This window comes from Phragmites australis, chromosome 2 (assembly GCF_958298935.1).
Source record: "Phragmites australis chromosome 2, lpPhrAust1.1, whole genome shotgun sequence".
Classification (NCBI taxonomy): Eukaryota; Viridiplantae; Streptophyta; class Magnoliopsida; order Poales; family Poaceae; genus Phragmites; species Phragmites australis.
Window position 1 is genome coordinate 9,794,212 of NC_084922.1, and position 70,121 is coordinate 9,864,332.

Below are 70,121 nucleotides of genomic sequence, written 5' to 3' on the forward strand. Positions count from 1 at the left end.
GAGTGATGTCCTCAGGCCCGGTGTAGAACCAGCATGGCTGGGCCCGCTCCCGCAGGGGCGCCAGGCGACGGCGCAAGAAGTCCACCACCACCATGACCGAGGTCAGCCCGGAGTCGCGCAGGAGTCTGATGCGCTCAAACACCGGCTCCAACCTCGCGTCCTCCGGCGGCGGCACCTCCCACGTCGACCTCTGAGGTTCCGTCGTCGCTTCTGGTAGATCAAGACGCTCGTGGGGGTCGACGTCGACGAAGAACCAGTCCCGTCGCCATTCCTCCCACTTGCTGCGCAGTACCTGGGGGATGTAGTGCTCCCCCAGGCCGTCTCGTAGCCGAAGGCTGCAGCACCCCGCGACATCCACCGTGGAGTGCCCTCTCTTCTTCCCCGCCGGCCGCAAGATGAAGAAGTGTCGTAGAAGCGTCGCCGAATGCGCCACCCCTACGAACATCTCGTAGAGGTGCGCGAAGACTGCTAGCACCACGACGGAGTTGGGGCTCAAGTGCACCAGCTGGATGCCGTAGGTCTCAAGAACTTGGAGGAAGAAGGTAGAGAACGGCGGCATCAACCCCGCCGCCATGAAAGAAGTGAAGAGAACAATCCGCCCGGGAACGGTTGTCGCCGGCAACAAGTTCGCCGGCGTCACCACCACGGCTCCCTCCTGCCCCTCGGGCACCAACAGCTTCCTAATTTTGGCCGCCGCCTCTTCGTTCCTCAGATGAGACTCCGGCAGAATGCTGTCCGGAGCCTTGTCGCGATGGCCTCCTCCGACTCTCGGCATCTCGGCAGGAGCGGAGGTGCTTTGGTGGTGGAAAGAAGGAAGGAGAAGTGCTCCGGTCGCCTGAAAAGTTTCTAAGGGCTTCGAAGCACAGAGGAGGCAAGAGCAAGAGTGCAAGAAGGCGTAAAGAGGGGGACGGATCGATCCCATCCCCCTTTTATATCTCAAAGTTCAAACGTTGCCGCCCAACGGCTCGCTCGGCGAGACGCCCCCTCGATCGGCGCAACCGCCAGGCGAATCTCCCACCGATCGTGCGGCGTCAGCGGCTGCCAGGCGTATTTTCCTCGATCTGCGCGGCGGCCGCGCGTGCCGCCCGTACGGTCGTCATGCCCTTCGGGAGTTGTGTGGACACGCGTCTACTCGTCTCCCCACTGGGTCGTACCCGAGGCCCGGGTCTAAAAAGGCCACCTCTCGAAAGCCTGCCATGTGGCGTCCACGCCAGCCTCGGCCTCGTCCGCGATGAAGGGCCCATCCGCAGTCTCCGTGCCATCACCTACCAATGAGCCCGGGGGCTACTGTCGGTGTATCAGGAACCAGGGGTCCCTGAGTCCCGAGACCAGGCCAGCCGTCCGCCACGTGTCACCATCCCGCGAGGTCCCTCCTGCAGGATGAGGAAAATCTAAGTTCCGGGAGAAGGTGCTCAGGGCCACAGCCTCTGGTCCCCGAGCACCCCAGTTCCCCGATGACCCACAGAGTCCAAGTACCGGGAAGAAAGTGCTCGGGGAGGTGTCCGCTCGCCCCCGAGTACCATAGTCCCCCGATGGGCCGAACAGCCAAGTGCTCCGGAGAGAGTGCTCGGGGCTGCACGTGGCAGCCCCCGAGCACTCGGTTCCCCGAAGGTTCTACAGAAGTGCTCGGGAGAGAGTGCTCGGGGCTGCACGTGGCAGCCCCCGAGCACTCGGTTCCCCGAAGGTTCTACAGAAGTGCTCGGGAGAGAGTGCTCGGGGCTGCACGTGGCAGCCCCCGAGCACTCGGTTCCCCGAAGGTTCTACACAAGTGCTCGGGAGAGAGTGCTCGGGGCTGCACGTGGCAGCCCCCGAGCACTCGGTTCTCCGAAGGTTCGCGCGAGAACACCCGATGCCCCGACGACCCAGAAGGGCCCGTCGACGAGGTGTCAACCAGTCAAAGATCCGAGGCCGCATTTAATGGGCATGCGCGGCCTGACATCCTGACATTCCTAACTGCTCCCGCCGCAGTGTCAGTCCCTGCCATACTTTGGCAGGGGGCGTGGGTCCATTAATTGCACGGGTCCCGTCCCGTATCATCCGGGGTATCTCGGGATAACGTTGCCAGGATCAAAGCGTTCCGCCTGCCACCCTGCCCTGGCAGAAGAACAAGACAGGGTGGGCGCGCTGGGTGCCTCTGTGGCCGCCCGGTGGGCCCTCTCAACGGCGCCAGAACGTCCACAGTGACGGGTGGTCGGATGCGCGCCGCGTTTTTCCACCGCCTTTGTCACTTCGCCCAGAGGGAATGATGATGCCTTTCTCAGTCGTGGCGTCTTGGAACTTGAGCCCCCTCTTTCCCATTTGGGGTAAGTCGTGGTCGGCGAGTGTATAAAAGGAATGGATGGATAACACAGGAAAGGGGATCCTTGATCGAACACGAAAGCAAACAAGATCAGCAAGACAGAAGAGACGCGAACAAGATCAGAGAGATACACGAGAAAGCATCCGAAGAACACCGCAAGCAAGCTCGAGCAGAGCTAGAGCAAGGGAGCCTCAAGCTCTCTGTTAGACAATATACCCTTGTAACCAGATATATCCTTGAAGGATTCCCTTCGAGGAAGGATATTGCATCCACACAGGAGTAGGGTATTACACCCCCGTGCGGCCCGAATCTGTCTAAACTCCTGTGCATTTATTTCTCTTTGCACTAGGTCGATCATCCCCCACCACCGGCCGTTGCATTTATTTCCACTTCCATTTATTTCTCCGACGAACTCATTCAGGATCATCCCCCGGCCGAATCTCTAAAAAGGGGTCTCTCGGGATCCCTGCGACAGGAGTTCATCCTCCGACAGTATTCCTACAATCTTGTCGAGAACAAGCAAGACTCAGGAGCAGATCGAAACTTCTCTGGAGGAAAATTTAGACTCCATTAACTCGCTGCAATCCAGGGGTTACAACTCAATATTTAAAATGACTACTAACCGAACTCTAAACTGAATCAATTCTGACTCGAACTCTAACTATACGTACTCCTGCACACATACGATATTCGACCCGTATAGAAACCATATACTAACTAAAGTTTCTAACTTAAACATGGCTCCTTCCGTTCCGCGTTAGAAACTTTAACATGGCTCCTTCCGTTCCGCGTGAAACGAGCGCAAGACCCACCTTGGGATTAGTCCAACATAACCTTACCCAATTGGACGGCTAACTGTTCAGCCTCAGCTTTCATGCACAGTACATAGATCCTAGCTTTGCTGATTTTTGAATCAGTAGGCTATACTAGATCCTGTGGATATATATAGAAACTAGAATACAAAAGACATGTCCATTTAAAACCAATTAACGTTGCCTTTCCTTGCTCTTTTTTTACACCTTTTGCATGATATGTTCATGAGATTGCTCATGACTGTAGCTACTAGTGTCTACTGTCTAGTGACAAAAACAGCAGCTTTCGTTTGCATGGGATGCATGAACACCGGCCGTCTAGAAATCGTTGTTTTCCTAGGAGATTTGCTTTGCGGCGCCAGTTGCTGTGTTCGATAGTGCCATACCGATAGTTCGCCTCTTAATGGATGTCTCTAGTTTACCTTTATCATAAATTTCTCTTTTCACATTAAAGGTGATGCCCTAGATTTAGGAGAAGCCCTAGATTTAGGAGAAGCTAGATGCATGCACCTCTGCAAATTTCTTGTGGTGCAACTAGGAGTATGTGTCGCCAATCACCTGTACAAGTTGCAAAAGGAGCGACTCAAGTTGCACTTTTGTTACTACTTGGAGCAAATCACTACCCATCGATCCGTGCCTATAAATAGGAGATAGGATCTCACCTTATTGCATCATATATATTGCTAACACCGGTACATACGGACGAGAGAGAGAAAGATGCAGCAGGAAACCACAACTATTCAGACCAAAGCGAGCGGGCTCGCTCCAAAGGTAAGCACTACGTACCTTCTTTCTCTTTTACTTGTCGGTCCTAGAATGTGTGCTAGCTTATAATCCCTTTTTTTTTATCACCAGTGTACATAACTATATTAAGAACTTTAATTAGTAAGTAGATTTGTTAGCTAATGTGCTTCTATATCACTATTTTGTAATAATTTTGCTAATATGTATTTAAAAAGGAATAATGAAATGGTGTAGTAGAGAGATCGTGCTAATGTCTGAAACGACAGGTAAAAGAACAATTGAGGGAGTATCAACCCAAAGAGAGATTTTTTTTTTTAAGTTATAAGATATATGCATATGCTCATGCCTGTCTATCATTGCACATTACTTAATTTTGTGAATGAAACCAAGCTTAGACGTACGTTGTATATATTTGTATATACAAATATAATATAGGCTTCGAAGAGGGGAAATTTTGTGTTTGTGTGTAAACATTTGACTGGAATTTGGCTTGGATGGAGAAGCTACACACAAATATATATTTAACCTATTGATTTGTCTTTCAGAATGAGAGAGAGGTGGTGCGACGAGCCTACTCAGAAATCTCAAACAAACTGGAGAAGCTCGTCATCATAAGCACTAGCAATCCATGCCCCGATCATGCCGCGAGCACCTCCACGGACAAGGCCGGCGGCGGCTCCGAGCAGGTGGAGACCGTCCGCTGCGCATGCTGCGGCGTGGCGGAGGACTGCACGGCGGCGTACATCCGCGGCGTCCGCGCGTCCTTCTGCGGCGACTGGCTGTGCGGGCTGTGCGCGGAGGCGGTGAACGAGCGCGTGCGCCGGGACCCGTCGGGCGGCGTGGCGGCCGCGCTGGAGTACCACGAGGCGGAGTGCAGGAAGTTCAACGCGACCACGAGGATGAACCCGACGCTGTCCCTCGCGGGCTCCATGCGGCGCATCGCGCGGCGGAGCTTCGACCGGAGGACGGCGTCGTGCCAGGAGCGCCGCCTCGGCTCGTCGGCGGCGGCGTCCAGGGCGGAAGCGCTCTCAAGGTCCCCCAGCTGCGACCCGCGGTTCCTGGCCGACGTGATGAGCGGTCCCGCCGGGGATCCGTGGAGATGATCGAGCGAGCTCACGGAAGATGTTCATATGATGGTGTCCTTGTGTACGTTCTCCGTATTAGTAACTGGTTAGTTTTCATTTTTGATGTTTGAATGTTACGTGTGTTTGCCCATCTTCATTTTGTTCACTTATGTACTTCAGCTATTTACCATTATTTTTTATGGGCCATGCTAGCGCCCAGATGTCCGGCCACACGCTAGCATCGGCTGTATATTCTATCGACTGATTGAACTATATTAACAGTCTTGTGTTGTCTGATCATGACAAAAACTCTCACCGTAATATATGGAGATGTTTCATGCAATATTCATCTCCATCCGTCTTTTTCCTCATGAGGCAACAAAACTAATCGTAAAAATTACAACATCCCACGGTAAGGTCGACATCCTAGGTCTCCATATTGCAAAAATTGCATCAAGATGTGAAAAAAATCAAGAATTCACCACTAACAGCTGACATATGCGAATGAAATCAATCAATGTACTCTGATTCGATAACAACCCTATCATATGTGTATAGAAAGGGAGCTGCTAGTGCCTGAATTTCCGATCCAAGTGCTAGCCGACGAGCAAGATTGCTACCGTTTGATCCCAACAAAAAAAACTCCTACATCAATAAACTTGAATGCTCCCTGCAACATTCCCCTCAATCCCTTCCCCTTTGAGCAGACCGTCAACGAGATCGACTCAGGCCACACCGACAGCAAAATCATAGCAGCCATGTCTCTCCCGTTTCATATACTCTGAAAAATCAAGCTCCCACAAGACCCTTGATTTGGGCATGACTCAAGGCATACGGCAACAAAGAGCGGCGTAGGCAGATGGAAATAAGGACTACAACATTGGAAAATAGAAATGGCAACATCGGTGGATAACCATTGCAACAATTGAAATCAACATTTGCAATAGAGGACAATGATGATACAATATTTGTAACAATTGGAAACAAGTACTGCAACATTGGAAAATAGAAGTTGCAACTTTTTAAAAGCCAAAATGCAACAACTGAAGCCAATCCAGAGACTCCGCAACAAATCAAAAGATACATTACAACAAATCAAAACAGTAATTGCAACAAGCTAAAAGATCTACCACAACAAATTAAAGTAACCATTGCAACAGATACGAAAGACTTCTGCAACAAATCGAAACAAATATCACAACAAATCAAAAGACCTAATACAACAAGTAGAACCAACTACAAATCTGTATAAATAAACACACACGAACAAATACAACATATGCTAGAGCCTTCTAGCTCATGCCACACCGGTTGTCTACGGTGGTGGCTGCGGATCCCACGTCTAGGGCGAGGGATGCCACGAGAGAGCAGAAGATGTGGTGCTTCGGGGCCAGATGGAGGATATGAAGAAGGATAACGACGCTCAGTGCTTTTTTTTTGGGTAGCCTCTGAGGATGAGGGCGTCGGCACTGCGTGTGTTTGCGAGTGGCAGTCATCATTGAACTATTATTAACGTTTTGCAATTCTGTTGATACAGATGCTGAAAGTTGTAGAAAGTTGTAGGCACTTCGTCTAAAAAAACCGAATAAATCGAACGGTTCAACTTCTATTCTACGTCTATGCCCACCGTTTCCTGCACAGGCCACCTTCCGTCCTTCCTAGAGGGCAGGCCGAGGCAAGGACATCGTAGAGCCCACAGCTTTCCAGGGTTCGGCAGCCTAGGCGGAGACCCCCCAAAAAAAGGCCGACCACCTCGGGAGTGAGGCGGGCCCTGAGCACGGCGCACGAGCTAGCGGGTCGCAGTGTTTCCCACAGACGAGGGCCGACATCGAGCGTGCAGCCTGCCTCTTCGCGCTTTCCCCGCCCGCACGGAGCAGACGAGATGGCCGCTCGGAGCTCCATGGCCGCCACCGCGTCCACCCCCATCTCACGTCTCGTCTCCTACCTCCTCCTCCTCCTTGTTTGGGCGCGGGGAGTGGAGGATGGAGAGCTTTGGAAGGCTGGCGGGGCATGGGGTGGACGCGGTCTGAGCACCGAGGCGGGCTCCTCGGGGGTGGGTGGCCGGACCGGAGTAAGGTTGCGGCCGCGTGCGGCGGATCCGGCGCGAATGCGCGAGGTAACCTTTTTGCAACCCCATCGCGATTACTAAATTTTTTCATAAAACCCTCTAGTTTGGATCGCAATCTTAAATCGCGATTCAACTTTTTGCATAAAACCCCCTAAACTAGATCGTGATTGATAATCACGATCCTGATTATTTGCATCATAGTCCCTCTTGTGCGACCGTTATATCTTTCTCCCCCTGCCTGTAGCTCTGGCTCCGGCGACGACCGGCGGCAAATGGACTGCCAGCTCTCCCCTCCAAGTTTCGCTGCCGGATATTCCCCTTCGCCGCCCCCTCCTACTCCTTTCTTAAGATGTTGCTCAGCTCAACGGTGGTCGGGCTTGGGTCGCAGGCAGTGGTCGGACGGCGGCGAGCTGGAGCCCAAATGGGTGGCCGCCACGGACGAAGGGGTCATCGAGGGCTTGGAAGGCCGGAGCAGGTTTTTCGGCACAGAACAGTTGGTGGGCTGACCTAAGGCACCCGGATAGATTACTTCTATGCAGGGATTTTAATTTTATTTTACAATTTTTTATTTATTCATCGGCAAAAGGATAGAAAATTGTGAAAGTTCATCAAAATTTTGATTATTTTTCATCATTTACTTGTGAGTCTCACGTGGTAGTGAAATAAAATTCTAAAATTAGATATCTCATCCCCTACGAAATTCCCAAAAATTCAATCCCTGCTTCTACGGGAGAAGCTTCGCTACTTTTACTCACTATTTCTGAATTTCACTTGGCTCAGTGCTCCATCGATTTCACTCCATCTTCCATTCTCGATCTGGTTCTTGTTCTTGAGTTTGAGCACTTCTCCAAAGGGAGAAGAAACACAAGGTAAGATATACAAAACGATATCATAGGTTCTTCAATCATTTTACATTCCACAAGATGATCAAATATTGACAACGAACTTTGTCAAACAAAAGACCAGTTGACAAACATGAAGCAAATGCAGTGGGCGCTGCTGTCGTCGTTGAGCACCTTCCACGCCAGCGCCTTCTCGTACGACACCGGCCGGCCCAGGCTCGACACGCACAGCCCGCCCTGAACGCACGCGAGTCCCTGCTCCATGACGCCGGGGAGCTCTGTGCATAGGTTCGTCCTCCCTTGACCGTCGAAGACTTTCTCCAGGGTGACATCTTGGAGCGCTACCAGCGTCGTCTCAAGCATGTCGAGCCCGGACTGGTTCGCAAATGTGAAGACTGGCATGGCCTGCATGAAAATGTTGCGCAACCAATGAACCAGGTGAAGACTGACGAGGAGATAGTAAGTAATCAAGGAGAAATTCAGGCGAACACTTCAATATTGTCGTTACAAATCAGACAATGAACACTAAGCGAGTCCTTAATTTTCCTCAGTTTCAGTTTCAGACTATGTTTGGACTTTTCTTTCCGGTCTTTTTTGTTTTAGCGCTTTGGGCTGTGTGAGTCTTAGTTACGCAAATGCTAGGAGTGGACTCTCGCTTGTATCATTTTAATGTAATGATGAGAGCTAATAAAAGTTTCCTTTATCGGAAAAAATGCTAATTCTCTGGCTAGGTTGTCATAGTCTAGCAAGGAATTTAATCATGGAGTGATGCGAAAAAATAGCTCTGAACTTGTTGGCTCAATGTAAGCCATAGATCAGATCCACCATCTTATTACCAGAAGCACCAGCATAGCATCATTGCATTTTTTTCTTTCTTTTTTTTTCTTCTGAAAAAGCAGTGCTCAGAAAATGCATGAATGGTATGTCACTATGCCTATCTTTCAGACATAACACAACTATCCCAGATTGGTGAAGGTTTCACTCCGTAAACATGTTTTAGCGTGTTCTCTGAAATTCAGAGAGGTCTGTCTGCCAAACTGAATGGTGTATTCATTCCTAAAAAATTAAAAAATGGATAAGAGCCGAGAAGTCTTATATTATGAATTTAATTGCAATCGATTGGAAGAATAAAGAAGAATTACTGCATTTCGTAACTGATATTTTTCTATTTCGCTTCTTTTTTTGGACTTTCTTTTTATCTACTTAATCGATGGTATCTACCGGCTGAAACTCAAATTTGATCGCCTTCCATACTTCACAAGCTGCGGCTAGTTTTTTTCTGAAACAGTTTCCAGGTAAGTTCTGAAATCCAATACTACCTGCAGATAGGACCTGAGAACAATTCTCAACAGACAACATCAAAGCAATTTTCAGTTTGTGACAAACGATGCGACGGAACAAACCTTTAGAGAGCAGCAGAGTATAGCGCTGGCATGACGCCAGAGGGCTTTTAGGCCCGGTTCGCAGCCGCTGGCGTCTGCAGATTTGATAAGTTCGGCACCAAAATGAAATCTGCACAAGCAAGCAGCATCAGTAAGAGATCAAGTATCGGAATGTATGCACTAGTAAGGTAGCTATCACAGTGGATACAAACCACAGACCTGTAACTCTGGCAAATCCATCTGGAGAGTGTGGTTGCCTCCGGACTAGCAGGCGTGTGATCGATGCCGACATGAGGAACCAGGCGCAAAGACGAGAGTGCCAGTGCTATCCTCTGAACCGATGAGATGATGCTGCGCATGTACTGCCTTGCCATGGTCGTGACACTATCCTGCAGGTGGCTCTCAAATGCAAACTGAAACGCGATCGTCATCACAGCCTTGGAACCGGCGCAAGCAGCGCTCCCAGAACCACCGCCGGTTATCCTGCTCCGGGGCGTTCCAACTTCAAGGGTGGAGGCAAGGTCCAACGTGCAGTTTGGGCTAGATGTGTCCTGACATATGTATATGAAGAAGTAGAGTTCATTGCCTGTTCAAGTTCAAATTGGAATGCTACCTCTGCCTTGGGTGAGATGTACTTACAATTGGAGAGTCGACTGGGATTATGCGGAAACCGGAAGGCAGCAGTGGAGAATCGTCACTGAACGATGCATCGATAGGTGCAAAGATAAGCTCTGAACATGCGCCTAGTGTGTTCTCGTCTACTCCATTGTACATCTGCCAATTCAGCACAGGGCACAGTTTTACAGAGAAATATAAGGAACTTTCGCAAAGTTCAATTGGACAACATGATCAAATTTTATGAATCAGGGTATCTTGTTCATGGATTCAATTAGTGTCAATTACAAAGTTGTAAAAAGTGGAACTAAAAGTTACCTGCAACAGAAACAGATCACGATGCATGAGCGCGTCTTGATAATTACTAGCATTTCCTAATTTTATAACTTCGAGGAACTGAAATAAGAAATTAAGTGATCAAAAAACACTAAGAATAAGAACTTTGTTAAACTGGGTAGGACTATTGCAATTCAAAGTAGAATAGAGCTTACTTCTTCAGGGTCAAATGTGTGGGCTAAAGGAAGTATGACCTGACCACTAAATCCTCCGAGGCGAGACATGGGCAAATTGCAGAAATTGGGTTTCATTGCAGACGCAAAGAATGCATCTAAATTACTGTCAGCCCACTGCGACCGCTGTTCCCGCATAAACCGCAGGAGCGATGGCGGAGAAACATCCTAAAAATAGTAGTAGAAGTGATGTAAGTAAAATAAAATTGGACTATGCTTACAGGTCCTAAACAAAAAGAAATTGTAACTGCAAGATGAAACTAACCTGCAGCAACATCGATGCCTTTGCACAGAGAACACTGCTACTGACTATGGGCAGTCCATTATTGAAAGTTGCATTGCAATTGATCACTTTACTCGGGGATGAGTTAACAGAGATACAAACATCGTCCACTCCATCGCTTTCGACCACAGACCATCCATCATCAGCAAGCCCATTGAGAGCCTCATTGAAACCTCTGAAAAAGTGTAAAGGGGGGGGGGGGGTACACTTTTTACCGAAGAAGATTCATGACAAGAAGCATCCATAATCTGTCTGCTGGTCAAGAAGCTAACCTGGTGAGCTTTTGGCTCAGAGCCCGCAAAGCAGCAGGCTGCCGTCCCCATCCGGTTATTACAGAATGGGTATCTTCATGTGCCACATGTCTAAGATAGCGCAAAGCCTGGATTTGTGAAATTTAATCAGTACGTATAATTTGATTTGCTATTTACTAGAGCAACGAGGAAGATTGTAATTCATGCTGCTGTACCGCCATAGACATCTTCTGGGCAACTATTGCAGATGATTGATACAGTGGACGCACAACTTCAGGCACGCTCCAAGGCTGTGAACGCAAAGGGAGCTTAAATTTCTGTGATAGATGAACTTAAGTGTATGTGATTGTTATTAGTTTTCTGAATTGTATTACCTCCAAGTCCATATGATCAACGATGTGTATGACACTGCCTCCACCATCACTAGGCCGGATCAAGAACCCGCTAGGAAGCATCTCGCCCCTGATAAAAGGCTGGACAAGAGGCATGCTTGGGCCGCCTTGCTTGCTACTGAGTGATCTTTCACATACCTTTAGAGCGAGAACAGTCAAGCAAATGGCAGATGCATACATGCTAATTGCACATAAATGTCGATGTACAGTAACTGACCACTAAACTTCCATCATCAAGTATGGAGGTGTACCGCAGCAGCCAGAAGTCGCGAGCTGGTGCCAGTGTCGTCGGAGCATAGAGCTAAAAACGAAAAATAGAATAAAAATTAAGAAGTTGTCTCCCTTTGAATTCAGCAATTTGAAGGAAGAACTTCTACCTGCAAGTAGAGCAGCTCAATTGTGCCGTTGTTGCCAGCAGGCAGCAAATTCACCACTTCCATGGATCGACAATCGCACAGCCACAACGGCCGGTCCTTGAGGATTTCAGCAACCTGAAGTTCACAAGACTCAACACCTTACTCTGAGTTTCTCAGAAATGACAGTGGCAAGGGGTGGCTGCGAAGTGAACCAAAGAAGCTTACTTTCGCAGGCTCCATGCCCACGAGGCCGCAAGCTCGCGCAGCGACACCCGCGCAACCATGCGAGATGGCAATGATTCCAATGGAATCCGGACCAGGCTGCAGGTGACCATGGCAAGAAAGATTGAACAAACCACGCAAGAACTTCATGTGCTGTTCAAAAGAAAAGGAAACGGGAAACCAACCTTCATCCCGGGCATCTGGACCCACTCGACGGCGGTTCCGGTGGCCTTGGACAGAAACTCCGTCAATGTCTCCTCGGCGATGGACAGCAACCTGCAGAGACAACGAGCCGTCCATAAGCTAGCTAGGCCAACTCCAATTCCAAAGCATGGAAAAGGCAAAAGGAACATGGACAGGGAGTGGCTAGTGAGCCAAGAAAGAATAATGTACCCAGCAAGGCTCGCGTCGCGCGGCTGGGCCTGCGGCGGCGCCGCCACGTTCTGCTGGCCGCTGGTGACGACCGACTCGCAGCTCGTGTCCGTCGTCGCCAGCCCCGCCTGCAACGTTGGCCGACCGGAAGAGGAGTAGTAGTTAACAGAGTGTTGGACTGCAGCAAGTGGGAGGAGATGAGGTGGGGGCTCGAGATGTACGCTCTGCGTCTGCTGCCGGTAGTAGCCATTCTCGTAGACGAGCTGCGAGACCTGCTTCTGCAGGCGGTCGTTCTCCTCCATGAGCAGCTTGTTCATGGCCGTCAGCTTCCGGTTCAGCGCCTGCAGCCGCGACGATTCCTTCCGCTGCTTCTCCCGGCACCTACATGGCATCAACTGAATTCGGATCAAGAACAGGTCGATTGCGCTGGAAGAGGAAGAGGACGAGGGAGGTGGCAGCGTCAGATCATCACCTGCGATTCTGGAACCAGACTTTGATCTGCTTGGGGTCGACGTTAGCGAGGACGGGGCAGTCGCGGACGAGCTGCTGGCGGCGCAGCGAGCTTGGCTTCGGGCACTCATAGTAGAGCCGCTCCAGTGCCTCCACCTGCTCCGGCGTGTAACGCACGTACTTGCTCGCGTCCATCGCCGCCGCTTCCTTCGCCGTCACCATGTAGTATAAATCTCTCTCCGGTCTCGGCCGGCCGGCTGCCGCAATGCCACCCCAAGAACTCAGACACCAAATTAAACAACCAAACTAACGTCCTAGCACACCAAGGCCCAAGCTATGGCAGCAATTGAGTAGGAAGCTCGTTGCTGGTCAGATAGAAGACAGATAGCTCTTGCTAATTAAGCTAGCTGGGCTGATCGTGGCATGCAAGCATTGGCGACGTGGTGATCAAGTGGAGTGGAAGTGGAAGTCGAGGGAACAGGGACGCATGTGGCTGTGTGTGGCGTTGGTAGGAGTAGAAGAATAGCATGGGGGCGAGAGGCCATTGCCGGAGCACCGGTGCCGCTTCCCTCTAATGCCCGGACATCGGTAAGCACAAGGAGGACCGCGCGCTTCTGGAAACGGCCGGCCCGGAGCTGGGACTGCTGCCACGAGCGAGCTGCTCGTCTTCTTTATACAAAACGCGAATCGATACTGCTGCTGCTATTACTAGTTTCTAGAAAAGGATGGTTCCTGCTTATTGCTATGGTCTTCAATGTATATATATTAAATTTATGATATTATAAAAGCATTTTCAAAACAATTTTCAGTTTTCAAACTAAAAATATTTTGAAAGCTATTGTTAGATAAAGTTTTAAAAATTTGACTCAATCTTTTCCAAAACGATATATATTTATAACTAGAAGTACACCTTAATTCTATCATCTGGGCTCTGGGCTAGCAATTCTATAGTGTAATATTAGCCGAAAGCAACCATTTGGGTAGTTATAAAATGGCTCAGCCCCATTTAGAGCGCAACATTTTCACAACAAACAATATAATTCTCGTAGGATCAAATTCATTGTTGTGAAATTCGATCAGTAATTATAATTTACCCCTTAGAGTATTTCATCCTCTTTCAGACATATGTATGTATTGCAACATGTAGGGTGTTTAATCTGGAGGTTGAGGCTTTGTTGTGAGGGATGAAGCCGGTGCGTTTTAAGCAGCAGGTGCAGACCGAATTGACAAAACAACGAATGCTTTGCAAACTAAACCGATAGCTATCCTAACAGCAATTCGATATACTAGTGAATGGGGAATGACAAATATTTTGTGAAATCTGATGCTGCAAATCTAGTTGCTGCTATGAAAACGACTACTTTTGATCTGTCTCCGGTAGGTGTTCTTGCTATGGAAGTCCGAAGTGTGCTACCGTTACACTTCAATGTTTTCGAGGTTAGGTTCTACCCACGAGAATGTAATTACGTAGTAGATGCTCTAGCAAAATTCAGTGATTGTCTTGTTGGGAATGGTCCTAGGCTATGACTCGAACATTGTCCGGACTTTGTAACCAGTAACGCGGCCAGCGATTTAGCTGTGCCTTTAGTTTAACGTAAACCTTTTCTACTAAAAAAAAAACATGAGGGGGTGTTTGGATCAATTACTGAAATTAAATGTAAGCGTTTCGTTAGAGTTGATGACAGATTAGCCAAAACGCGAACAAGTTTACAACAAATAAGTGAGAGCTTTCTGCACATGCTTTAGGAGATTCGGAGCTTTTCTTTTCTTTCTCTGTTTTTCTATCGGTAGAATACAACCTGCATCTTTTCCTTTTCCCATCACGCCGAGAGAGGAGGGAACAAAATAAAATTAAGCAGCAGCAGTGCTTAAAGGAATCCCTTTCCCTTTTTCTTTTCGCTCTCCTTTATATTTTTACCAGCGTTGTACTCAAGATATCCCCCTGACACGGCGCGTGAATGCTCGATCCCCTAAAAAAATCGGGGATATTTGCCCATGGAATTTCGCGAATTCGATAATATCATTTGCTCCAGCTGCCCCCTGAAATCCTCTATACAGTATGCACACTGCTAAATTTCCTACTCCGTCTAAAAAGACTAAATTTTCTACTACAATTTTCAGCATGAAAATAGCTCTTTCTTCATACTAGCTTTGTACCTGTTGACAAATGATCAATTATATTACCTATGGTAATTATTCATTCATATTTATTAGGAAGAGGTGTCACGGCATCCCTTCGATTTGTATATATTCGAGACATCACAATGCAATGAAATAATCTAATTCATTCCCTCGATTCTCAAGTTCTATTCTCTATTGTCTCTATTACAATTACACTGCAACTGTACCAGTGATTATAAGTAGCAATATTTGTAAGACCACTCATAATGTTTTGTTTCTTAGATGATGTCTAAGAGAAGAGAAAGTAAGAAATTATTCTTAAGAAACAAGCTTGCAATGTAGGCCTATGTTGTTAGTTTCTTAAGGATTTTTAAGATAATTTATTGTCTTACAATCATTTAGGATTACTCAAAAAACTAATTTTTTTATAAGAAATAAATTTATTCTCTTATATCTTTAAATTGCTTGCCACACCATCTTTTTAATTAGATGGATATCTAATTATTTTCTAATAAACTAGCATGCCTAAACCAAAACAAAACAGCGAGAGTGATGGGGAGACCTGGCGAAGACCAGAGGATATGTTCCTCGAGATTGGAGACTGCTGCAGGGCAGGGGGGCAGATTTCTTTGCCTTGGGTTTTTGAAAGGCGCGAGGGGGAGAGAGGGGTTAAAATACATCGGGTCGGGTTGCGCGAACGCAGAAGACCCGGAGGAAAAGCGGATTTTTCTCGGCACTTGGAGCCCGATTAAAGGCGGCGATCCGCATCCTGTGCTCCGATCCGCCATGCAGATTCCGTATCGCTGCGCGCCTCGGTAAAAATCTGCTCAGGCTTTCCTTTTTCTTCCCCTCGCTTCCTTTTACTGACAGCCAAACTGCTCGGCTAGATAATCTTTGATTTTTTAGTTAAAAAAAGATAACGTTTGGTCTGGTTTGGTTTCACTTTCACTCACCTGCCCATGGGTGTTGAGCCAATGGTTATCCATGGAACTCAACTGAGTTTAGCTGCTGTTTGTGACAATTTAGTTAGAACCACGCAACATGAATATGCAAATGAATTTCACAGTGATAATGCAATTCATTTGTACTGTATGATCCACAAAGATAACGTTTGGTTTTCGGTGGCTTTATCCTGGCCCCTTGAATCATCTAAGAGAGAACCGCAAAAGATTATACTGGTTAAGTTTTGGAGCCAAAGAAAATATATGCAATGTAAATATGCCCTAAATTGTTTTTCTCTCTCGCAATAAATAATCATTTCACAAGACAATAACTGATCCTAATAATTATAGTCCTCTCCAGAATTCTTGACTAAAAAGTACTACTACTAGACATTTCTGTTTGAGTCTAACAGAAAACGATTTGACAATGCAGGCTTATTTATTATTTTCCACCTGTATACTCCCAATGATGCCCTATTAGACCAGTAAAACGGATACACCATGCATGGTCGACAGAACCAGGAAGGAAGGTTGCAGGCTATCAGCTTGACAGCTGCAAGCCAACCCACTATTCAATACTGGTCCACGTGGCACTTGTCAAGACCACACTTTCTCTCATATCAAAACTGGAAAAGAGATACTCCATGTTTTCCTTTTGTGAGAAGAGATACTCTATGCTTGCAAACATAAGAAAATGAAAAGCTGGCCAAAGCTAAAAGGCTAGGGCTTGTCCTATCCCACTATCAACCACTCACCTGGGTCTGACGTGTTATGGTCTGGATATGCACAGCTTTTGTGTTATTTTAAACCAATCACCTATACAAGCCCCAATTTGGCCTCCCCAGATTTGCTACCATTCTATCAAGGTCCCCACCTTTTGAACACCCAACAAACCCAGCTTTTGTACTAATCTAAGTTTGCAACACATCACCAATCCCTCCTTTTACTGGGCAATCAGCCTTTCTTAACAATACCACCAAAACCAGACTTTCCCCCCACTTGATAATGGTGGCCAAATGGAATGCTTTGGGTTTTAATTAAGGTTATCACAGAGCACTAAGCATATTTAAGGTGTAAATGGCAAGGAAAAGCAGTCAGGCATGGCATATAATGAAATGGAATGGAGGGGAGCCAGGAAGACCTACCGTGCAGGCCACTAACACTTGGGAAAGGTGGTGATCCGAACAAATTTCGGGACACCGTCCTCATTGGAAATGAATGGTGTCTGAATTGACTGCTGCTGCAGTACAAAACATAGTTGGCAAATCATTACAAAAAATCTCTACGTGGGCAGTAAAATTCCATATTTCTGTAACTGACAGATGGTAAGATGCATATCGTATTTTCCACCGCAAAGCATACTGGCCTTGATTAGATGGGCACAAGCGTTGAATAAAACGGATACCACTGAAGCGATTGCTGCCACACAACTGTCCGGTCCAATCAACTGGTTCATCGACAGAAAAGGAAATGTCCCCATCCTTTTGACACCATAGATGATGAATCCTGTGACAGGATGCATTTGATTAACAGATGTTCCGTAGATGATGAAGTGAAAAAGACAGTGAAAGTCATCTCTGGTTGACTTACAACTAGATAGGTATTCTATCAGCCGTCTGTCAAGATCAAAGTGCTGGCAGAGAAGTTTCTGCAAGAAATATAAGCACAATATTAACCATCTCTCGCAAAAGCAATACCACAAAGTAGGAACACTTAAGAAGCACTTGAAATTCGAGTTTCATGCTAGGCCATTGATGACTTGGATAGCTAACTGAAGTTTCAGGAGTTCTATCATTGGTGTGTAAATAAGTTTTTATCACATCAGTACTTTGATTGAAGTACAACGCCAGATAATCAACCCAGATGTTTTATCAAAACTAGAATGAAAGTGAACTGGAGTTCAGACTGTATTTCTTGTCTTATTTCACACCATTCTTTTGGTGAGCCATATATCATCACTTCACTTACACCCATTTCTCTTGTGGTTCCTTGAACCCATCATCCTCACTAGTTTCTCTCCCTACTACCTTTTTCATTTCAGGATCACAGTTATCTGTTATCCATCAATTAGAATAACCAGCCACTACTAAAAAAAAATGAATATTCTTCAAAGAACATGCATATAATCTTAATTCCTAACTCAGCAAGTCCTAATTTGCTTATATGCATAAAAATAGTAATATGTTTACAGTTATGTATATAGTTGTGTAAACTGCCCAGTAACTTTAAATCCCTTACTAAAGGACATGTTGATCAAAATGGCAAAATTACAAAGCTAAGTAAAATGATGTAAATTCATCCATAAAAATGGAAATATGATGCACTTATCTAAACTATAATGACAAGAAGTGACGAAAATAACCTTAGTAACTTTTGGCACAAATACTTTTGATTCACTGGTGATTTCCGGGAACCGAGAAACTTCAGTCGCCTTGTCAAACAATATATAAGTGGGAAGGTGATCTGTTCAGTGAAATCCAATAGACAGAAGGTGACCCATTTTAGAAAGGAAATGAGAAAGAATATGCTCAGTAAATCAAGTGAAGAATTAATAGACCACATAAAACTGAAATGCAGGCACTCAACTCTCCAGCTCAAACAGATAACAGTTAACAACATAGCTGACAAGTAAACAAAAAAAAATTACCCCGCATGGATATCCCGAACTTTGCTGCCGCATTTGGGAAATGCCCAAGGTCAATTATTCCAAAAGAGATATGCTTATTGGAGTATCTGCATTAATAGAATATGAACATGCAATTAATAGACAATATGAGTCATAACACACACACACACACACACACACACACACACCAAAAAAAAAAAAACTCGACCGACCTAGGAGGAACTAGGTGGCATTATCAATAAGAAGAAATAGGAACCCAAATTCGCGTCGAAGAGGACTCAAACCTGAATGGTCTAGACGTACATCCACACCCTCAACCAACTGAGCTAGGCTCAGTTCCTGAGTCATAACACAAAGAACAAAACAATATACTTGATAGTTTCTTAAACTGATTTGCAGATATTGAGTGGGAAGCATTAATGCCTTAATCAGTACAAGAGTGTATTTCAGGAGCAAGTAATGGTTAATGTCGTGTGGTTACAAGAAAGAATGGCACGGACGATCTAATGTGTCCAGCTAAGTCTCAAGCTCTCAGCACACAGAAGGAAATATTGTTATAGGATCTTAGTTGTACCATACAGCACGAAAGCATGCAAACTTCAAGGGAGTAAACAATCAACGAATTCAATGAATACTTACATATTAGAGAGTTCAGGTAGAACACTGCTTGCTTGTATGCATGTTGCTAAAAATGAAGTTCGGAATTCGACCTGTTTACATTAAAATAGCAACATCCAATCATTTACATAAATGCAAACAACTGATGAGATTAAAACCACCTCCGTCATTTTATGAACCATAAATTCCTAAGATAGTTCTTAAAAAAGAACTCCTAGGAATTCCCTCACTAATCAAAAGAAAAAGAGAAGGCTCCACACTGCTTATTTTGGTGGGCCATAACAGTTTAGAGTGATGAAATATTGATATTACAGCTGTCAAAGTTACAAACTATATTTCAAATTTCAATCATAGGCACTAGAGTTGTATAGCAACAACTGTATTTACAAATTTAGCTGTGCAGTTGCACTAGCAATTTAGTTGGTTGCTATCAAAATTCTGCCCAGGATCCTACTCACTTCAAATAAGATGAAGACGACACATATTTATAACTGTAGGTACCAACAAGTCTTGAACAAATCACAAAGAAGGCAGGAATATGCTGCTGAGTGAAGGTCCGGAGATAATGATATTATATAAGAAACATGGAAAATAAATACCAGCCAAAATCGTGTTGTTGGTTCTTCAGTTAGTAGGCTTTCTAGTTGCAATGGGGTCAAATGATTTGAATGGCCTAACAAAATAAATAAATATCAGTGCAATGCAAATAAGAGAAAACAGCTGCGATGTTTGAAATTGGAGTAGAAAACGAAGAACAAAGACAAATGCTTCTGAACTAGGTATAGAATAGGGCAAGCGATTGATTTAGTAAATGGGAAACGCTTCTCACTTTTAATGCATTAGTACGCATGCTTGCTCACTATTCAGCTGCAAACTTTATTTTAAGCAGCAAGGCTGGTAACATCGGTAATCCCAGTTAAGCTCAATTTCTTTCAGAACAATCCAGTCTAGGGACTTCACACTACAAACTGGTAGCCCTAGTTGTGAACAAGTCTCTCATTGATTGCACCAAATTTCAATTGTATTAGCTTGTAAACGGAATATCTTAGAAACAACAAAGAAAAGACATCATCGGCCAAAGCCTGGTCCACCCTCAATCTAGGACAGTTGGACATAGTGTTCCATTCAATACAGAGCCAATTACCACCAATGCCAGCAGCCCAGCACTGTATTAGTATGGCCAATTAGATAACTGGTTCAGGATATGGCCAATTAGATAACCGGTTCAGGATTCCAAAATCCTGCCTAATACTAGAGGTGCTCTGAAAAGCTAAAAAGAAAAATATCAGATTCATAGTTTGCCTAATGATCAGTTTGCAACCTCTCACTTTATCAGATGCAAAACTTCTTATATTGGTTTTGAAGCATTACCAGTCATTTAACTAGTTAGTTACAGATGGTTTTAGTCTCACTGACGTGAGTCAAATTTTACTAAAAAAAAACAAGCTGCAAACAATGTAAACATTCTAGTCATAAAAGACCAGGCAACCAAAATATGTATAACTTTCCATAATCTAATATAGACGTATTAAATATTACCTAGACTGTCATAAGGTGGTTGTTGAGCTACAGCATATATAACTGCAGAATAAAATAAAGATCAGCACAAGTTATGACAAGTTCAAGATATAAACAATTGAAAAAGGGAGAAAAGTGAAGCAGTTGAGAACTTGAGATTAGCATTAAGTTGCAGCCAGGGGGTATCTCAAATACTACCAGCTAATTCTTATGTTTATGTGATATAAAGTGAGGATGTAGTACTCTGGATATTGAATCTGGACTTAACAATCGAAATACTGATAAGGCTATGGCTGTGACAAAATCAGGAAAACGAGCAAGGCTGCAAGGGAAAGTAGCCAATCCAGATCCAGCATGTCCCATGTCAGATATAAGGAGGCTATATTATTGTCCGTTCTAGTTTCTAGTATGCCTAGCATAAGGCTCATATAACATAATCATACACATCACAGAGTGATGCGGTAGTGACTGCAAAATCAGGCTATCATCAGTGCTACTGTACGACAATCGGTTCAGAACAAGCCAATAAGGACTGTTTGGGTGTTCACTAGGCTAAATGCCAAGCTTCTTCTCAAAGCATGAGCTAGCAGGACAAACAAGATGTTCCATCCTGCCTACAGAAGAGGAGCCCAATCAGGGGCACTATCTTTATGGTGCTCTATGCACACACAGAGCAAAGAATCGATAATTCAATAATTTGACAAAAAAATGAGCTAAATTTACATTGGAACCAACACTCCTTACACATGCTTCTTCCCCAGTAATGATGGGGTACACAATTTTCACAAACTTTTAGGAAGAAAATCCAGAGCTTCAATATAAACAGATTGACATGGGTGTCAGATAATCAGCGCCAACGCACCCCCGCCCTCCCCCAGACGAACCATCCTAGGGCATGAACGTGGTAAATCCAGTTATGCCGGACAAGAGTGTAGTAGTTACACAGTCTAAGTGATACAAATTCAGATATGCTGGTCAAGGGTATAATAGTTACATAGAGACCGATACCGTGTAACTAGGACAATGTTCAAATATTTACAGCAATCTAATACCCCTCAGTAGTTTCCCTTTTCTCTTTTGTCAAGTATCACTTTGAATATGCAATGATACCACTTAGGGATAAATAAAACATACCAACAAATCCCAGAAAGTAGCAGAGGGCCAACCAATAATCGATAACCAATGTAACTGCCAACAGTAAGCCCTAAAATTCAAAAGGAACAAAAAGGAAACATCAATGAATCATATTGTGGAATACAAAAATATTAACTTCAGTTATGAACTGTGATGCTTTGTAGTAACCCGATTTGACCAAAGAAAACCACAAGTGATATTATTTCATAGTAGGTCGATGAATGTAGGATAAGAAAACAGAACCATCCGATATAAACACACCTTCACATAGAGCAATGAATCGGCGATGAATGTTTCCCAGGTTTCCTCTTTCACAATCTGCCGAGCATTAATAGCTTGATTAGCAGAATAAACATCTTCAGGAGCTTCTACATTCCATACAATTTACAGGAGGTGCATTGGAGGGCTGAACAGTACAAATCCTTCCCGCCCTCCTTTTTGTAGAAGACTCAGAATAGGCACAACATTTTTAAGTATATCTTATCAAAAGTAAAGTTAAGTGTTGTGCTAATCCACATAATAACATCTGCAAAAAGAAATGCAGAACATGACAATTTGGCCTACACAAGATCATTTTCTTATGAACCAAAGCGTAACTTCAGCTATCGGCATTCCTAAAACATCTAAATGATCCACTTCCACCAGCAAAAAGACAAGGGCCTGTGCAAATCCCTCTGCATATTTGCAATATTTTAGGAAGCGTCCCACAATTAATAGTACGGCATTGTCTCTCACATCACAACCTGACAGTTTTATTACCTGTAATGGACCTTGCATAGTTAATATGATGCAATCTGACCACATTTCAAATTCAATTCCACCATAAAGAGCATTTACTGGCCTACATTGGTATATTCACTGTCACCCAAATGTGCCTTTGCTATTTAACATTGAAACTTGTTTTCCATTACAGGAACACAGAGTTCAGCATCTCACGTCACAGTTTAACTGAGTCCAAATGCAAAAAAAAAAAAAAAAAAAAAAATGGAAATACGCCAAACCCTCGCCCATTTAGCATCATACATAACACAAAACAGCATTAGACTCAACATTCACATCACAAAGAAATCGCGTTTCAACTCTCGTTCTCGCGTTACTCCCACTTCCCCCATCAAATGTCTTAGAACAGGGCAGCTAAGACCTGCTCCCACCAATGTCATCACCAAATCCAAGCACAGTACTCAGAAATGAAGTTTACGAAGAAATATTAGCTACCATCAATGAACGCACCTTCACGGCGAAGAGCACGAGGAACACGAGCACCGCCTGGATCTCCTGCAAAAACGCGCACACAAACACCGATCCGCATGAGCAAACACAACTCAATCAACAGCCAAATTACACGATCCGGATCGGTGACGCGGAGATCTAAGAAGCTTACCCGGCGGAGGAGGCGGCCGTGGAGCTCGCCGACGCCGTCGGCGGAGAGCGCCGCGCTGCGGGCCGCGAAGTAGGAGAAGAAGGCGAGGAGGTGGAGGAAATAGAAGGGCTCGGAGATGGCCGCGTCGAGCCACGGGAACGGGTGGCTCCGCCGTTGAACCCCGCCGCTCGCCGCCGGCGCCGACGCCTCCGTCGCCGTCGCAACCTCCATTTTTATTCGAGGACGCCACACCACGAAACGGGTCTATGGCCTCCGTTTGAACTTTAACCCGAAAAGAAATACGCCTCCACATTAAGCTCGCGTACTATCTTTATTCGCCTTCGAATTTGCGTCCCCGTTGTGTCCCCGACAGGTGGGGTCCTGGGTCCACCTGCTGATGACACAAGCGTCGTGTTTGCCACATGCGAGAATGCGACACTTCACACAGTTTTTTTAATAATAGTATTTTAACGAAAAACTGTAAAAATAAAGTTCAAAAAGAGAAAATTGTAAAAACAGATAACAGTCGGTAATTGAAATGTCGGTATCTCATATGCCATATACGTGGTCATAGGAAAAATGACTTTTTATCTCTATATGCCAACATGACTGTTGATATCTTATTTGCCGATACTGATAAGTTATAAATATATGTTATTTATCGGTATTTAGAATGCTGATAGACCTTTACGTATGGTTAATAGCATGTGTAGCGTTGAGTTGGCCACTGTCTATATTTATAGTGCCAACAAAAGTCTAGCCGACATTCACATTAACTATTTTTGCAAAATTTCATTTTTAAATTTTATTTTTGCAATTTTACATTAAAATATTATTATTCAAAATAAAAACTCCTTCACACAATCCTTTCTACCCCTCTCTCTAGGGTTTCTCTCTCCGCCGCTTCCGCTCCTCCTCCTCGCCGCCGCGATGAGCGCCGCAAGGCCGGACCACCGGCGCCACCACCCGCCGTTCCTCCGCGACCTCTCCTCCCCACTATCATCGTCGTTGCGCCTGCCCCCTGCCTCCCTCCGGCGCGAGACCCAGGCCTCCACTCCGCCGCCACCTCCCCCGCTGCTCTCCCTCGATGACCTCTCTCACCTCTCCCCCTCCCCGCAGCCGGCCACCTCTCCGCAGGCGACGATGACCCCCTCGCCTCCGCCCCCGCGCGCTGGTCTCTTCTCCCCGCTGAGGTCCAATGGCTCGCCCGCCCCCGCGGCGTGGTGGTCCTCCTCGAGGGAGGAGAGGCCCAGGGAGAGATCGCCTATGGATGGCGTCCTGCAGCACCAGCAGCAGCAGTCCCCGACGACGCCGTCGGGGCAGCAGTCACAGCAGCAGCAGAAGGTGGCGCTGATCACGCTGCCGCCGCCTAGGGAGGTGGCGCGGCCGGAGATGCCGAGGGACTCGGCGCCTGCTGCTGGCCGGGTCGACGAGGAGGAGTGGGTCACCGTTTTTGGGTATGTGGCATCACCCCTAGCTAATTCGATGAAATGGATGTGTTAGGATGCGTGAATTGTGGCAGGATTTGTGGCATTGGATTCATATAGCTGTGTATGTTTTGTGTTGCGATTAGATTGGATATTACTGCTAAGGAATTGGGTAATTAGATCAATGTATGTGGAACTGGTAATGTTTTCCTCTTTAGTTGTAGTAATTGGTAACTCTATGTGATTGGTGAGATCCAGGTGATGATACAGTTGCCAACTTTCATGTTTATTCAAAATTATGTTTTGTTGTTGAGTTCGACACCCATTAGACGTTGCTAGAGTTTTCCTTCAAGTATAGAAATGCAATAGCTATGATTTCCAAGAATGTTTAATGTCGTACCTATTATTCTATTAAGTGATAGAACTTTGACCAAGGCAACGTAGCTCTAGAAACCAGAGGAGAATAAGGTGCAATATGATATTGATGTCTACATTAGCAACACGAGTTGGAATCAATACCATTTTTGAACGTTTAGGTTGGATTTCCATCATTAATGCTTGAAGCATGGAAGCAGTGTCCAGACGTGAGATACCTACTAGCCTACATGTTGGAAGTTGGGGTTTGTTAGCCATGTTGGAACATAGATATTATTACTCTCTTCCCTTGAGCTATTTTGTAAATCATGTTGTCTGCTTTTCAATTTTGATGATTTTCTTGATCAAATTAGAGTACAGTAGTTTACGTGATTGACAAGCTAAACAGCAACTGTTGGATTTTGTTATAGAGTTTGTGACGATTGTAGCTTGATAGCTTCAACTATTGAAGTTGTATGCCCAGCGGGTGTCAAGAGAAATTGATACCTTTCTCTTTCGGTTTCATTTGCTAATGGAAGTTTAATCTGTCAGCATCAATTTGTTAATAATAATACATGTTCCAGTTTATTAATAGAATGTTCTTAGTATAGTTGTAAACTAGGATATCTTATAATATGTTGATTTCATGATTATGCAGTTGATCTTTTTGTTGGTTTACACTGCCTCAGATCATATTTCTGCTAATCCCATGAGAGAAAGTTATTTAATGCTCGTATCCAATGGATTGGTTGTCCTCCCCCATGATGATTCTTGTTTTTTGATATTGTCATGTTAATAAAGTTGGCTGCATTTTCGTGGAAACATGCATAGCATATGAATGTTAGGGATTTGAGTGCACAATCTTGAACGTAGGAAAGGAAAATCCCAAGTATATTAATTAAGCAATTCTAAGATCACTTTTCTCTTGGACTGATTCGATATGTAAATTAATTTCTCACCTACATTTTACAGGCACTATCGCACTGCACATTTAGACTAATTGTTCTGATATTGTGTTTGTGCTTTGGCTGATCATTTATTCATTTTATTTTGGAAAAACCATGACTATCCATAAGGCAGTGTGCCTCTTGGCCACTTGATTCTCTGAAAATCTGACGAGCTTTCAATAGTCAGACATGTTCTGAATGTTGTATTGATTGGTTATATGCTGGACGGATGTTAGGTTGTATGATGTATTTCATTTTGATTAAAGTCTTCCATCTTATTTTTGCCAGATTTTCTCCTGGTGATACAAACTTGGTGCTGCGAGAATTTGAGAAATGTGGGATAGTCCTGAGACATGTTCCTGGTCCAAGGGATGCGAACTGGATGCATATCTTGTATCAGGTAACTACTGAAAACTAAACTTTTTGAGCACTGATAACACACAGGATTTTTGTTCCCTACCATTGCAGTTAATGTTCCTTGAGAATAAGCCTAAAGTAATCCAATTGAGTAGGTGTCATGTCATGTGCTAAAGCAACTAGCTGCTTCTAAAGTCTTATTTGGCAAAATGTTGAATGGAAGTGATCCTTGATCAAGATTATGGGCTTATTTTAAGTCCTGAAATTTCCTTCTAAGCATTAAGCTGATCCAACCCATAAATAACAATGTATGTTGTTCAGACATACTGTGTAATCATGGAGATAGAAAACTGAATAATGCTATCGGGGGCTCCTTTTACTTCAGGAATATAATGATTATGTCTTAATGTGGAACAACGAGTAAATTTGTTGGGTCTGTAGCCCTTATGTATTTCCCAATAGGTAAGTGCACTTTATTTTCAGAGCCTTTGGGTTATGTACTTTAGGATATCACTGATATGCATGTCCCTTTTCAACCTGTTCACTGTTTTCACCCGTTTCCTTATCCTTTTCTCTCTTTTTTATCCTGGTACTTTCATTTTTTTATATTATTTTGTGCACATAATAATAAAAGATTAGGACGTTCTGTAATCATATGAGCAACTAACCATACCATTTTCTTGCTAGCCTCTAGTTTCGGAATGTAATGTTGCAAGCATCACTTTGATTTTAAGAATAAATGAATAGTATGTGATTAAAGCAAAGGTTGCAGAAGAGTTATTTTCATGATGTGCCTTGCATATAAGTATACGAAGTGACACAAATGTCCATATGTTGAACGTTTGTAACAACATTTTCGCGTTACTTTTATTATCTTGTGTATTTTTATATTAGAATCCAAAATTTGCATTGTGTTATGGGGTACTACCTCATGTGATGCAATAATTTATTTTTATTTTTTGCCTACCAGCAATAATGTTCTTGTGGACTAGCTATATTCTTAAGTTGAAGCATTGGCGGATTATAAATCAACGCAAAGAAATCAACTAGATGCCCCTGTTCTATCACCTCTGCTTAGTGCAGTTATCATCGCTGACTTGTTTATTGTTCTTTGGTTATGTTCAGAGCCGGCTTGATGCACAGAAAGCACTGGCGAAACATGGTCAGCAGTTAAACAGTGTTCTAATTATTGGGGTGAAGCCAGTGGACCCATGGCAGCGACAGTATCTGAATGAGAACACCAACGAGAATTATCAGGGCAGTGCAACAGTCCCATTTCCATCACAGCCTGTAGCACCAAGCGGCTTTGCGACAAGGAACGGGCTAGCGCCGTTGCCTAGCAACGCTATGCCAAATGGCAGCTGCAATGAGAGCAGCCGTAGTGCTTCTGGGGCCATTGCTTCACCTGCAAAGTCAGTTTTGTCCAAAGTTATGGACTTGATGTTTGGCCTGTAAGTCAAATGGTGGTAATTTTATTTGGACACTTAAGGAAAAATGAGGATCACCTTGCAGATTGTGTATGGGACGCATGGGTAGTGCCATACTGGTATTTAAACCGGAGCCTTTCTTCACGGTGACACCATCCTGTACGGCTGTATCTGTTCCTGTTGTGATGCTTTGGATCCAGTTCTTCCAGAAAAAGGAAAAAAGGGAGCAAAAATTGATGTTGCGTGAGTAGTTTTTAAGCACTCTAGCTTAGTAGCAGAAGTCAAATGGCTGGATTATTACCATGCAAAGTTTATCACATGACTTCATGAGTTCCTAATTTTGAACGAGCATGTACGATCCAATTATTCATATTTGTTAAACATATCTGAGATAGTTTATAAAGTTTTGACGCGATGGAATGATAATCTGTCTCCTTAGTCAGACTGGGGATGGAATACGATTTGTTTCCCTTGTGGAAACAACGAATCTGTGTTCTCTTTTGTTCCGGTATTCTCTGTATCTTGCAGGAACCAAAAACCGAAAAAACAGAGTTGACCTTTTGTTTTTGTCAGCTCAGGGTAGACTTATCTCGGACATTCCCAATAGATTAAGATATATCAATAATTAAAAGCAATAATTAATTTTGAAATAATTGGTCAATGGTGAGTGCCAGGACATGCAAGGGTGGTTTGCAGGCAGACAGCAATCCCAAGCGATCTTTGAGATGATTAACATGGTTGAGTCAAACCAGCTCCCTAATTAACATTAGTAGTACGATGTACCTGTATAGAAAAATGTATAACCCCTCAATTGACGAAACAATTTCAAGTACGTCCTGAGCTTCAAAGCCTGATTGCCAGCACGTTGTTTGGACAAAATCAGCAATAAGTAGATACACAAAAATGTCAAAAATGTTGTAGTGTAGACCCATGTCATGGGGCAATTCATGTTGACACTTGATCTAAAATAGGCTCATTAGTGGTATAAAGTTTAGTCGTGTATGGCTCATCCAAGTAAAATAATTTCCTACTCCTCGTATAATTAGAGGAAGTGTTTCCAAGTTATATACACAAATATCAATAAAGTAGAGTGGTACTTAGACTACATCTCGTGTCTTTTGTGTCTTGTTTCTGTAATCTTATTGCTTGATTAGTGTGCAATAATATGATTATTACGACACCTTATTAGCACGAAAGTGATGGCTAATCAGTACGTTCCCACGTACTAATTTCGTTTCAATTTACTCTTTTTTATTAAAGTTTTTAGTAGATTAATTAGGGCCACGTGTTGCTGCCGTCCCTCCCAGCCGACTGGCCAAGTCTCGCCTTGGTGAGCTAGCCGGCGCCACCCCGGATGCCCTCGCCTTGGCGGGCTGCCGCGGACTTGTAATGAAACAATTTCAAGTGGGCTTCCAAGTCTGATTGCCAGCACGTTGTTCTGACAACATCAACAATAAGTAGAGTACAAAATATTCGCAAAAAAAAAGTAGAGTACACAAAAATGTCTAAACAAAATATATATTTTTTGCAAGTCTCCCATAAATGGTAGCCTCTGCTCCTGCAAGAAATTAGATGTCAACGGGTAACGCGCACCTGTTTGAACGAATATATATAGAGAGAGAGTGTGTGTGTGTATGTATGTATATGTGTGCGCGCGCAATTAAGTACTAATGATCAAAGAAAGAAGGAAAAAAAAAGATATCTATACAGATTAAGTACTAATCAAATAAAAAAGAAGTCCAAGCTGGATGCCTCCCACATCCATAGATCCATAGTCTGCCTTCTTCTCCAAATGCCGTACACGACACCTTGCATTTTATATAGATCCATATGTTTGTCTCGTTGCCAGTAAATAATTTGCAACTCTTTAAACTTGTGGAAACAAATTGAACGCGTACTTCGATCCTATAATTTAGTGCCGCCCGAGGAACAAATATTTTTTAAAGTATGCATAAATCATTATTGAAGTGTTGCGATGACACAAACCTTCCAACAGAAAAGAAAAGGCAGCTTTCCAATCTAATCACTATGTTCAGACTTAGAGTTATAATCAAGAAATCGCCGATTGGGAAGTGAGGGATGGACATTTTGTCTTAATTAGTCAAGTTAGTTTGGTCACTAATGCTGAAAAATCTTTGTCAAAGAGGGTAATTAACAATCTGGTTGAAACCTAGTCGTTATATAGTTTAGCTCAAATCTGCATAAGTACTGTATTAAAACTTAAAAGTCTTCTTTTTAGTTACACTGACCTAGATATTTGGGCAAGTACTTCAGAAAAACCGAAGGTAAAGATGAAACTTGGCTTGATCATAGATTATTATGCAAAGTATACTACTCCCTCTGGTAAAAAATACTTGATGTGTTGGATATAGCACGGTCTTTGATACGTATCTTTGACTATTATTTTTAACTAGAATATATTTGTATAATTCGATGATATTATGGAATTATTTTTGAAGACAAATCAACACATATAATTTAAACATTTTAAAACTAAATATTTTAAAAGTTATTGATGAACAAAGTTTTAGAAATTTGATCAAATCTTGTCCAAAGCATTATGTATTTGTGACCGGAAAGAGTACTATTAGAAACACTAATGCATAATAATAATTAAGTTTTCTCATCGATGGAGCGAGCCAATCGTTGCAATATCTATCAGCATTAAATCCCTTTAAAGAAGCGAAAGCTATCAACATTTTATTTAATCGGGATATTAATTTAACATTGACATTCTTCATGACCCAACGAAAATGCAGCTGGTGATAACTTCTGTCCGACATCCCTTGGTGCCATCTTAACGTTGGCTCAGTCATGAACCATAAAGGATGGTCGACGACGGTGCAACTCGAAAAAGAAAGTCAAATAGAAGAAGAAAATTATTTGAGTTGAATATCTCCGTTTTTGTAAATAATATGAGCTTTGTCTCGCATCAAGGAGACAAGCTATTTAGAATCAAAGAAGTACATATATAATTAGCTTGCATGTGGATAGTTGCACGAGCAAGAGGCTGCACTATAGCATTATCTTCCCACATATTGTTATTTATTTTAGCTAACAAACCATGAATATCATTTGATTAGTGTTTAGTGCATGTATACTATTTACTGCATGCATCATTACAAAATAAAATAGTTCATCCGCTCGCAAAAAGTTCTTTAGCATATGATGGTATATATTCTTTTTTTTTTTCCTTTTTTTGTTGCAAAATCAACATTACCTTGTACTTATTTTTATGGGATAACCCTGGATTTAGAGTTGTATTTTGTTAAGCTATTCATAAAATTAGCTTCAAAGTATGTATGTTTTTCGCGGGTAGCTTCAAAGTATGTATAACTATTGAATTCAACGTCTTAAAGGCTAGAGTAAGAAATTAAAAAACAAATGCACAAGTACGGCTCACCAGTGAGCAGAGTATTTCTCAAAAATCTGTATTGCTCGAGATCCTCACAACACGTACTATAACTTACAATTCTTGATTGATCCAAAATAGCAACTGAAAAATATATATCTGATTCTATTCAAGCCAGAATATTATTTTTCTCCCTGATTACTACGACACATTGCCACATACACATTGGCATAGCACACATAGAGCAATTAGTGGCACTCAGAACATCTCCAATAATATACATAGTTGATATACTACATAAGAGCTATACATGTCACCAATAAATAGTATTACAGTCAATTTCTTCAATAGTATAATTATAGCATTATCTGCAAAATTAATGTAGGCCAACATACAATAGAATACAATATCACTAGTGTATTTAATTAGTAGATTATCTACTAATGAGTAGCAAGCATTTTTCTCTCTTCCTTTGTTCTCTTATTCGTATAGACAAAAATCTGATGTGACTTCAACTAGTTGATATGAATGGTTGGAGACACCCTCACGTACAGAATCTAGGTAGTCTTGAAGCATTCTATGATCGGCTTACACGCGTGCACAGATGGCAGATTTTCTGTCAACCATATGCACTGTCGCTGAACGATGTAGCCGTAATTTTCAAGCTGTTTGCACGCACAGCGGCGCAGGTGTGTGGTTTGCATGTATTTACTAGTCGGTCGAAACTGTCCTCAACTATCCACATGATGATGTTTCTCTCTCTCGCGACTGAAGAAGATGCACCTGGCAGTCTACGAAAAGGACTGGTAATATCTACGGATTAGCAATCAGACAGAGAGGCTTCAGTGCCTTCCTCTGTTCTTCGGATGAAATAGTCTAACAGCATCTGCCATGAATAGTCTGTTCGATCGCCGGCGCTGCATTCACGGCAAACACAGCCATCGCCGGCGAAGGCTGGAGCTCTGAATGCAACGCAAGACGACGTGCAGGCGTCCCTACCTCGTGACCACGATCTGACGGCCTCAGCGACGCCTCTGCGCAGCGCCATTGAATTGAATCCGTTTCACCCACCTGGCCGGCCTCGCGTTCTCGGCCGTCAGATGCAGCAGGAGGCGAGAGGAGTATTCAGACAGCTGGTTTACATCGCCTGGATGATGACGCTTCCAGCTCCAGGGAGTGCATTCTATACATGCATCCGTTTGTTCATCACATTCGTGGCGCCGATGAATTACCTGGAGAGATCAGTTTCTTTAATTATTTCTTCAGCGCAACTTTCTCCCATCCATTCACCAAATCTCGCCAGGATCTCTGAGTTGTACAAATTAATCCGTCAATATGCTTAGAGAACTGTTTCCCAAGGTTCAGGATCCGACCAGAAACAATGATTCCATCGCAATATCTTGGTTTATTTGTTTAATTGGTCCCTGTGTTAATGGTTTCAAGCGAATAAATTGCAAGATAATTTGGTAGAATTCTTTGGGCACAATATACTAGATAGTAATTCTATCAGAGGGGTAGAAAAGTTTGTTTTAAAATAAAAGGAAAAAATGCGTTGTAAGGTCGACACATCCATCAACAAATTTAATGATTGTTTGGTGCTCGATTGGTTGTATATATGATCATACCAGTAACAAAAACGGATAAAGCGTGTCCTATCTAAGCCCCATAAAGCAATAGGTGAATGTAAATTAGTCGAAACAGATATGGAGTAAGAGAGCACTCAAACCGTCAAGCGACAAAACCAAACGATTTATCTGCCTTTGATATTATTCTATAGCTCCATGATATTTGCATCGTAGGAAAAATTTCATGATGATGAAGTCATTGTGATACACGCAACTATGTGAAAATCTCGATTACTTATAAGATAAACTGACCAAGTCCTTTTCACCGGTAAAATAGTTGCAACACAGTGTGAAAGTAGATGGCATTTCTCATGAGCACGACGGAGATTATTTACCATGCTAAAGCAAGCAAATGCCACTTTCACATCACTAGATTATCTGAAGTGCGTTGGATGGGTAACTTTTTGAGAACTCCATGGCATTGTCAAAATCAACAATGTTAAATCTCCAGCCTCCGGCATCATTTTCATCCATCGAAAACCCATAATGTCACAATAAGTGTCGTCACAAAACTCGCATTTGTTCACATTTCGCTTTGCTGCCTAAGATATCCCACACATGACCTGAAATTCAACTCAAAACAAATGAAAAGAAAAAGGAAAATAAAAGGTACACTTCAAGCTGCACTAGAAAAACCACACAAGCCAAAAAAAATTCCCCAAAAAGGAAGCCCGTGTACAAGCCTAATACTCCCACAGAAGAGGCTGGAAGCCGACTGCATCATGCCCATCGTAAGGCGTCCACGAATGATCGGACGGCGCGAAGTCCACCACGTCCTCCACCCACAGCGGCGCCAGCTCGTCGAACACCAGCTCGGCCACCTCCACCTGCGCCGGCTCCCTCTCCTCCCGGCTCGGCTCCGGCTCGTCGCAGGAAGCAGCTGCTCGTTCGCCGTCGTCCGCCGCAGCAGCGCCCGCGGCCTTGGCCGGCGTGGCGAGGGAGGAGTCGCTGGGCCGCTGCTGCTGCATGAGCGCGGCGCGCGAGGCGGCGGCCTGGACGTCGCGCGGGGAGAGGGATGCCGGCCGCGGGAGGACGTGCGCGAGATCCGGGAAGTTGAGGACGGCGCGCGCGCCCTTGATGCTGAGCGCGGCGACGTCGTGCGCGCGCGCGGCCATCTTCGGGCACGGGAAGGTGCCGAGCCAGATGCGCGACTTCTTGCGCGGCTCCCTGATCTCCGACACCCACTTGCCCCACGCCCGCATCCGCACGCCGCGGTACGCCGGCGGGGCGCCCGCGTCGACGTCGTCGCGCGCTCGAGGCCGCTTCTTGCCGCGTTTGTCGCCCTCGCCGGCGCAGACGACCGAGGAGGACGTGGAGGGGGAGGAGGAGTAGGACGACGTCGAGGAATCGGAGCTCAGCTCTCTCATTGCCATAAATACGCGGAGACGATCACACTGTGCAGGCAACAACTACCGGACCACGCAAGGACAATGGCCGCCGATAAGGCAATGAGCTCGAGGTGGTCTGCGAGAAAAAGAGAGAGGGTGCAGCGGTGGTTTGTAGATAGAGGAAAGGGGGAACGGGGCGGGCGCTGTATAAGTAGAAGAAGCCGGAGAGAGGCGGGGGGGGGGGGGGGGGAGGCAACTGTAGGGTAATAGCGACGCAAGAGCGGCAGGGCGGGCAGAGCCGCCCATGACATGGGTGCATGGCCATTGTTATGGATGGATCATGGATGGCGCCTCGGTCTCAGGGGGGCTGGCTGCAGTACGTGTCCATGCCCTGCCGCGGCGTCGCCCAAACCATCTCCCTCTCCCTGCTAACTACTGGTCAGGTCGATCGTCCGGCATGAGTACATGCGCATGCTAGGGTGCAGCTCATGCCATTCCGCGACCATTATGTATTCACCCATCCATCCACCGCCCATTCACTGTTCGATCAGATATCAACTAGGCGTTGTTGTGACTGCGAACTGTTCGTCTGGAAATTGGACTGTGTAAATGCTGATGTATACGAGGAGCATGGCGTTATCATCTGGGATTGCCTTATTGTAGTCCTGAAAAGAACAAGAGGGAAATGGGTTTGGTTCAGGCGAATTTGGATTTAATTTAAAGGATTTGGATGAGGCGTAATTAGAAATTGAACTACTAATTAAATCTTACAGGTCACTACACTGTTCCTCATGTCCGAAGTAACCACTATATACATGCTTATGACTTCTGCTGTCTCCATTATTTCTAACTATATATATGCAAGTGGATGCATCAGATATTTATCGACACACGCGATGAGTAGAAACTATGATACTATCTGCCTATCTGGCCATAGACATTAGACAGTGACATGGCATCAGTTCATCAAAGAAAGATCGACAAGCCGAAGGTACCTGTCGATATCGCCTCGTCAGATACACAGGCTACGTGCAGACTTTCCATGTATAGTATACACTTTCCTTAATCGGATGTACTAACAAGTGTATGTGTACTTCTAACTATTGTCGTAATACAGAGCAACACTACTATTGCTTAATCAGGGGCAACCCTTGTAGAATTCAGGATCCCTCTAGAACACATGAGATTAAAAAATTGTTCAAAAAGGAGAGATCAGTTAACATATACCCAAAAGGAGACAACAAGATCTGCCTCCCCAACTTAGAACCTTGATGGAAATCAAAGGCCTACCAACCAAACCCTAGCAAGATCCAAACACGGTGGGCCAGTGAGAACTTGCCATTTTCATATGCAAGAGAGCTTGCTAGGGAAGTAGTGGACAGACACCTGCTCAATTGATATATCTTGGGGACCCAGCTGGAGCTGGTGACCTCAGATCATGAGCCCTCCGCGATCAGTACGTTGGTGAAGGTACCCAGGGCACCTGGTTATTATCTTGAAGGTTTTTGGCTTTGGCTTTGGCTTTGTATGTCTCACTCTCAAGTCATCTCACTTTCCATGCATGCGTGCTCTGCAGTCTTTATCTCTGTACGTCTTGGCTTGTGTTGTTTCTCCCGGCTCTGTGCATGCCTGTGCTCGTCGCTTCCGTAGGACAGATTATCCGGTGGAGATGGGGGACAGTTTTCTGTATGATGCCCCTAGTTTCTTAGTATTTCCAACAAGTAAATGCTCGCACACGGGGAGGGAGACCGCCGCCGTCGCTGGCCCAGCAGGCGCTGATGCTTGCCGCCGTTGGCCCGTCGCCTTGGATATGCGGCGCCTGCAAAGCTTCGGGTCGCCGAGGAAGACACCCGCGGACTCCTCTGCTTGGTCACTGTCCACCGGGTTGTTAGAGATGGAGTTGGTTTCATCATTTGAATAAGGTTCGGCTGCAGGTGTTAGAAATAGGAAAGGATCTGTATGGTAGATAAACCAGAAGCCGAACCTTTGGTGTTCGTCGGGCTGACTATAAATATATTACGCGGCATTGCACACTTTCTAATAGGTTAGACAAGTTTTACATGGTATCAGAATCTCTCCTTAAATCAAGACTCCATCTGCTGGTGTTTTCATCTGTTCTCGCCAGGCTTCTATTCTTGCTAGATTTCTGTCGTCGCAAAAACGTAGAAACTCCTCTCTGCTGTCGCCAATGACTGCTTCCAGTTTCGCACGTAACATCACATGTTGTTGTCACACACAGTACCACTCCCATCAACGCTGCAACCCTGTTGACCTATTGGTTTTTGCATCTATGTCGACGATCCACGCCGCATATTCGTCTATCTTTAGTACTGGCACATTATCTTCTTTTTTCGATGCTACTAGCTTGTCGATGCTCGGCTACCTTGATTCCGAGAAGTTGACCGAGACGAACCACACACTCTGGAAAGCGCAAGTTCTCTCGGCCATAAGAGGCGCCTAGCTCGAGCACCTCATGGATGGCATGGCTGTTTGCACCATCAATGCTTGTTGACATCGTTGAAGGAGACTCGACAGTAAAGGGACCAAATCCTGCATACTCACGGTGGATTTCCCTAGATCAACAGTTTCTGAGCTATTTGCTTTCTTCTTTATCCCGTGAAGTTCTAACACAGGTGGTCACCATGAAGTCCTTAACGCAAGTTTGGAGGGCTATAGAGGACGTGTTTTCCTCTCAAACATGTGCGTGATCTGTGAACATGCGTATAGTGCTAGCCACAACACAAAAAGGTAATATGTCAATTGCAGAATACGTCAAAAAGATGTGGGCACTTGGGGATGAGATAGCCGTAGTCGAACGCCCGTTATATGAAGAGGAGATGATCTCGGCATCCTCATTGGCATCGATATTGATTACAATCCAATCGTATTCGCTATTTTTCCACGAGTGGAACCAGTGTCAGTCATCGAGTTGTGTGCTCAACTTCTGAGTTTCAAAACTCGGATGGATCTTCTTCAAGGTAATTCTCAGTCCACCGTCAATATTGCATCTCGTGGTGGTTGAGGTGGTCGTGGTCACGAACAAGGTCACGGCCATGGCAACTTCTCAAACAGTGGTAGGTTCAAGAACAACAATAAAAGCAGTAACAATGGTGGAAACAATGCATGTCGACCTAAGTGTCAATTAAGAACATAGCCATAAAACTGTTGGAATCATTTTGATCCTGATTTTGTTCCAGATGAAAAGAGTGTTACGGCTGCGACAAACTCTTATGGAGTTGACACAAATTGGTATACCAACGCAAGCACCATAGATCACATCACCAGTGAACTCGACAGGCTAATGGTTCGTTTTAAGTACACTAGCAAGGATCAAATTAAAACAGTGAGCGGAGCATGTATGAATATTAATCATATTGGTCACGCTACTGTTCGCACCCCCAGTCGTAATCTTCATCTCATACATATTCTTCATGTGCAAAGAATATTGTCTCAGTTCATTGCCTTGCTACTGATAATCAAGCTTTCTTTGAATTTCATCTTGATTTTTTCTTGATTAAAGATCAGATGTCGAAGAAAACCCTCCTTCGAGACAAGTGTGAAGGTGGCATGTATCCTCTCTCTACCATCCCAACTGAAGCTAAACATTAGGTGCTAGGTGTTATCAAACGTTCTTCAGATAGATAGCACATTCATCTAGGGCATCCGTCGCTTCTCATTGTTCAACGAGTCATTAGTAAGAACAATCTACCTTGTTCTATGAGTAATAGAGAGTCTATGTATGATGCTTGCTAACAATCTAGGAGTCATCAGCTACCCTACTCAAAGTCGCTTATTGTGTCTAGTTTCCTTAGAACTTATTTTCTCAAATGTATGGGGTCACACGTCTAATTCAGTTTGAACAAAGAAATATTGCGTCAGCTTCATTGATGACTACAACAATTTTACAAGGATTTATTTGCTCAAACATAAATCTGAAGTTTTTTAAAAATTTCATAAGTTCTAAAGTTTAGTGGAAAGGTTGTTTAGTAGAAAGATTATCTCTATGCAAACAGACTACAGAGGACAGTATGAAAAGTTAAATTCCTTTTCCAAAAAGTTGGCATTACTTATCTCGTCATGTCCTCACTCCCATCAACAGAACGGATTCGCTAAACGGAAATATCGCCACATAGTATAGGTCATCTGTCTCTCCTTGCACACGTAGCCATGCCTATAAATTTTTCGGACAAAACCTTCCTTGCAGCCATATATCTTATCAACCGTACACCGAGCAAAGTTATCAAATATTTAATACCTATAGAATGGTTATTCCACCAAAACCCCGGTTATTCATCTCTTAAAATTTTGGTGTATATATTGGCCTAATTTGCGTCCCTATAATTCCCGCAAACTTTAGTTTTGATTTAAGCAATGTATTTTCTTTAGCTATAGCAACATGCATAAAGGGATTAAATATCTTGATACAGCCTCATGTCACATCTATATCTCTCACGATGTGGTCTTGGATAAAAATATCATTCCCTTTTGCAGGTTTTAATCCCAATGCCGGTTCCTTGCTTGGATCTGAAATCTCCTGTTACTAGGGGTGCTCGAGCTAATGCTGAAAATCTTGTCATTCCTGTTCAAGCAATTAAAAATTCGGTGCAGTCTGGTTATCATTCTACGCAACACACGGACAACGATGTCGATCTCCATGCTGATGTTCTTGATCGTGTACAGGTGGACTCTGGTTCGCCCAGTCCGTCATCATGTTCCGTGCCAAGCAACTCGGGTGACGCCACGTTTCAGCAGGGGCCAGGTCCCACGTGTCACCCCACCGGGCCGTCCGTCTGCTGACACGCGCCAGGTGGGCCAGGGAGGCATTCTATCGCTTGCCCGTGTCCGCATCGGTCCAAGCATGTGAGCCGACTGGGTGCTGACACGCACCGGAGAAATCTTCCGGATGATGTGACGCCTATGCCTGCGACAAATTCTGTCCAACTGGCCGATGTGACTGAAGCTGCGAGAAGTACGACGGTAATCCTGTGTCACTAGGAATATTTTACCTGTTCTGTCTGACTCAATCTCACAGGATCGTCCTCGTCCTCGGTTACAAAGTGGAGTTTACAAACCCAACTTATATACAGAGTATGGTTTTTGAGTGCTACCGGTGAACCTCAGAATTTACAAAACTTTGAATAATAGTTTCTAAAAGGATCCAATGAGTGCATGAATATATACCTTTTGTTAGAAATAAAACTTGGTATTTAGTATTATCAGAGGAAGAAAGAAATAATATTGATTGCATATGAGTTTACAAAATAAAGCAAAAGACAAAGGGTACTATTGACAAGTACAAAGCTAGGCTGATGACAAAAGATTTTTAACAATTGTATAGTATTAACTATGATGACATATTCAGTCATATAGTTAAAATTACTACTATTAGGCTTATGCTATCTATTATAGATTCTAGAGGATTTAGTCACGAGGATGTTTTTACAGGCAACCACTAGGTTATGTAAACAAGTCCTTGCCAAATCATTTATGCAAATTGGATAAAAAAAATTATATGGTCTGAGACAAGCTCTGAGGACATGGTATTCAAAATTGAGTGTGAAACTACAAAAAGCTAGGCTTTTATCCTTCCAAGGCAGACATTTTATTGTTCTTCTATAGTAAAGGGAATGTCATAATATTTTTGGTTATATATGTGGATGATATAATTGTTACAAGCTTATCACAAGATGCAATTGTGGCACTTCTTCGAGATCTCAAAGAAGATTTTGCATTGAATGATCTGAGTGACTTACATTATTTTCTGAGTATTGAAGTCAAAAAGTTATGTAAAGGCATCTTTCTAACTCAAGAAAAATATATAACAAATTTATTAAAACATGCATGAATGATAAATTACAAACCAGTGACTACACCACTGTCCACGACATAAAACTTGTCAACCCGTGAAGGAGAAACTTTATGACCTGATGATGCAAATCGATATAAAGCATTGTTGGTGCTCTACGGTATCTAACCTTGACAAGGCTAGATCTTGCTTTTTTAGTCAATAAAAGTATGTCAATATCTACATACTCCACTACTCAACACTGGACTGTAGTTAAGAGAATCTTAAGATATCTGAGGCATACTTTGAGTATAGGACTGGGAATTAGTCGTTCGCCGTCTGTGGTGGTAAATGCATTTTCTGATGTAGACTCGGTTGGATGCTCAGATGATACACAGTCTATTGGAGGATTTGTTGTATTGCTTGGGAATAATCTCATATAATAGAGTGCACGGAAGCAAGCAACTATGTCAAGATCAAGTACAAAAAGCGGAGTACAAAGCTTTGGAGAATGCAACAACAATAATTATGTGGATACAAACATTACTTCTTGAATTAGGAATTCAATATCCTATGGATGCTCAGTTATGGTGTGATAATGTTGGTACAACTTATTTCTTAGCAAATCTAATGTTTCATACAAGAACAAAACATATTGAAGTTGACTATCATTTTGTTAAAGAACGAATTACTCAAAAATTGCTAGATATCCAGTTTGTGCCAACTAGAGATCAAGTGGCTGATAGTTTCAACAAAGCATTATCAGTCTGAAGCTTGGAAGAGTTTAGACACAATCTTAATTTAGATAAATTATGATTGAGGAGGAATGTTAGAGATAGAGTTGGTTTTATCATTTGAATAAGGTTCGGCTATAGGTGTTAGAAATAGAAAACGATATGTATTGTAGATAAACCAGAAGTCGAACCTTTGGTGTTCATACATGATCAACTTGGTCATGATCTCCTCCAATAATCTTCCTACGGTTTGGCAGACTATAAATATATTACGTGGCATCGCACCAGAGGTAATAACACTTCCTAATAGGTTAGACAAGTTTTACATGGTATCAGAACCTCTCTTCTAATCAAGACTCCATCTGCACGTGTTTTCATCTGTTCTAGCCAAGCTTATATGCTTGCTAGATTTCTACCGTTGCAAAATGCAGAAGCTACTCTCTGGTGCCACCGATGAATGCTTCCAGTTTTGCATGTAACATCGCCTGTTGCTATTACACGTAGTACTGCTTCCATAAACGCATCAACTCGGTTGACCTGTTGGTTCTTGCATCTATGTCAACGACTGATGCCGCATCTTAATATGTCTTCGGTACTAGCGCATCATCTTCTTTAGTTGGTGCTACTGGCTTGTCGATGCTCGGCCACCCTGATTTCGAGAAGTTGACCAAGACAAACCATGCACTCTGGAAAGCGCAAGTTTTCCCGGCCATGAGAGGCGCCCAGCTCGAGCACCTCCTCGATGGCACGGCTGTTTGCTCCATTGATGCTTGTTGACGTCGTTGAAGGAGACGCAACAGTAAAGGGACCAAATCCTGCGTACTCACAGTGGATTGCCCTGGATCAACAGGTTCTGAGCTATTTGCTTTCTTCTTTATCATGTGAAGTTCTAACATAGGTGGTCACCATGAAGTCCTCAGCACAAGTTTGGAGGGCTATAGAGGACATGTTTTCCTCGCAAACATGTGTGTGATTTGTGAACATGCACATAGTGCTGGCCACAACACAAAAAGGTAATATGTTAATTGCATAATACATCGGAAAGATGTGGGCACTTAGGTATGAGATAGCCATAGTCGAACGCCCATTAGATGAAGATGAGATGATCTTGTACATCCTCATTGGCATCGATGTTGATTACAATCCAATCGTGTTCGCTATTGTTCCACGAGTGGAACCAATGTCAGTCAATGAGTTGTATGCTCAACTTCTAAGTTTCAAAACTTGGATGGATATTCTTCAAGGTTATCAGTCATGTGTCAATATTGCATCTTATGGTGGTTAAGTGCTACTGGCTTGCTGATGCTCGATCACCCTGATTCTGAGAAGTTGACCAAGATGAACCACGCACTTTGGAAAGCACAAGTTCTCCTGGCCATATATAAGAGGCACCCAACTCGAGCATCTCCTGGATGGCACGGCTGTTTGTGCCATCGATGCTTGTTGACGTCATTGAAGCATACTCGACAATAAAGGCACCAAATCCTGCGTACTCACGGTGGATTGTTGTCGGTGTATCAGGAACCGGGGGTCCCTGAGTCCCGAGACCAGGCCAGCCGTCCGCCACGTGTCACCATCCCGCAAGGTCCCTCCTGCAGGATGAGGAAAATCTAAGTTCCTGGAGAAGGTGCTCGGGGCCACAGCCTCTGGTCCCCGAGCACCCCAGTTCCCCGATGACCCGCAGAGTCCGAGTACCATAGTCCCCCGATGGGCCGAAGAGCCAAGAGCTCGGGAGAGAGTGCTCGGGGCTGCACGTGGCAGCTCCCGAGCACTCGGTTCCCCGAGGGTTCTACAGAAGTGCTCGGGAGAGAGTGCTCGGGGCTGCACGTGGCAGCTCCCGAGCACTCGGTTCCCCGAGGGTTCTACAGAAGTGCTCGGGAGAGAGTGCTCGGGACAGCACGTGGCAGCCCCCGAGCACTCGGTTCCCCGAAGGTTCTACAGAAGGGCTCGGGAGAGAGTGCTCGGGGCTGCACATGGTAGCCCCCGAGCACTCGGTTTCCCGAAGGTTCTACAGAAGGGCTCGGGAGAGAGTGCTTGGGGCTGCACGTGGCAGCCCCCGAGCACTCGGTTCCCCGAAGGTTCGCGCGAGAACACCCGATGCCCCGACGACCCCGAAGGGCCCGTCGACAAGGTGTCAACCAGTCAAAGGTCCGAGGCCGCATTTAATGGGCATGCACGGCTTGATATCCTGACATTTCCAACTGCTCCCGCCGCAGTGTCAGTCCCTGCCATGCTTTGGCAGGGGGGCGTGGGTCCATTAATTGCACAGGTCCCGTCCCGTATCATCCGGGGTGTCTCGGGATAACGTCGCCAGGATCAACGCGTTCCGCCTGCCACCCTGCCCTGACAGAAGAACAAGACAGGGTGGGCGCACCGGGTGCCCCTGTGGCCGCCCGGTGGGCCCTCTCAACGACGACAGGACGCCCACAGTGACGGGTGGTCGGATGCGCGTCGCGTTTTTCCACCGCCCCTGTCACTTCGCCCAGAGGGAATGATGATGCCTTTCTCAGCTGTGGCGTCTTGAAACTTGAGCCCCCTCTTTCCCATTTGGGGTATGTCGTGGCCGGCGAGCGTATAAAAGGAAGGGATGGATAACACAGGAAGGAAGAATCGGATCAGCAAGGCAGAAGCACGACAGAGATACACGAGAAAACATCCGAAGACAGATTGAGACGATCAAAGGCATCATCCGAAGAACACCGCAAGCAAACTTGAGCAGAGCTAGAGCAAGGGAGCCTCAAGCTCTCTGTTAGACAATATATTCTTGTAACCAGATATATCCTTGAGGGATTCCCTTCGAGGAAGGATATTACGTCCATACAGGAGTAGGGTATTACGCCCCCGTGCGGCCCGAACCTGTCTAAACTCCGGTGCATTTATTTCTCTTTGCACTAGGTCGACCATCCCCCACCACCGGCCGTTGCATTTATTTCCACTTCCATTTATTTCTCCGACGAACTCATTCAGGATCATCCCCCTGCCGAATCTCTAAAAAGGGGTCTCTCGGGATCCCTGCGATAGGAGTTCATCCTCCGACAGCTGGCGCGCCAGGTAGGGGGGAACATCCTTGAATCTGTTCGTTTGTTTTCTTCCACAGAAAAAGATGGCCGGTGGGCACCGTCTCCAGCGTTCCGGCTCCACTTCCAGTGACGGAGTACTGCCCGACGCCCAGGAGGCTCCAGTCGCTGCTGCGTTCCAGCAGCAGGCACTATCTGCGCACGCGGTTTTCCCCTCCCAAGGGGACCAAGGCGCCGGGCCCAGCAGGGCCGCCGCCGCTGCCACTGATGCACCCTCCGACCCCCAACAGGTGGTCGGAACCCCGGCCGCCAGGTCCGCCTCTGGACAGCGCCGGGCGCCACTTCGGCGTAGACTCGCCTTTGGTGAGGCCAGCCCGGGAAGCGCGCTACTTGCGGCGCACGCTCTCCTCAGGCACCCGCCAGTCCAGGCAACGCCGAATATGCCGGAAGGCCGGTGGATCCAAGACGTCGTCGCCTTAGTCGGCACCGCTCGCCGCCAGGTGCTGGCCGGGAGTTCTTGCGCCACCACCCAGCGCGGCGCTGCCAGAACCGGCTCTTCAACGGGCAACGTTCGCACGGGCCAGGGGGGCTCCAGGCGGAGCGTCGCCCCCCTGGCCGGGTCCGAAGCCCGGGACCTCCGCTTGCGTGTCAACGAGCGGAGGGGCCACGAGGATGCCCGCATCACTCTTGAGCGCCAGTGGGAAACCCGGCAGGAGGCCGATGCAGGGGATCAGGCTTCCTCTTTCCCGGCCCATGATCACCGGGAATCCCCGGCTCGCCGGCCTTCGCCACCAAGGGCTCCCGCCCGCGCCGCGGGGTACAGCACCGGCTGCCGTGCCTTTACTACTGACCTCCGTCGGGTCAAGTGGCCCTCCAAGTTCCGCCCTGAGCTGCCGGAGAAGTACGACGGGTCCATCGACCCCGTCGAGTTCCTCCAGATCTACACTACAGCCGTTCAAGTGGCCGGGGGCAGCGAAAAGTTGATGGCAAATTATTTTCATGTTGCCTTGAGGGGCTCTGCCCGTTCCTGGCTTATGAACTTACCCCCAGGGTCTATTAGCTCCAGGGATGACCTCTGCCACCAGTTTGTGGCCAACTTTCAGGGCACATTCACGCGCCCCGGATTGGAGTGCGACCTCCACGCCGTCAAGCAACAGGAGCGGGAGACGCTGGGCGCTTTATTCAGCGCTTCAGCCAGGTCCGCAACACCATCCCGCGGGTGGCCCCCCACGCTGTTATCGTCGCTTTCCGGTAGGGCGTCCGTGACGAGCGGATGCTCGAAAAGCTAGGTACACACGAGATCGAGACCACTGCGGAGCTCTTCGCACTGGCCGATAAGTGTGCCAACGCTGCGGAGGCCAGGGCGTGGCATGCTCCCCGCCCCACCGCCGACCAGCCAAGTTCTTCCCGTTCCGACAAGCGGGAAAAGAAAAAGAGAAGGAAGCGCGAGGCCGCTCCTGTCGAGCCGGCCCAGGGCCCCGCCCATAGGCCGGCCCAAGAGTCTGACCGCCGGTAAGAGCGCCGGGCGGCCGCCGACAGACGGCCCACGCCCGCAAGGGCCCCTGCCAGGGCCCCGGCGCCCGCAAGGGCCCCGGCACCAGCTAGGGCACCGGCTCCAGCAAGAGCCCCGGCCCCCCGGCCGGACTCCTGCTCCAGCGAGGGTCCCCGCTCCCGCGGGGCCCGAGCCAGGCAAATGGTGCCCCATACACCAGACCAGATGGCACGATCTCACGGAGTGTCATACGGTCAAAAGCCTCATCGAGCAGCGCCAGAGGGAGCGCGATGAGTCCTGCGGGGCAGACGACGCTGAGGCCGCCCCCGACAACGCCGAGCTCGGCTTTCAGGAACCCGAGCATGCCGTCACCTTCATCGACGGAGGCGCCTACACGCCTTCCTCGCGCCGTGGCATCAAGGTCATGCGGCGCGAGGTGTGCTTGGCAACCCCGAGCGAGGAGGCCGCCAGGCCCCTGAGGTGGTCGGACGCCCCGATCACGTTCAGCATGGCCGATCACCCGGCGAGTACTATAGCCGTGGGGCGACTACCCCTAGTGGTGTCCCCCACCGTCTGCAATGTCCAGGTCCGCAGAGTGCTGATCGACGGTGGTGCAGGCCTCAACCTCCTCTCCAAGGAGGCTTTTGAGAAGCTACACGTGTCCTCCAGGCGCCTAAGGCCGTCGCTCCCCTTCTGCGGAGTGACCCCCGGGCACTCCCTGCCCCTCGGGCAGGTCGAGCTACCCGTGACCTTTGGGAGTCGGGATAACTTCCGCACGGAGAGCGTCCTCTTCGATGTCGCGGAGCTCCCCTCCCCTACAACGCCATCCTCGGGCGTCCGACGCTCGCCAAGTTCATGATGGCCGTGCATTACGCATATCTCACGATTAAGATGCCGGGCCCAGCGGGCCCCATCTCCGTGATCGCCGACTCCGGCGGCACCATCTCCTGCACCGAGCAGTCATACATGGCTTTGGTTTCAGCGCAGGCCGAGGTCGAAGGCGGCACAGGGGGCCCGGGACCCTCTTCATCCAAACCCCGACTCGCTGCCGACGCCTCTGTTCCGACGAAGGAGGTCGTGGTGGGCGAAGGCGCTACCCAGGTCGTCCGGATCGGCGGTGACATGGGCAGCAAATAGGAAAGCGCGCTCGTCGCCTTCCTCCAGGCTAACGCAAATGTGTCTGCCTGGCAACCGTCCGACATGCCCGGGATCCCTAGGGAGGTGATCGAGCATCACTTGGCGGTGCGTCCGGACGCCCGCCCGGTGAAGCAGAAGGTCCGGCGGCAGGCGCCTGAGCGCCAGGAGTTTATCCGGGAGCAAGTCAGCAAGCTCCTTGATGCCGGATTTATCCGAGAGGTCCTCCACCCCGACTGGCTGGTAAATCCAGTCATCGTCCTGAAGGCCAACGGCAAGCTCCGCATGTGCGTGGACTACACCGACCTAAATAAGGCTTGCCCTAAAGATCCCTTTCCCTTACCTCGCATTGATCAAATTGTAGATGCAACTGCGGGATGCGATCTTTTATGCTTTTTAGATACCAACTCTGGGTATCACCAGATCCGCATGGCTGTAGGGGACGAGGAAAAAACTGCTTTTACCACTCCGGTGGGGACTTACTGCTATATGTCAATGCCTTTTGGTTTGCGCAACGTTGGATCCTCTTTCCAGCGCGCCATTCGCATTACCCTTGATTCACAGGTTGGCCGCAACATCGAGGCTTACATCGACGATCTCGTGGTCAAAACCCGAGACCGCGCCACCCTGCTCGAGGACCTTGCCGAGACTTTCAACAGTCTCCGCACTACCCGCCTCAAGCTCAACCCCGAGTAGTGCGTCTTCGGGGTGCCGGCGGGCAAGCTCCTCGGTTTCTTGGTTTCTGGCTGAGGAATCGAGGCCAATCCAGAGAAGATCCGGACCATCGAGCAGATGCGACCCCCGGCTCAACTCAAAGATGTCCAGCGTCTCGTCGGCTGCATGGCGGCCCTCGGGCGCTTCATCTCCAAGCTCGGGGAACGAGGGCTCCCCCTCTTCAAGCTTCTGAAGAAGACCGGTCGTTTCGACTGGACGCCGGAGGCTGAGCAGGCCTTCCGTGATCTGAAGAAGTACCTTAACTCGCCACCCGTGCTGGTGGCTCCCTCCGAAGGTGAGCCCCTGCTGCTCTACGTTTCGGCCACTCCTCAGGTCGTGAGCATGGTGCTGGTGGTGTAGCGCGACGAGTGTATTAGGCCAAGTGCTGGGTCCCAGCTCCCAGTGGCCCCCGAGCACTCACCCGTCCTCGCGGCTCCCCCTGAGCGAGGGGTCGAGCCCGAGCACACTGCTCCTCCCGATCAGGGAGCCGAGCCCGAGTACCCGGCCAGCCCCGACCATGCCGCCGAGCCTGGGGGCTGCAGCAGCCCCCCGGGTAGAGCCACTGTCCGGGCCCGCCGGGTACAGCGACCGGTGTACTTCGTCAGTGAAGTCCTCCGGGAGGCCAAAACAAGGTATCCCCAGGCTCAGAAGCTGCTCTACGCCGTGCTCATCGCTTCCCGGAAGCTGCGCCACTACTTCCAAGCGCACAAGGTCTCGGTGGTTACCACGTATCCACTGGGACCCATTCTCCGGAACCGGGAAGGCACCGGGCTTGTTGTCAAGTGGGCAGTGGAGCTGGCGGAATTCGACCTGCACTTTGTCAGTCGCCAGGCGATCAAAAGCCAGGCGCTCTCCGACTTCGTGGCAGAATGGACACCCGTCCCCAATATCGTCCCAGAAGAGATCTCTGCCTATCCCGGGCACGACGCGCCCGGGTACTGGGTAATGCACTTCGACGGCTCCCTCTCGCTGAAAGGCGCAGGGGCCGGAGTGGTTCTCACCTCCCCAACTAGTGAAGAGCTCCGGTACGTCGTACAGTTGCAGTTCTGCGTGTCCAACAACATGGCGGAATATGAAGGTCTCATCGCCGGCCTTCGGGCTGCGGTGGGGCTCGGGATTCGTCGCCTCCTGGTCAAAGGGGACTCCCAACTGGTGGTCAACCAGGTATCCAAGGAGTACCAGTGCTCGAATCCTCAAATGGTGGCGTACGTGGCAGCGGTCAGGAAGTTGGAGAGGCGTTTCGATGGCCTGGAGTTGCGGCACATCCCTCGCCGCGACAACGCTCTGGCCGACGAGCTCTCCCGCCTGGCCTCCTCCCGTGCGCGCGTCCCTGCCGGAGTCTTTGAAGAAAGACTCGCACGGCCTTCCGTCCTGCCTGCCGAACAGGACGAAGGGGAAACCTCGAACTCAATTCAGGAGACCCCGGTGGTGCCCTCAGTGGGAAGCCCCGTCAGGGTGCCGCCGTCCGGCGAGTGCGCTGCAATCGCCGAATGTTCTCAAGATGCCTCGTGGATATCTGACATCCGAGGGTACTTGAAGGAAAAGTAACTTCCCGGGGATGAGGCGTCTGCCGAAAGAGTTGCTCGGCAGTCCAGACGCTATGCCATAGTAGATGGGGATCTCTACCGACGTAGCGCAGGAGGTGTCCTCCTGAGATGCATCTCCCGGGCAGAAGGCGGCGATCTTCTCGCTGAGATCCACGAGGGCGAGTGCGGTGGCCATTCATTGTTCCGCACGCTGGTCGAGAAGGCCTTCCGGCAAGGTTTCTACTGGCCTACAGCTCTCCAGGATGCTTCCGAGCTGGTTCGGCGCTGCAGGGCGTGCCAGTTCCACGCAAAGCAGATTCACCAGCCAGCTCAGGCTCTTCATACCATCCCCTGTCATGGCCTTTCGTGGTCTGGGGGTTGGATATTTTGGGTCCATTCCCCCGAGCAATCGGGGGCTATGCGTACCTATACGTCGCCATCGATAAGTTCACCAAGTGGCCGGAGGCGGTCCCAGTCCTCAAGGTGACCAAAAACACGGCGCTCCAGTTTATCCGCGGCATGACCAGTCGCTTTGGCGTCCCGAACCGGATCATCACCGACAACGGCACCCAGTTCACGAGTGCCCTGTTCGGGGACTACTGCGAAGACCTCGGCATCAAGCTCTGCTTCGCCTCCGTCGCTCATCCTCGGAGTAATGGGCAAGTCGAGCGCGCCAACGCGGAGATACTGAAGGGCCTCAAAACCCGGACCTATAACGTGCGCGCCAAGCACGGGAAGGGATGGGTGGATGAGCTGCCCGCCGTACTGTGGGCTAATCGGACTACGCCAAGCCGCGCCACCGGGGAGACTTCGTTCTTCCTCGTCTACGGCGGTCCTCCCCTCCGAGCTGACTTTAGGCTCCCCTCGGGTGCATGCATATTCTGAGGGTGAGCAGGAGCAACAAAGGCGCGACGATGTTGACTACCTAGAAGAGCACCGACGGCGTGCCGCCGTCCGGGCGGCTCGGTACCAGCAGAGTTTGCGGCGATATCATCTGCGCCATGTCCGGGCCTGATCTCTCGGGGTGGGGGACCTAGTTCTCCGACGCGTCCAGTCGCGCGAAGGAAAGAATAAGCTGTCCCCCATGTGGGAAGGTCCCTTCACCGTGATCGGGGTCCCGCGAGAAGGTTCTTTCAGGTTGGCGGCAGAGGATGGGCAGCCGCTCCCGAACCCGTGGAACATCGAGCACCTGCATAGGTTCTACCCGTAGACAGCTGGCGTGTCGCGGCTCAGGTCAACCAGGCCGGGGGCTTCCCTCCACCCAAGTTGACCGGGGGCTACCACCCATTGGGTAAGTCACCGTCGCCCAACCTTGTAAAATTTGTAAAATCAATATCTCAATATTCAGTCGTATGTCAAAATTGTTTTTCTGGATTCCGTATGTTTAATCTGTCTGGTGAGATGCTCGATTGTGCGAGAAAAAGTTTGCTCTCTCATTTTCCCCGCTGATAAAAGAATCCCAATCGGTATGCATGCGGGCAGTTGCCGCTGACTTACGTCCGACATGGTAGGCTGTGGTGTTCGGTGTCGTGGCAGACTCCCGGGCACTACCGAGTTCCGGGGTGCTCTGGGTAATCCTATCGCTCGAGCTGCTCGAGTAGTCCGGAGCCCAGGCCCCCGGGACGAGCTGTCGGTGCTCGGTCTGGTCTGTCATACCCGGGCGCCACCGAACCATAGGACCTCTGGGTTATGCCTCTGTCTGCTCTCGTTCGCCGTTTGGGTATTCGAGAGGTCTCGGATCGAAAACGAGAGCAGTCTATAACAAGTACCGCACTAACAGAGCGCACCAAGCAAAGAAATTCGCCATTCTCTCTTAAGTCACAGGTCGACAATCAAGAGCAGCTCGACCGCGAGGGTTTCGATGCCCAGGTCGCTGGTCGGCCCCAAGGGTCCTCGGGTGGTCCTACCACTTAGGCATGAGTGGTCGAGATCACCCGATCCCGGGATCCTCGCGTACCCCAGGACGCTCGGGCGCTCCGGCTGAAGGAACCAAGTCCCCGGGCACCCCGAGCTCGGAAGCACACGCCCCTCCTGGATCGGTTGGCCGGAAGGCCGACAGCTGTCCGGTGAGTGGTTAAATTCAGACAAATTTGCGTTCAATAATATTATGTTCCCGAGTCATCCTCGGGGGTTCTCGCATTTTAATCTGCTCGGCGAGATGATCTCCTCGTGCACAAAACCCTACCGTGTGTCTACTTTTTCCTGGAACGACAGAGCGGTTTGTAGAAAGGTGTACCGCGCGTACGGTAATGTCCGACCGAAGCCCTTCGTGGTGGTCGTGGTGTTCGGTCCGCTTTTAAGGACCCCAAGCACTACCGAGTCCTTGGGTGCCCTGGGTAATCCTATCGCTCGAGCTGCTCGAGTAGTCCGGAGCCCAGGCCTCAGGGGCGGGCTGTCAGTGCTCGGTTCGGTCCATCTTAAGCCCGGGCACCACCGGACCACAGGGACTCTTGGTCACATTTCCGCCTGTGCGCATCTCCGGTCTACTAACTGAGTGGTCATGAGGTGAAAAAGTATTCACCGGTCATGGCGTGTTCCGTGCTGGATCGATCCATCTCCCGAGCAAGGAAGTTCGTGTCTTTGTCTTTTGACTTAGACAATGCGGACTCGCGAGGGATCGGGGGCTGAACGCGCCAAGAACAATGATCGGGACAACTTCGTGCTCGGGGATGGAAAGGTCGGGAACGGTCCGACTGAGTACTCCCCGGGGCTTCAAGGCAAAACATCAGAAGGAACACTAAGTACTCAAGAACACTGGAGTTGCGACCCCAAAGAAGAGCTGCCAATATATTCACAAGGCAAATACAAGCATTTCTGAGGGATCACTCCCATATTTACATCCGTCCAAGACAACAACAAAAGAAAAAGAAACGACTACAAAAAGCCTAGTCGGCGGCAGAGGCGGTGTCCGAGTCATCTGGGTCATCCCCGGGGGCTGGCGGCGGCGGCACTTCCCGCCTAAAGCCGGCCGCCACTTCGGCAGCGGTACTCCGAACCGCTTCCCGGGCAGCCTCTCCCTCGGCTTCAACCACTCCTTCCCGCGCCGGCTCCAGCGGGAAGTTCGGGTCTCTACTTCGGTAGCAGGCCAGAACGTGCTCGGCCACTGCGTGGGCCAAACCGTGTCCTTCCCGGGCGGCGAGTTCCTGGATGGCCCAGGGCAGGGCCTCAAGGCACTCGCAGACCTGCTGAAGCCCTAGGACTTGTCGTGCGGGGCTGTCACTCTTCTTGTCTTCGACGAGTCATCCAAGACCGCCCTTCTCCACGGCCCGCCGCATCCGCCGGAGTATGTCCTCCAACATTTGCTGCAGGTTGACCCGCGAGACGAATGCGGTCTCGAGCTTCTCCTTCGCAGCCCGCAGCTGCGCCTAGAGTCCCTGGCCCCCGGTCGGGCCAGAAGAACCGCCGTCGGTTGCGGCGCTGGCAGCTTGCTTGGTCCGCGCCACCAGCTCGGACAAGGCGCGCTCACGGGCATTTAGCTCTGCCTCGTGTTTCGCGTTCTCCTCCCCCTGGTGGCGGCGACCGCTGCCGCCGCGGCAGCCTCGCCCTCTCGACGGCTCAACTCCCCCTCCCGGCGGGTCAGCGCGTCCTCCTGGTGGGCCAGCGTGTCCTCCCGGGCGCCCAGATCCGCCGCCGTGATCTCATTGTCCACCTCCCGAAGGGAGATGTCCTCCTCCCACCGGCGGATGTCTTCTTCAATCTTCCGGAGGTCGTCTTCCCAACGCTGGAGGTCGGCGCGCGTCTGATCGGCCTCCCCCTCCCGGCGGGTCAGCTCGGCCCGGAGCTCCTCCACCGCCTTCTCGCGGACTGCGACCGCTGCCTCCCTCTCCTGCGCCTGCCCCGCCCTGGCAAGGGCCTCGACGACCTGCTGCCGCGACGCCTCAGCCAGGCGGGCGGCGTCTTCTCGCTCCCGCGCGGCTTCCGCCCGCGCGGCCTTCAAAATCTCTTGTTCCCGCGCGACCTCCGCGCGGGTATCTTCCAGGAGTTTCTGCTCCCGCGCGGCCGCTGCGCGGGCCTCCTCCTGGGCACTCGCGAGCTGCGCCCTCTCCAAAGTCAGCCGGGCGCGCTCAGCTTCGAGCTGCCCCTCCTTCGCGTCCACTGCCGCGCCCAGCCACCCGACCGCCACCTGGACGCCTTCGATCGCGGCCAGGAGGGGGCCGGCCGATGGAGCGTCGGCCTCCCCACGGATCGCCTCCGGGGGGTCCGAGGTCCCCATGGGATGCCACACCACCATCCGCCCCGGGCTCTGCATGCCCGGGGTAGGTTCCACCGATGCCGAAGGCTCGGGCATCGACCGCATGCCCGCCTCGGCTGCCGCATCCGCCGGCCCCGGCAAGGCCGCTGTCTCCGCCACCATTCGCCCCGGGCTCTGCATGCCCGGGGTAGGTTCCACCGGTGCCGAAGGCTCGGGCGTCGACCGCATGCCCGCCTCGGCCGCCGCATCCGCCGGCCCCGGCAAGGTCGCTGTCTCCGCCACCATCCGCCCCGGGCTCTGCATGCCCGGGGTAGGTTCCACCGGTGCCGAAGGCTCGGGCGTCGACCGCATGCCCGCCTCGGCCGCCGCATCCGCCGGCCCCGGCAAGGTCGCTGTCTCCGCCACCATCCGCCCCGGGCTCTGCATGCCCGGGGTAGGTTCCACCTGCGCCGAGGGTTCGGGCGACCGCTCCGTCCTCCCCTCCGCCGCCACTTCCGCCGTCCTCCCCTTGGCCATCGCGTCCGCTGGCACCCCCACCGTCGATGCGTCCGCCTGCCTCGGCGCGGCCGGCGGGCTTGGCTCTGGCCCTGGCGCCCGCGCTCCTTCAGTCGCGGTGGCGCCTGTAGGCGGCCTGCGGGAGGTAGGCGAAGATTAGAATCAAAGCTCAGTTCGGGCAAAGAGCGCCCAAGAAAGAGCGAAGAATGAAACTTACCCCGTCGTCGTCCCCCGGTACTGCCATTTGGCCGCCGGGAGCCTGAAGTCCGGGTCCGATGGCGCCGGCCCGGAATCCTCCCGTCTCCTCTTTCGCTGGGGGCTCGGCGGGGCCGCTGCGCGGCTCTCAGGCGCCGGGCCAGGCCCCATCCTCACAAGTCGCGGCTCCAGCACCGGCACTGGGATGTATACTCGGGGGCGCTTCCCCCGATCCCCCTGCGCCACCACCACTGCAGTGTCGGCGGTGCCCTCTTCTCTGGTGCGGCGGCTGCTGCCCGCAGCGGCTCCGTCGCCAGCCCGCGCCGAGCTGTTCGTGGCCTCCTCATTGAGCAGCTCGTCCAACCCAGGGAGCTCGGAGGCCTCGGGGCTCCGGCTCCTCGGCCGGTCCACGAGCCCCTGGGCATCAAACTCCGGTAGCTGTGCCATGATCGCCACACGATCGGGATTGGCGCAGAGCGCCATCTCCGGCCACGGGAGTTCCGCCCGACTCATGTCTTCCACCCCGGTTATCACTCGGGTCATGCCCTTCAGCTCCGCCGGGCCCAGGTCCCAGCTTTCGCCGATTTGGGTCCGAGTGATGTCTTCAGGCCCGGTGTAGAACCAACACGGGTGGGCCCGCTCCCGCAGGGGCACCAGGCGACGACGCAAGAAGTCCACCACCACCATGACCGAGGTCAGCCCGGAGTCGCGCAAGAGTCTGATGCGCTCGAACACCGTATCCAACCTCGCGTCCTCCGGCGGCGGCACCTCCCACGTCGACCTCCGAGGTTCCGCCGCCGCTTCTGGTAGATCAAGGCGATCGTGGGGGTCAACGTCGATGAAGAACCAGTCTCGTCGCCATTCCTCCCACTTGCTGCGTAGTACCTGGGGGATGTAGTGCTCCCCCAGGCCGTCTCGTAGCCGAAGGTTGCAGCACCCCGCGACATCCACTGTGGAGTGCCCTCTCTTCTTCCCCGCCGGCCGCAAGACGAAGAAGTGTCGTAGAAGCGTCGCCGAAGGCGCCACCCCCACGAACATCTCGCAAAGGTGCGCGAAGACCGCCAGCACCACGACGGAGTTGGGGCTCAAGTGCACCAGCTGGATGTCGTAGGTCTCAAGAACTTGGAGGAAGAAGGTAGAGAACGGCGGCACCAACCCCGCCACCACGAAAGAAGTGAAAAGAACAATCCGCCCAGGAACGGTTGTCGCCGGCGGAAAGTTCACCGGCGTCACCACCACGGCTCCCTCCTGCCCCTCGGGCACCAACAGCTTCCTAATTTTGGCCGCCGCCTCTTCATTCCTCAGACGAGACTCCGGCAGAATGCCGTCCAGAGTCTTGTCGCGACGGCCTCCTCCTACTCTCGGCATCTCGGCAGGAGCGGAGGTGCTTTGGTGGTGGAGAGAAGGAAGGAAAAGCGCTCCGGTCGTCTGAAAGGTTTCTAAGGGCTTCGGAGCACGGAGGAGGCAAGAGCAAGAGTGCAGGAAGGCGTAAAGAGGGGGACGGATAGATCCCCTCCCCCTTTTATATCTCAAAGTTCAAACGTTGCCGCCCAACGGTTCGCTCGGCGCAACTGCCAGGCGTATTTTCCTCGATCGACGCAACTGCCAGGCGTATTTTCCTCGATCTGCGCGGCGGCCGCGCGTGCCGTCCGTACGGTTGTCATGCCCTTCGGGAGTTGTGTGGACTCGCATCTACTCATCTCCCCGCTGGGCCGTACCCGAGGCCCGGATCCAAAAGGCCACCTCTTGAGAGCCTGCCATGTGGCGTCCACGCCAGCCTCGGCCTCGTCCGCGACGAAGGGCCCATCCGCAGTCTCCGTGCCATCACCAACCAATGGGCCCGGGGGCTACTGTCGGTGTATCAGGAACCGGGGGTCCCTGAGTCCCGAGACCAGGCCAGCCGTCCGCCACGTGTCACCATCCCGCGAGGTCCCTCCTGCAGGATGAGGAAAATCTAAGTTCCGGGAGAAGGTGCTCGGGGCCACAGCCTCTGGTCCCCAGCACCCCAGTTCTCCGATGACCCGCAGAGTCCGAGTACCATAGTCCCCCGATGGGCCGAAGAGCCAAGAGCTCAGGAGAGAGTGCTCGGGGCTGCACGTGGCAGCCCCCGAGCACTCGGTTCCCCGAGGGTTCTACAGAAGTGCTCGGGAGAGAGTGCTCGGGGCAGCACGTGGCAGCCCCCGAGCACTCGGTTCCCCAAAGGTTCTACAGAAGGGCTCAGGAGAGAGTGCTCGGGGCTGCACGTGGCAGCCCCCGAGCACTCGGTTCCCCGAAGGTTCGCGCGAGAACACCCGATGCCCCGACGACCCCGAAGGGCCCGTCGACGAGGTGTCAACCAGTCAAAGGTCCGAGGCCGCATTTAATGGGCATGCACGGCCTGACATCCTGACATTCCCAACTGCTCCCGCCGCAGTGTCAGTCCCTGCCATGCTTTGGCAGGGGGGCGTGGGTCCATTAATTGCACGGGTCCCGTCCCGTATCATCCGGGGTGTCTCAGGATAACGTCGCCAGGATCAAAGCGTTCCGCCTGCCACCCTGCCCTGGCAGAAGAACAAGACAGGGTGGGCGCGCCGGGTGCCCCTGTGGCCGCCCGGTGGGCCCTCTCAACGACGCCAGGACGCCCACAATGACGGGTGGTCTGATGCGCGCCGCATTTTTCCACCGCCCCTGTCACTTCGCCCAGAGGGAATGATGATGCATTTCTCAGTCGTGGCGTCTTGGAACTTGAGCCCCCTCTTTCCCATTTGGGGTATGTCGTGGCCGGCGAGCGTGTAAAAGGAAGGGATGGATAACACAGGAAGGAAGAATCGGATCAGCAAGGTAGAAGCACGACAGAGATACACGAGAAAACATCCGAAGACAGATCGAGACAATCAAAGGCATCATCCGAAGAACACCGCAAGCAAGCTTGAGCAGAGCTAGAGCAAGGGAGCCTCAGGCTCTCTGTTAGACAATATATTCTTGTAACCAGATATATCCTTGAGGGATTCCCTTCGAGGAAGGATATTACGTCCATACAGGAGTAGGGTATTACGCCCCCGTGCGGCCGAACCTGTCTAAACTCCGGTGCATTTATTTCTCTTTGCACTAGGTCGACCATCCCCCACCATCGGCTGTTGCATTTATTTCCACTTCCATTTATTTCTCTGACGAACTCATTCAGGATCATCCCCCCGGCCGAATCTCTAAAAAGGGGTCTCTCGGGATCCCTGCGATAGGAGTTCATCCTCCGACAATTGCCCTGGATCAACAGGTTCTGAGCTATTTGCTTTATTCTTTATCCCGTTAAGTTCTAACACAAGTGGTCACCATGAAGTCCTTAGTGCAAGTTTAGAGGGCTATAGAGGAAGTGTTTTCCTCACAAACATGTGTGCGATCTGTGAAGACGTGCATAGTGCTAGACACAACACAAAAAGGTAATATGTCAATTGCAGAATATGTCGGAAAGATGTAGGTGCTTGGGAATGAGATAGCCACAGCCAAACGCCCGTTAGATGAAGAGGCGATGATCAAGTACATCCTCATTGGCATCGACATTGATTACAATCCAATCGTGTTCGTTATTGTTCCACAAGTGGAACCAGTGCGAGTCAACGAGTTGTATGCTCAACTTCTGAGTTTCAAAACTCAAATGAATCTTCTTAAAGGTAATTCTTAGTCCTCCGTCAACATTGCATCTCGTGGTGGTTGAGGTGGTCGCGGTCGTGGGCAAGGTCACGGCCATGGCAACTTGTCCAACGGTGGCAAGTTCAACAACAATAATAGCAGTAACAATGGTGCAAATAGTGCCGTGATGTATGGCGGCCTTGTTGCCATTACCTCTTCTAGACATGGAAAAGCAGCATCTCATTCACTGGACCGATGCATGCATTGATTAGTCGATGTAGCATAGCACAGGGTTCGTGATTCAGGGTTCAAACTGAAGGACGGCCCTGCTTCTATAGAACCGAGAATGATGACTAGAGAAGTGTGAATAGACGCCTTACAAATTTATTGTGAAATAGATTACATATTCCTTGTTCACCCAACGCTCCTCAAAAACACACAAACGGAAGCATAAACTTTAGACAGACAAAGCGAGAAAGAAAATTCCAAGACAACATGACTCTACGGATGGAATATGAACCACATGCTCTATTCAAAACCATTTCATATGTCTTTGAGCACAAAAGATTGAAACTTGAACGAAGAACAAAATAAAAAGATAGACATTGAAAAAACAACTCTCTAAGTTGATGGTCTAGAGACAAGGGGATTCAAGACCCTCTCAAATACACGAGTATATGAATGTTTATGCTTCTAGCAATAAGAAGAACAACTTTCCAAGGTTGAAAAATCGCAGCTCAAAGGCAAAAATGAAAATCAATAAGGAAATCACAACCGAAAAAGGAAAACTTGCAAACTTGCAAGGGAACCAATAGAGAGACTAGAAAGAGAGGAATCTAAGCATATGCAAAAATATAGTTTTCATTACTAAAAGAGGCCAGCCCTTTTTTAGGTGAATTACAAGGATTTTTCTCTCAAAAACTGTCACCTATTACAGAAGCTAAGCACTCATCTTTTTCTTCTCTAAAATCCTAGCACTAGGCTCTCAAATGGGTGGCACAAGAGGCTCAAGTGGCTAGTTTCTACTCTCTCATAGCCTTACATCTCTATTTATAGGTCTAGTAAACTTGTTCCCTAAGTTTTCTAGTTTGTTACCAAAATATCTCTCTCTTGTAGTACACTCTTATCTAACACCGAGAGCATTTTAGTTCATTTCTTACTCTATCCATTGAACGGTCGCGATGCCTTCATAAATTAGTTTCTCCTTGACGCAAGCTTCGCGATGGTGCCACATACTCCTCCATTCCTCCCATGATTTTGAGGCTCAACCGTGAAACCGTCTACACGCCTCTCAAAACGTGACTCGCCACTTGCTTACACCTTAAGCAAACGCTTTGATATTGATATATGTACTCCGTCTTGCGATCCTGACTCCCGGCAAGTTTCTTCTGCTCCCGATCCCTCGGGTCACCTGTGTCACTTGTACAGGTATCCCTTTCGCTTGACTTTGTCAACATGCCATCTTCATCTTCCGTTTCATGCTTTGCTTGACCTCCATGCGTACAGCTAGTATGATCCTTGATTCTGCCTGGCCTCCTTGATCGTTCACACGCTTAGCCTCGATCACACGCTTAGTCTCGATCACCCACCATCGACCGCCAAATTGCATTCGTCACTTGCACACCATGAGACAAGCAAACACATTTCTCCAACTCCAACTCTAGTTAGTCCAAAATCAAAATACTCAAACCAAGCTCAAGCAATCCAAAACTTGAGAAAATAAATCGACAACCTTGTCAATCACTCATCACATATAAACTAAGATATATTTCAACTTGGTTTCTCAATTTTCCCTTTGATGAGTGCATTGAAAACACTTTTTTAGCATTCTGAGTTTAAGCATGTCAATTAATTACAAAATTTACTCCAAATTAAAACTTTTTAGGATTAATTAAGTTAGCTAAGGTTAAGAAAATAGATATTTGGATGTATATATACCAGTATATATACACACACACACACACACACATTCATGTTTATGAGTGGTGCTAAGTTGCATAAGTATTTCAAGGTGCACTAGAATCAATTTCAAAGTAGTCTATGCATTAAGTAGGGTCATATGCTTCATTTTGAGATTTCTATGGTTCTTTGTGTGGAGATTTGAAATTGAATGCCTCTTAATTTCAAATCTACTCTTAAATTCTATTCAGCTCAAATTCCTTAAATTCAAATCCTCTCCCAAATATCTTTATCCAAATCCAAATCAAAGTTCAAATATTTCAAATGAAGTTGATCTTAATCCCAAGTCAAAATTCAAATTCAAAATTTTCTATTTTGAATTATTCCCAAAATCCCTCTCACTTTTCTTTTTCTCTTCCCTTTTCTCCTTCTCTTTTCTCCCAGGCCGATTTCCTCTCCCCTCTCTCTTTCTCAACCCAACCCCCGACCCTTCTTCTTCTTTTTTTACTTTTTCTTTCCCGCGCGTCGGCCCTTCTTCCTTTCTTCCGCTCCCCGGCCCATTCTCTGTGCTGGCGGACCGGCCGTGCCCATGCGCGCTCTACTCGCCCCGCGCGCAGCTCGGCCGTCCGCGTGTCCACGCGTCGCCCACCCACTCGTGCGCTTTCCTCCCTCTCCTTCCTTCTTCCCTTTCCAGCGCGATGGCGCATCCGCCAGCCGTCGTTTCCTCGGGAAAATCTTCCGACCAGCCTGCACGATCTTCGCTCGCTCTTCTCCCCTGCTTCTCTCCCTCTCTTTGATGACATGCCGTGTTGCCCATGCCGCGAGACTTTCGCGTCCCGCGTGCGCATGGACGACGCAGAGCTCGCCCATACCCTGGGAAAAAGGGTGGGCACCGACCGCCACCTCACCGCCGACATCCCATGACGCCAACAACCTTCACCGCCTCTCTCTGCCTCTCTGTTCCCTCTATAAATAGATCCCGACCTCTACCTTCCCCTCTTTCTCCATCTCGCCTCACCCAGCACTCTCGTCATCGCCATTACCGCTGTTGCGACCTCGCCGTCATCGATCCGCTGATCATGTGCTGTCGAGGAGCTTCAGGACCTTGCCACCATCCTTGTGTCACCGTCCAATCGTCAAAAGCCCGATGGGAGCCCGCCCGAGCCAGTAGTCGAGTAGCGCCACCATCGCCTCTTCGAAAAATCGCCGACCGCTGCCCCGCCCGTCGCCATTCCTGCGCTCGGTGAGCCTCCCAGTTCCCTCTCGCGTCTGCGTAGATAGCATGCAGGCGTCCCTGGGGCTCCCTCTTAGCTTATCGCCGCGCGCTGCCGTGTGGCTGTCTTGCGCTCGCCACTGGCATGTTTCTTCTCCATAGTGTGGCTCGGCCATCGCGTCGTGATGCCTAGAGGCGCTAGGCCTTCTTCCCTTACAGGTTGGCACCTCCTAGTGAAGGGGAGGTGTTTCCCAATCATGTCGCGCCGCTGCGCTCTCCTCCAGACGTCGTCTGGTAGTGCCTCTATCGCTAGCCGCCATCAACGAGCTCCCCTCTAAGTCCGTCGTGCCCTGTAGTAGCTCGGCGTCCGCTCGTCGTTGTGAGTCTTTGGCCGAAATGCGCCGCCGGCAAGCGCTCCGGTGCAGCTCCACCGCTATTCCTCCCAGCCGGGATGTTTTTCCCCTTCGCCGCCCTGTGCGTCCACGCGCGCAAGCACGCACGTAACCGGGCCGCCATCTATGCACCAGGTCAGCCCGGCTGCCAAAGGCCTTGAGCCCGTGGGCCGGGCTTGGGGTACACATTTTTCATTTATGCAAGATTCTTCCTTATGATTTGGTGTATATTTTTTATTTATCCCATTGTTCATTCATTTATCCTCCTTTAGGAATGCAAACATCATGGACAAAATATTATGCAATGCATGAACATGCAAACCTAATAAGCTTTCACAAGTATACCACAAAGCATTTTCAAATGCTAGAAACATCAAAGGGCTACGGAAAGTACAGGATTAGCTCACGATTGCACAAAGGCTCAAAAAGCGTCAGTGACACAAGAACATGAAGCTTCATAAGTTGAATCCAAAGAATTGGTTGGCGTATTTAATTTCTCATAGTTGAATCATATTTAAAGCAACCATCACATAAGCTTCCACTTGTGCTGAGGCGATACAAGCATTAAAAATAACCAACTTCAATCTCAATCTAGGAAAACAAGCATTCATAACAGTAGGTTCTGCAAACGCTCATATATGAAACCAAGACTTAATTAGATCATGTGATTAAAATAAAATTGATCTTTTATGCATATTTTGCCTCTTATCCAAGCGAAGTGTCGCGTGACTGGGTACGATAAATACCTCGAAGCTTCAAGACAACCGTATTGGATCACGTTTCTACGCAAGAAACTTGGTTTTCATAAGATTATTCAAATTTCATAAGTTATCAAGTTTTCACAAGATCAAGTCAAGTAGTGTGTTTGCGACATAAGAAACACATGTTCCCCTAAGGTTCTATTATGAGCTAAAAATTTGACAAAGATAGAAAATATAGTGCAATATTTCTCAATCTACTGACTTAAACTAAGAAGTCTAGAGCAAAATATTAATCAAACTAGTCTTAACACAAGCATTGACTAAGCCAAAGCAATTACAAACCTGGTACTTAAGAATGCAACATTTCATAGTCTACATGATTTATAAAATCACCAAATTTCATCTTAAGAAAAGCTAGCTTGTTTGAAATATTTCATGTCAAAGCATTAAGAGAAATCTAAGATAAAAAGCTTGCTCTGCATAACTACTCAACTTAATCCAAATTCAATTCTAGCAAATAAAAATGCTAAAGACATATAAGTTAAAGCTCAACTACTATGATTATCTTACATGATGCGATACAATATAAATGCAACAAAAGTAACTAAAGTATATACAAAGATAATTCACCTTTACATAGTGTTATAAGGATGACACACATCAAGCTCTCTCCTCAAATAGGCAAATCTAGTAGCATCTAGATGCTTGGTGAAGATATCACTTAGCTGGTATTGGGTATCAATATATTCAAGTCTATATCCCATTTCCCACTGTAGTCTCTCAGAATATGAAATCTCACATCTATGTGTTTAGTTCTAGAGTGTTAGATTAGATTATTGGCTAGACTTATGAACTGGTATTATCACTCGTTATATATAAGTCAAGACACATTTCAACTTAGTTTTTTAGATTTTTTTTTTTACCGCAGGTTATATAAAGTTGGTTCTACCTACAATGATACTCTTGTGTTAGATCTTGGACGTGAAAATTGTATATGCAAGCAAGTGGATTTAGCTCTTCTCCGAATCTTTCATGCATCTGTTCACTTTGGTGACGAGACGACCAAAGAAACTGGAAATATTGGTTGAGCATGCATGCATTACATACATACACGCTCAGGCAGTTAGGATCCTGAAAACGACCCTTGATTGGGGCAAAGATACGGCCGGGCGTCTGGAACCTGTATCTGTATGCAGCAATGCCCACCAAAAAGCGACAAGACTAGAGATACGCGTAACGGGACAGTCACTGGCGCCTTTTGAGCCGTGATCAGCTCAGCTTTGCATTCAGGGCTCGCCTGCACTTCCACACCAAACTGAGCCTCCATCGTTCGGCTGTTAGGTAATTAGGTCGTGAAAAGGCCAAGTACTTGGTGTACTCGTAGCTCACGTGCATGCGTTCAGCGGCCGGCCAACGGATACATATATATATATATACATCTGAATATTCTAAAAGAATTCACGTGGTCCATGAGAAATGTTAGGAATAAAGCAACGACAGGATCGAATATAAGGTACGATTTTTATGTGAAAAAACTTTTACAGGAAAAAACCATGTGTGTCGATATGTGATCTTTACTATATTAAGGATGTGTATAATGCAGGGGATTACAATGAGTCTCTCAGCTCTCTTTGTAGCTTACAAGATATTTATAAGGATGGATATATACGACTCGAGTCTAATACGGACTATTCCGAAATATGGGCTAAAGGCGTCCCTTGTATGGCCCAACAAGAATTCGGATCACAATCCAACAAACTCCACCTTGAGACGAATTCAATCTTGTAGCAAATAAAGAATCATAAAAAAAACTCCCTTCAATAATAAATATTACCGACGCCAAAAGTCTCTAGGACTCAAACTGTAACACAAACTAAACTTAAGCATAGCTCAAATTTAGTAGCAAGAACTGACTTTGTCATCATATCAGCAGGATTAATATAAGTGCTTATCATGCATATTTTAATATCACCTTAAGCAATGACATATTGAATATAATGATACCTCACATCAATATACTTTGTTCTTTCATGAAACATCTGATCTTTTGTAAGACAAATAGCACTCTGACTATCACAGAAAATATTAATACAAGAATTATCTCCACAAAGCTCAGTGTACAAACCTCTTAGCCAAACAACTCCTTTGCATGTTTCAGAAATAGCCATATATTCAGCTTCAGTAGTTGATAAAGCAACAGTAGCCTGCAAACAAGCTTTCCAACTAACAGCACAACCACCAACGGTAAAAATATAACCTATGAGAGATCTTCTCTTATCCAAATCACTAGCATAACCTGAGTCAACATAACCAATAAGTCCATCTCCAGGTTTTTCAAATTGCAAATAAGCATTAGAATTACCACGTCGATATCTGAAAATCCACTAAACAGCTTTCCAATGTTCTTTACCAGGATTAGCTATGAATCTACTAACAACACTCAGTGCATGAGATAAATCAGGACGAGAGCAGACCATGGCATACATAAGTGAACCAACTGCACTAGAATATGGAACTCTAAACATATACTCAATATCGTACTCTGACTCAGAACATAGAGATAAAGATAATTTGAAGTGAGCAGCTAATGGAGTACTCACTGGTTTTGTATCATGCATATTAAAACGACGAAGGACCTTCTGAATATAACCTTGCTGACTAAGATATAACTTATCAGCTTTCCTGTCTCTAATGATCTTCATGCCAAGAATTTTCTTTGTTGCACCTAAATCCTTCATCTCAAATTCATTACTCAATTATGATTTCAATTTAGCTATTTCTGATTTATCCTTTGCAGCAATCAACATATCATTGATATAGAGAAGCAAATAAATAGCTGAACCATTAACAGTCTTCAAATAGACACATCTATCATAATCAGAACGCTTAAAACCATTAGAGAGCATAAAAGAGTCAAACCTCTTGTACCACTGTCTAGAAGACTGCTTCAAACCATAAAGAGATTTCTTTAATTTGCAGACAAAGTCTTCTTTTCTAGGAATAATAAAACCTTCAGGTTGATCCATATAAATATCTTCATCTAACTCCTAATGTAAAAATGCAGTTTTAACATCTAATTGCTCGAGTTCATAATCACGCATAGCAACAATACTGAGTAAAGTGCGAATAGAACTATACTTCACAACAGAGGAGAAGACATCATTATAATCAATACCTAAAATCTGGCTATAGCCTTTAGCTACCAACCTTGCTTTATACCTTACTACTTCATTAGGAGAAATACCCTCCCTTCTTTTGAAAATCCACTTGCAACGAACAAGCTTCTTCTCTTTTGGCAATTTGACTAAATCACAAGTACCATTCTTCTCAAGTGACTCCATCTCATCTTGTATTGCAGTCATCCAATTATTGCAATCAGCAGAAGTAATAGCCTCATTGTAATTAGAAGATTTTGCATTACCTTCAACTTCTTCTGCACAACTTAGAGTATAAGCAGCAATATTACACTCCTTAATTAACTTTTTGGGCAGATTAATTTGTCTTCTAGGCCTATCAACTGCAATAGAATGTTGTGTAGGCTGCACAACGGATGAAGAATGTGAAGCACTAGATGAATCATGATTAATAAATAAATTTTTAGCAATATGTGTATCCTGAACAATAGCATCTGATGTAATTTCTGCATTAATAAAATTATCCGCCTGAACGCTAGAACTCTACTGACTCTGAACAGTAGCATTTGGCAACATAGCAGATTCATTAAAGACAACATTCCTGTTAATCATCACCTCTTGTGTTGCAGGATTTCGCAATTTATAACCTTTAACACCAGATTTATAACCAAGAAAGATACACTTAATAGCTCTAGGCTCCAATTTACCATTATCAACGTGAGCATAAGCAGGACAACCAAAAACTCTAAATTCTGAAGAATCGGCTGAAGAACCAGACCATACCTCAATTGGAGTTTTCTTATCAATTGCAATATTGGGTGATCGATTAATAAGATAGCAAGCAGTGAAAACGGCTTCAGCCAAAAACGCCTATGTATACCTGCATTAGACAACATGCAACGGGCCCTCGAGATGATAGTTCTGTTCATACGCTCAGCTACACCGTTTTGTTGTGCATTAATAGAAATAGTGTAGTGCCTCACAATGCCTTCAGACTTACAATATGAATCAAATTCATCATAACAAAAATCCATCCCATTATCAGTGCAAAGTTTATTATCTTCTTTTCAGTTTGCCTTTCAACTATAACCTTCCACTCTTTAAATACTTTAAATGCTTCTGATTTATGCTTCAAGAAATAAGGCCAAACTCTTCTCAAGTAATCACCAATAATAGTTAACATATAACGAGAACCACCTAGTGAAGACCTATAAGATGGTTCCCATAAATTAGAATGCACATAATCAAGAATACCTTCTGTTTTATGAACCGAAATGTTGAATTTCACTCTCTTATGCTTGCCAAAAATACAATGCTCATAAAATTTTAACTTGCCGATACTATATCCATCAAAAAGGCCTCTCTTGCTCAATTCTGTCAAACCAAATTCACTCATATGCCCAAGACGCATATGCCAAAGATTAGTAGCATCAGAATCTGATAATGAATGTGAACTTACAACGGTATCACCCGTGATCGTAGTGCCTCGGAGATGATATAAATTGGCAGACTTTAAATCACCTTTTATTACAATAAGGGAACCTTTTTCACCTTCAAAATATCATCTCCACCTAACCAATCATACCCTTTATTATCAAAAGTACTCAAAGATATAAGATTTCTTTTCATACCTGGAACGTATCTCACATCTGTCAAGGTTCTAACAATGCCATCATGCATCTTTATCATAATTGATCTAATTCCAACAATTGGACATGGGTTGTCATCACACATCCTAACAGAACCAGCATTTTGAACAGAATTATAAGTGGTAAACCAATCTCTATGTATGCATATATGGAAAGACGCAGCAGAGTCAATAATCCATTCATCACCACTACTAACACATCCAGCAAAAGCAACGAGAGTCTCTCCATTAAAACTATTATTGGAAGCAGCAACATATGCTTTACCTTCTTCATTAGATTTACCTTTCCTCTTTTCTTTATTCTTCAACTTGTAACATTCAGATATGTCATTATTATTTTTCTTGCAATACCTGCAGAATTTTTCTTTGCCTCTGAACTTCGAACGACCCCTGTAACCGTTCGAACTTTTATCTCTTTGGCTATTATGTAAATTCTTTTCCTTTATCCTGCCACGCACAATCAAACCTTCTCCATTAGAAATAGAGCTATCAATAGACACCATCTGTTTCATCTTTTTCTTAGCATGCAAGGTCTCATAAACTTCTTTCAAAGTTAGTATATCATGACTGTATCTCTAAAGTTTGCAAAAGAACTAGGTAATACGTACAAAAGAATAAGACTCAAATCCTCATCATCATATTTTACCCTTATAAACTGTAGGTCAATAACGATCTTCTTAAAGACCGAAAGATGATTCAACACAGAACCACTCTCCTATAATTTGTGCGTGAACAACTTCATCTTCAGATGCATTTTACTGGTTAGATCCTTGGATATGCAGATCGATTCCAGCTTTAGCCATAAAGTAGCAGTGGTTTTCTTCTACAAAACCTCCTGCAAAATATTATTTGATAAATGAAGATGAATTTGTGACAAAGCCTTACGATCTTTTCTCTTTTCTTCATCGGACCAAGACTTTTAATCCTTGTTCACAAAATTATCAAGAGCATTATCCAAATCAGTATGCGCAAGAATAGTTCGTATCTTTACTTATCATAGAGAAAACCTTGTATCTCAATCTAGTAGCGGAATATCATACTTTAAAAAAGTCATGACGAAGAATAATCAGAAAAAAAATAGGCTGCAAACCCTCTGGTACAGTCCTGTGTGCTCGAAGTAATAAACTGCACAAATCCTGTACACTTTCGTGTGGGCGCAGCAATCAAATCAGAAACCAATCTACTGGTATGATTCTTGTGTGCGCGAAGCAATATTGCCAATTTTCTTCTCACAGCTATCTGATATGCTGCTTTAACCAATCTCCTGGTACGATTCGAGATGGATCAGCTTGGACTCTGGTACGATTGGAGATGGATCGGCTTGGGCCCGCCTCCACTGACGTGCACGCAACACAAGGTGACAGCACGCTCTGACCAGAAATAGAATCGGCGACGGACTTTTCCCCACGCATGGACCAATCTGAACAGCAGGTGCAACAAACTCGGCGGAATCGACGAATCCCGAGCGACGAACTCGGCGGCAAAGATTGAACCGTGACTAAAGAGAAGAGAACAAATCTATATATTTTTCTTTTCTGTTACTCGTGTATATCTAATCTGGCTCTGATACTATTTGTTAGAAATAAAACAACGATATGATCAAATACGAGATATGATTTTTACGTGAAAAACTCTTGCGGGAAAAAACTATGAATGTAAATCGGCGATCTTCACTATATCATGGATGTGTATAATGCAGATGATTACAATAAGCCTCTTATCTCTCCTTGCAGTTTACAAGATACTCCCTCCGGTTGCAAATATAGGTCATTTTAGCCTTCTCAACTATTCTCTAAATATAGATCATTCTCAAACTTTTATGTATTTTTTTTCTTTTATTCTCGTCTTACCCTTATTTAATAAATGCTACCACTCTCACAAATGAATTAGTTATCTTTTTCAATGTAGAATAAATGAAGGACAACCAGATCATTTGATCTACTTTATAAATCTTTATGCACAAATCTAAAACGATCTATATTTGTAATCGAAGAGAGTATATTTATAAAGATGAATACATATGACTCGAGTCTAATATAAACTATTCTAAAATATAAATTGAAGATGTAACTTATATGACCCAACAAGGATCCAAATTATAATCCAACACGAAACCGGTGCTGGCCTGTAGGTTGTACATATATTCACATGGTTCAGTTCAGTAGTTCAGTCGAAGTGCAGATGCATGCATGTACCGAATCCAACACGACCAGCGATGTATATATACATACACGATGCATGTACATTCATGTTCTCGCCACCACATACACGAGCAGGCTGCCTCTATCTATCTACTAGTAGTATCTTGGTTGCTCGGATCGATGCCATGCCACTGCCATCAATTTGCTGTAAGTACTGACGAGAAATCTAGAGTGCATGGCGCACAGTGCACCGCCCATCAACGCATGTTTGCTCTTGGATCGGTCCATCAGGTCCTGCCGTCCTTGTTTTTCTATTATTTTGCCTGCAGGCTCCAGCGGCGGGTGACGGCATGTCGCCGACTCGCCGGCGGCAAATGCATCCTTCTTTCTTCTTCTGCTCCTTCTTCTTTTTTTCCGGGAAAGAGGCAAATGCATCTGACCGGTCGGTGCTACAGTTTCCGACCGGCCACTGTCTGCATTCGACTGAGGCGCCACCCAGTGATTTATCCGGTGAAGCCACCGAAATGAGCCCGGAGAACACAGCCGCTGCGGTGTACGGACGTGCGGTGGAGCCACCGCTGCCTCTGTAGCTGCGGGCGGCGCCGCGTGCAGGCGGAAAGATGAGAGATCAGTGTCGAGTTAATCACGGGGGCGGGTAGGTAGGAGATGATGGCGCGGCACCTCGTCATGGGCTGCCGCGGCAGCTGCAGGAGGGGCCGGCACGTATGACACGTGGGCCCCATGTAACAGTGCAACCCTTGGTGCAGGGGGGACGTGGGGGATCTTACCGCTGTGGACTGGACAATTCCAACGGAGTCGCTAGGGATTTTTTTATTTTTATATTTCAAAAAAAAATTAAAAATAGGTGTCCGTTAATAAAAATTATAAAAATATGCTACTATCGTCCAGTCGTCCTTCCAATAAACAACAAGTTAAAAAATAAAAATATAACATTGTAGTGCTCTCAAAATTCAAAATACTATCGAAATAGTTATGAAAAATTCTAAAAACAAAGTATTGTGTAGACGATGTTGTGAAATTTGTCTTTTTTCATTTTTATTGTACAAATTATATTTTAATTAAGTTTTTTATAGTTATATCATAGTATCATCTGTACGATATTTTTTCAGAGTTGTTCATGACTATTTCGAATTTTGTATAGTGATTTGAATTTTACAAGCAATACGTAATATTTTTTATTCTTTAATTTGTCGTCTGTTGGAAACACGGTATGATTTTTTTTAGAACCTACCTCCTGTTGGATGGACCATATTTTCATGCGACCACAAGAGTTTATTTTTATAATTTTTTCAAACATGCACCTATGTTTTGTAATTTTTTATTTTCGAAATGTAAAAATAAAAAAGCTCGCCTCTAGGTAGGTCGCCGAGGTTGAGAGAGAGTGGGGCCGGCCGGCTCTCGGCTTCGTCGGGACTCTGGTCGGACCAGAGAAATCAACTCGACCATTTTTCTCAAATAAATAAATAAATAAATAAACAGACCATGGAAACAACAAACTGGGCCTATACACACACTTCGAGCACCTACGGTCTGGGCCGGGCCACGACGCTTTTCCGTCTCGTGGGAAGAAGAAATTCAGCGTCTCAAAAAAACCCCAATTGTCATACGTGTTCGGGAAAAAAAAAACAATTGATAATCTTTTTCCTCTCAAAAAAGAATGATGATCTTTTAGTAAGGAGCAGATAGAGAATACAGAAACGTGTCCATCAGTGACGATTTTCCTTTCGTCGAGAGTGCGGTCTGATTAGGAGTGCAAGGTGCTACCACTACCGTGCGAGATTCCCCTCACGATGTTGAAATGAGCATTTTGCTTTAATTTCGTGTGCAATCACAAAACAGGAAAGGTTTCTCGGGTTCCCTTTTTTCTTCTTTTTTTGAGGACGTGTTTCTCTGATTTTCTCGGGAACTACAAATATGAAGCCTTACTGAATTAGCTAGAACCGCGACAAGTAGAGATACTGTAGTTCCTAGCACCCTTCAAGAAGAGGATAAATGAAAAGAAATGGTTCTTCAAGCTCGAGAAATTGCTTGATCGTTGATGAGGATATATACTTTCGTCACAGATTAAAAGACGACGCAAGCAATGGGAGCATATATCGGCTTGTTTGGATTTGATCTGCGCTCGGGAATTCACCATTGGCGACTCACCGATGGTGCTCTTTATTCCGGGTGTAGTGGCGACGGGCGAGAGACGGCGACTTCCTGACTGGACTGTAAATCTTCAGAAGCAACCAAATTAATTAAGGTGATAAGGCCAGAGATATATATGCGCCCACCATATTATTC

At 47.1% G+C, this 70,121-nt stretch overlaps 5 protein-coding genes, 1 long non-coding RNA gene and 3 other non-coding genes across 9 annotated transcripts; 6 read left to right on the forward strand and 3 right to left on the reverse strand.

Moving 5' to 3' along the window:
• The first annotated feature begins 3,804 nt into the window (after positions 1 to 3,804).
• On the forward strand, positions 3,805 to 5,143 carry LOC133909845 (uncharacterized). Its single transcript, XM_062352392.1, has 2 exons — positions 3,805 to 3,882; positions 4,401 to 5,143. Exons 1-2 carry the CDS (start codon positions 3,829 to 3,831, stop codon positions 4,956 to 4,958), a joined length of 612 nt encoding a protein of 203 aa, XP_062208376.1. The 5' UTR covers positions 3,805 to 3,828; the 3' UTR covers positions 4,959 to 5,143.
• A 1,476-nt stretch (positions 5,144 to 6,619) lies between these two features.
• Positions 6,620 to 8,061, forward strand: LOC133898844 (uncharacterized). The gene is made up of 3 exons (XR_009906274.1): positions 6,620 to 7,035; positions 7,232 to 7,856; positions 7,949 to 8,061. It is a non-coding gene; the product is annotated as an uncharacterized LOC133898844 (long non-coding RNA).
• LOC133898824 (homeobox-leucine zipper protein HOX29-like) lies at positions 7,884 to 13,512 on the reverse strand. The gene is made up of 17 exons (XM_062339586.1): positions 12,684 to 13,512; positions 12,433 to 12,592; positions 12,233 to 12,339; positions 12,025 to 12,115; positions 11,843 to 11,938; positions 11,639 to 11,752; positions 11,479 to 11,562; positions 11,244 to 11,399; positions 11,085 to 11,159; positions 10,891 to 10,997; positions 10,601 to 10,793; positions 10,318 to 10,503; positions 10,145 to 10,222; positions 9,851 to 9,985; positions 9,431 to 9,762; positions 9,233 to 9,341; positions 7,884 to 8,234 (listed from the first exon to the last, which is right to left on the reverse strand). The coding sequence occupies exons 1-17, from the start codon at positions 12,881 to 12,883 to the stop codon at positions 7,938 to 7,940; spliced, it is 2,520 nt and encodes an 839-aa protein (XP_062195570.1). The 5' UTR covers positions 12,884 to 13,512; the 3' UTR covers positions 7,884 to 7,937.
• A 3,368-nt stretch (positions 13,513 to 16,880) lies between these two features.
• On the reverse strand, positions 16,881 to 23,283 carry LOC133898835 (uncharacterized). The gene is made up of 11 exons (XM_062339612.1): positions 23,001 to 23,283; positions 22,850 to 22,894; positions 21,881 to 21,937; positions 21,620 to 21,689; positions 20,507 to 20,548; positions 19,567 to 19,640; positions 18,989 to 19,059; positions 18,371 to 18,456; positions 18,086 to 18,186; positions 17,314 to 17,371; positions 16,881 to 17,229 (listed from the first exon to the last, which is right to left on the reverse strand). Coding segments are annotated over exons 1-11 (816 nt in total). The 5' UTR covers positions 23,211 to 23,283; the 3' UTR covers positions 16,881 to 17,227.
• A 542-nt stretch (positions 23,284 to 23,825) lies between these two features.
• Positions 23,826 to 27,917, forward strand: LOC133898831 (nuclear pore complex protein NUP35-like). The gene is made up of 3 exons (XM_062339598.1): positions 23,826 to 24,436; positions 25,996 to 26,107; positions 27,190 to 27,917. Exons 1-3 carry the CDS (start codon positions 23,910 to 23,912, stop codon positions 27,517 to 27,519), a joined length of 969 nt encoding a protein of 322 aa, XP_062195582.1. The 5' UTR covers positions 23,826 to 23,909; the 3' UTR covers positions 27,520 to 27,917.
• Positions 27,918 to 32,972: 5,055 nt separating this feature from the next.
• LOC133909846 (ethylene-responsive transcription factor ERF039-like) lies at positions 32,973 to 34,003 on the reverse strand. The gene has a single exon (XM_062352393.1). The coding sequence runs from the start codon at positions 33,839 to 33,841 to the stop codon at positions 33,152 to 33,154; it is 690 nt and encodes a 229-aa protein (XP_062208377.1). The 5' UTR covers positions 33,842 to 34,003; the 3' UTR covers positions 32,973 to 33,151.
• A 2,612-nt stretch (positions 34,004 to 36,615) lies between these two features.
• Positions 36,616 to 36,753, forward strand: LOC133910353 (small nucleolar RNA Z247). Its single transcript, XR_009908523.1, has one exon. It is a non-coding gene; the product is annotated as a small nucleolar RNA Z247 (small nucleolar RNA).
• A 4,646-nt stretch (positions 36,754 to 41,399) lies between these two features.
• LOC133910341 (small nucleolar RNA Z247) lies at positions 41,400 to 41,538 on the forward strand. The gene has a single exon (XR_009908512.1). It is a non-coding gene; the product is annotated as a small nucleolar RNA Z247 (small nucleolar RNA).
• A 15,029-nt stretch (positions 41,539 to 56,567) lies between these two features.
• On the forward strand, positions 56,568 to 56,706 carry LOC133910348 (small nucleolar RNA Z247). Its single transcript, XR_009908518.1, has one exon. It is a non-coding gene; the product is annotated as a small nucleolar RNA Z247 (small nucleolar RNA).
• Positions 56,707 to 70,121: the final 13,415 nt, after the last annotated feature.

Coding starts and splice junctions, on each gene's coding strand:
- LOC133898831 (XM_062339598.1), top strand. CDS start 23,910: ATGAGCGCCGCAAGGCCGGACCACCGGCGCCACCACCCGCCGTTCCTC. Junction 24,437..25,995: donor GAGTGGGTCACCGTTTTTGG/GTATGTGGCATC, acceptor TATTTTTGCCAG/ATTTTCTCCTGGTGATACAA. Junction 26,108..27,189: donor GGATGCATATCTTGTATCAG/GTAACTACTGAA, acceptor GGTTATGTTCAG/AGCCGGCTTGATGCACAGAA.
- LOC133898824 (XM_062339586.1), bottom strand. CDS start 12,883: ATGGTGACGGCGAAGGAAGCGGCGGCGATGGACGCGAGCAAGTACGTG. Junction 12,593..12,683: donor GTCTGGTTCCAGAATCGCAG/GTGATGATCTGA, acceptor GATGCCATGTAG/GTGCCGGGAGAAGCAGCGGA. Junction 12,340..12,432: donor ACCGGCAGCAGACGCAGAGC/GTACATCTCGAG, acceptor CCAACGTTGCAG/GCGGGGCTGGCGACGACGGA.
- LOC133909846 (XM_062352393.1), bottom strand. CDS start 33,841: ATGGCAATGAGAGAGCTGAGCTCCGATTCCTCGACGTCGTCCTACTCC.
- LOC133909845 (XM_062352392.1), top strand. CDS start 3,829: ATGCAGCAGGAAACCACAACTATTCAGACCAAAGCGAGCGGGCTCGCT. Junction 3,883..4,400: donor CGAGCGGGCTCGCTCCAAAG/GTAAGCACTACG, acceptor TTTGTCTTTCAG/AATGAGAGAGAGGTGGTGCG.
- LOC133898835 (XM_062339612.1), bottom strand. CDS start 23,210: ATGGAGGTTGCGACGGCGACGGAGGCGTCGGCGCCGGCGGCGAGCGGC. Junction 21,690..21,880: donor ATTCATTGCTCTATGTGAAG/GTGTGTTTATAT, acceptor TTTGAATTTTAG/GGCTTACTGTTGGCAGTTAC. Junction 19,641..20,506: donor ACCACCTTATGACAGTCTAG/GTAATATTTAAT, acceptor TTATTTTGTTAG/GCCATTCAAATCATTTGACC.